Raw genomic sequence first — 72,089 nt, 5'->3', positions numbered from 1 at the left:
AAGATGTGAGTGAGGATGCAATGCTCAGGTTATTCACCGGTAATCTTCGTTAATGTTATGCTCCCGTCTTCTACTCAGCCCATCCACAGAAGACCTGGAACCCAGGCGAGCTAGTTTTGTTCCTGAGGCGAACTGAAGGTCAAAGCTCCCTTACTAGCCGCCCTTCTCCCCCCTTGCGAAAGGGAGAATCCTATTTTGAGGCTGTGAATTTGAAAAATTGAGTGTTTCCACAGTGATTTATGTGGTGAGAAAATTAAACGAACCGGAGGAGATGGGGGGCGCAGGTCACCCGAGCATACCTTTCTGCACTGTAAAAACGAGGGCTTCTGGTTGTTTATCGGTTGTTGTGCACGTGCTCTTAATGTAGCTCAATTACAAGGGGCCTCAGCCGTCAAGTACTGACAGGAGCTTGTTGTATTTGAAGAACATTTTTCCTAATGCATCTGGACTATTAGAAGACACTTTCCCGCCCCAGCTATGCTGCTATATTGGTACTTTAATAGCCCATAAAAGCATTTAACCTGTAGAGTGTTTATTGTTCTGTCTGCCTTAGCTGTTATTTTCCTGCCTTTTTACCCAGTGCTCAGGCTCTTAACACACCATGGGGGTGTGCAGCGGCTGCTCAACGAGTACCTGCATAGCCACGAGAGGCGGCAAAAACACTAGAATGTAGTGGAATTTATATTTGATAAAGGGGGAATGTAGATGTTGTATACACGGAAGGGTGACATACAGTAAACTAAAGAGTGTCAGAAGAGTTATTTTTGTACCTGTAATTATATTAACATTGATTATAGATGTTGTGCAGAGCACAGACTAAATTGTTGCATGGCATCTAAATAATAGGTGCTATACATCATAGCATTTACATTCAGCAGGCAGGTCTTTAACCTAATGCTCCCATATCAGAACTTGGCTCTGTATCGTTTTAGGATTAATTCTAAGTGGGTTGCAGCCTTGGAAGAAATATTTATTAATCCACAGCTGCAAACCAGAATTTGTCTCTAATTTATCAAGAACAATTTTATTTGTATTATATTGCAGATTCCTGCCCTTGCAACTAATTTGGGTTCTCTACAATACTATTGGAACTACAATGCATATGAAAGATTTCCCCAGGGATTGTAGTGAAACATTTCCATTGAACAGAAATGATTTGTGGAGTAATGGACTCCAGTTAAAACTTTAGTACGCTTAAATATGTACCCAAGTTCCATCTATGGTACAATTGCATTTCCAGATATTAAAGTTCTGAAACATTTTTCACTGGCTTTATTTCATTTCCTTGGTGGTAAATTAAGGCAGTGCTTGCATCAAACAGATTTTACCACCTTTTACCATACCAGGATTCTGGAGGTGCTAATGTGTGACAAGAACATTTGTGCATATTTGTTTAGTGGACTTTTCCTGTGATGATTAGGTGTTCTGCTGCTTTTTGCAGAGCTGTTTATATGTCTTGCATTATTGTAATGTGATTTTGTTGTGCTGCATGGCAGTTGCTTGTTCGATTATGCATTGTCTGCTTTGCTATGACATGTTTAACTCAGTTGGTATGTTGATTTCTGCGTGCTATGATGGTATTGACTGTTGTTTACAGTAAATATGTCAAAAATCATGCTACATTTTCACCCAAATGTAGCATATGCCTTGAAGGTTCCAGTGACAAGCAACCATGCACCGCTTTCTAAGGTAGTAAAATAGAGCTGCTCTGTCACTTCTGCTACCTCTGCTATTTAAGACACCAGTCAGTACACAACTTTGGTTTTTTAGCTTAGAGATCCTCGAGCGCTCTTTATGTGAGTTGGGCACATTTTGCTTATTAGGTGCCTTCCCATAGTGTATCTTTCTTTTATGCCATTAGTACCTCCATATTCCCACTGACTGTTCCTACACAATCCAATGGTAATCGGTTTATCCTTCTCAGAAAAGGGTCATCCACATTGGGATTAGAACATCTTACCTGCAAGTTATCCACAAGCATCTTTAAGAATGGTCTTAACATGCCATGCTACCTGGTCTGAAGGCCTGCATTAATACTAATATTGTAACCGAAACGTGATGTGTGGCAAGGCTCATGAAGTCATGATTGTTGCCATTTTTGAAGTATAAAAAGTTTAGCAAGTTTGCAGGTTTCCTTTTGCCTTCACCTAGGCAAAGTCATTTTTCTACACTTGCCATTTTAGCAAATGCATTCACCTACTGTTAGCAATCAGCCGAGACAAACATTTGCCATATTGTTTTACAGAGCTTTTCTCTGCACAATGGAATTTTGGAAGGGGAAAAATGGAAGAACACTAGCTCTCTTTTCTCTGAAGTATGACTTCTACACAAACAATTTTAAAGGTGGAATAATGGTGCATTGAGAATCAATGGTGTGAAATGTCATGATTCTAACGTGTCGTGAAGTGAAATGTTTTCCAAACTATACATGTAATAAATTTGCTAAATTTCTCATAGAATGGACCCTGCATCAGAAAATATGCACTAGAAATATAGGAACTAATCCGATAACTAATAGATCAAAAAGAAGTATTACTTCCTTGGGACCAAAAATTCACTAAAGACAACAAAACACCCCAAACAATTTAGACCTCTTTTTGATAAACAAAAGATGTAATACCCAGTATTTCTACGAGTCAGTCATTTGGAAAAAGAGCAAGCAGATTTCTTAACCCTGAGGTCAGTTGTGGTTGCAAACCGTGGCCCACAAAAAGCCTCAGAGAATCCAGGATTGCTGAAAAATCCTTGCACAATAGCATCATTAACTCTTGCAGAGCAATGCCAGTGGAAAACGATTTCCTAAAAACTTTAAATCAATGCAATCTAATGGTTGAAAGGGATGGCACTGAATAGCTTTTAGTCAAAAAGAAACAAAACAAAGCAATGCTCTCCTGCTGCGATCCCTCCTGACATCCCTTTTCCAGCATATTATGAATTATTAATGATCGCGCACTACATACGCACAGTCGACATTGATACCCAGATACAGACTGTAAGAAACTCCATCTTTTCAGGTTTAAAAAAGACTTCCTCCTTGTTTAATCCCTAGATCTGGACGTTCAATGTGCTTTTTATCTCGTCCACTGAATGCTGTGATTAAAAAGACATGCCTTTCACTTTCAAAACAACCCCAGCTGTGGTACGACTGTGATGATAACAGTGTAGAAAATGACTACTAAATTTGCTGTCAGAATGCATGAAGTCAATCCAGTTAGAAACATTCTCTGCTATTGGACGAGGAAGCAGAATAGGTGATGATGATGAGAGTGATTAACTACTCTGAAGGGCGTCCCCGCACATAAAACTGTGAACTACCACCACCATACAGTATATACATTATTTTTCGACAGATAATTGTACGAAAGTGTTTTAAACTATCTCAAACAAGGCTGGCTTTTGAGGCTAAGGATTACTAAAAGGCTTTACCAGGATTGAGGACAGTGAAAGATATGTGATGTAGAAAACCACAGGATCTGAAAAAACGCGCCTGTATTCATTTACAGCATGATGACAAATTCACAGACACTGGAAATCTAACTCTTGGTGATTGAAAGCAGGTAAAATTCAGCTAGGTGTATCGTAATGTGATTGCCACATGGGGAAAACTAATAATAACTCTTCAGCAGCATTCAGGGGCGTATCTTCTATTGGTGCAGCAGGTGCAGTGGCAGCCGGGTCCGTGCAGGTAACATCGTTGGAGCCGGGTAAGGGGGGATTTCGAGGGACTAAGCAGAGGGAAATGTAATTATTTATTTATTTTTCCCTCTGCATCTTTCCACGAAATCCCCCCTTACCATGCCCCATCGCCCTACCGCTGTTATCTGCACGGACCCAGCTGTGAAGTGGCACCAGGCCTGGAGATCTGTGGAAATCACCAACCCCTTATTTATGCTGTATTTTGCAATTTCAAACAGTGGCTGGGGACATTTCCTTCCTTGCACTAAGGATCATGACACACTGACTACAGCAATGGCAGCATTCTGAATATGCTGCCATTTAACTGGAAAAAAAACTAAATTGTTGGATAGTCGCGGTGATATTATCCACTGGACAATGGTTTTCCAACATTAAAGCGTTAAAATGTGCCAAGTTTTAAATGGAAAAAACATACAAACATCAATGTGTTTTTATGTCAAGCAACTGAAAGGACCAGATCAACCATGATGCCGAAGTTAAGAAACTGATGGCACAGTGTTATATCTGGCCATGCATGCTTCCCTGCCTTGCTGCTCAGCCAGTGTGTATGTGCTGTAGAATGTTAGTATGAGTGATGAGTGTTGGATGCCTGGTTGAGTGTCAGTTGAGAATATGGGCTGAGCAGCAAGGAGGCTGCTCCTGTTGGGGTTCCTTTCTTCGTTCTTACATCCTACTTGAATAAACTACTTGAAGATACCACTCGGACCGGACATTCTTTCAATTACAACACTGGCCACGATCTGGAAAAGAACTCACATGTGTTTCCTCAAGGACTATTGAAGTTTAAAGCAACTCCAAGCTACGAGTTTTTAACTACAAATTACGGAGTAATGTGCCAGTCCCTGATATAAGTTGCTCTTCTACGAGTTCCCGTTCTGGTGTTCCCTGCTTTGATGCATACTTCTTTTGCTATTTGCCCTCCTGATGCCTACCTTTCCGGCCTCTCTTCTGGATTCCTGCACGGAGCTGACTCCACTGAGGTTTTTGCCAGGACACCTGGTGTACAGGGCAAGATCGAAGGTTTCTGCCAAGATATATGGTGTTTGGGGGCAAAGATTGAAACCCAGCTGTTTCTGCTAACAACATCTGCTGTTCGCTGTGCGTTGTGTCAACCAAGGGATTTGGTTCAGCATTTTTGATGTATTTTGCCTGCCTGCCGCAACTAGTTTGGGAGTGTTCCACCAGTTTGTGTCGAGAAGAGTATCATATGTAATACAATGTTTGAGCTGCTAGTTTTGCGAACTGAAGCCTTAAATCCACTGCTACTTTTCCTAATGTGCTTCGCTCCAGCGGCCCTATTTTGACTAAATAATATACTTATACAACAAAGCCATTGGCACATGTTCAAGTTCAGAAATTTGTATAGCGCACTACTCACCCAGAGGGTCTCAAGGCGCTTGAGGGAGGGGGGGTGCTTTACTTATCGAATATCCAAGTTTTTAGTTGCTTTCTGAAGGAGAGGTGGTTTTGTGTAAGGCGGAGGTGGGTGGGGAGAGAATTCCAGGTTTTGGCCGCTAAGTAGGAGAAGGATCTACCCCCCATGGTGCATTTATGGATGCGCGGAATATCGGCGAGGGCTTGGTTGGACGATCGTAGGTGGCGGGTGGGGGTATAGAAGGACAGTCGAGTGTTGAGGCATTCGGGTCCTAAGTCGTAGAGGGCTTTGTGTGCGTGGGTGAGGAGACGGAACGTTATTCTTTTGTTGACGGGGAGCCAGTGGAGGTCTTTCAGGTGATCGGAAATGTGAGCTGGACGGGGGATGTCCAGTATGAGTCTGGCTGAGGCGTTTTGGATGCATTGGAGTTTTTTCTGTAGTTTGGCTGTGGTTCCGGCGTAAAGGGTATTTCCGTAATCCAGGCGGCTTGTGACCAGTGCGTGGGTGACCGTCTTTCTTGTTTCGGTGGGGATCCAGCGGAAGATATTTTGAGCATGCGTAGGATGTTGAAACATGATGATGAGACGGCGTTGACTTGTCTGGTCATCGAGAGGGAGGAGTCCAGGATGAAGCCCAGGTTACGTGCGTGATCCATAGGTATGGGTGCGGTTCCCAGGGCCGGTGGCCACCATGAGTCGTCCCAGGCAGAGGGGGATGAGCCTAGAATGAGGATTTCCGTTTTGTCCGAGTTTAGTTTTAAACGGCTGTTCTTCATCCACTCGGCTACTTCTTTCATTCCTTCGTGTAAGTTGGTTTTGGCGGTGTTTGGGTCTTTGGTGAGTGAGAGGATCAGCTGGGTGTCGTCTGCGTAGGAGATGATGTTGAGGTTGTGTTGGCGTGTGATGGATGCGAGGGGACTCATGTATACGTTGAAAAGGGTGGGACTGAGTGATGATCCTTGTGGTACGCCGCAGATTACTTCGGTGGCCTCTGATTTGAAAGGGGGAGGCGGATTTTTTGTGTTCTTCCGGCGAGGAACGAGATGATCCAGTCTAATGCTTTTCCTTGTATTCCGACGTTGTTGAGGCGTTGTATGAGGGTGCTATGACAGACTGTGTCGAAGGCTGCGGAGAGGTCAAGTAGGATGAGGGCAGCTGTTTCTCCGTTGTCCAGTAGAGTTCGAATGTCGTCTGTTGCTGCGATGAGGGCGGATTCAGTGCTGTGTTTGGCTCGGAAGCCGGACTGTGAGGGGTCGAGGGATTTGTTGGATTCAAGGAAGGCGGCGAGCTGATTATTGACGGCTTTCTCGATGACTTTGGCAGGAAATGGGAGGAGCGAGATGGGACGGTAGTTCTTAAGTTCAGTGGGGTCTGCTGTGGGTTTCTTCAGAAGGGCGCTGAGTTCGGCATGTTTCCAGCTTTCCGGGAAGGTGGCGGAGTTGAAGGAGCAGTTGATGACGTCGCGGAGATGGGGTGCGATAATGGAGTCTGCTTTGTTGAAAATGTGGTGGGTGCATGGGTCCGTTGGCGATCCTGAATGGATGAAGTTCATCAGGCGGATGGTGTCTTCAGTGGTGATTGGGTTCCAGGCGCTAAGGTTGTTAGAGTGCGGTTTTGGTTCGGAGGTGGGTGGAGTGGGCTGGTCTTCGAACTGGTTTTCAAAGCTGTTATGTATGTCGACGATTTTGTTGTGGAAGAATGAGGATAGAGAGTCGCAGAGGTGTTTGGAGGGAGTGATGTCGTTGGTGCCGGCGGTGGGGTTGGTGAATTCTTTGACGATGTTGAATAGTTCCTTGCTGTTTTGGGTGTTGCTATCAAGTCGATCTTTGAATGCTGATTTCTTGGTGGATCGGATCAGTTGGTGGTGTTTGCGGGTGGCGTTCTTGAAGGTGGCAAGGTTGTCCGTGGTTGGGTTTTTTCTCCAGGCTTTCTCGAGGGTACGACAGAACTTCTTGGATTTCTTAAGGTCATCATTGAACCAGGGGGCTTTTTTGCTACCTTGCTTGATTTGATGGTTTTTCAAGGGTGCTAGTTCGTCGGCGCTGTGGGTGATCCATTGTGTGAGGTTGGTGGCAGCTTGGTTTGGGTCCAATGATATGGCAGGAGGGTTTTGGTGAAGCGAAGTGAAGAGCTGGTCGGTGGAAATTTTGTTCGAGTTTCTTCGGGGAATAGGTTGTGGGGGGTTGTGGGTCGTGGTTTTTTTGTAGTTGAAGTGAACGCAGCTGTGGTCCGTCCAACGGAAAGCTGTGGTGTGATCGAAGGAGATGTGCTTGCTGGAGGTTAAGATTGGGTCGAGCGTGTGTCCGGCATAGTGGGTGGGGGTATTGACGAGTTGTTCGAGTCCGAGGTTGTCCAGGTTGTCCAGAAGGGTGGTGGTGTTGCTGTCGTTGTTCTTTTTCAGGTGGAAGTTAAGGTCTCCCAGTACAATGTAGTTCTCGGAGGGGAGGGCATGTGGGCTGATGAAGTCAGCGATGTCTTCGCTGAATTGTGTGTGGGCTCCTGGTGGTCTGTACATGAGGGTGCCTCTGAGTGTGGCCTTGGGGTTGGTGTAGGTCTGGAAGTGAATGTGTTCGGCGGTAGCGAGGTTATCGTCGGAACTGGTCGTGATGCGGATGGTGTTCTTATGGACAATGGCGATTCCTCCTCCTGTTTGGTTGGTGCGGTCCTTTCGGATGATTTTGTAGCCGTCCGGAATGGCTATGGCGATGTCGGGAGCTGACGAGGCGTTCATCCAGGTTCTGTAAGGAAGGCGACGTCCGGTGATGTGGTGTCGAGTAGGTTCCAAAGTTCAATGGCGTGTCTGTGTACCGAGCAGGTGTTGAGCAGGATGCACTTTAGGTGGTTAGTGTCGGAGCTCTGTTTGGAGATTGTGGTTTTGGCGTGGGTCCTGGTGCAGTTGAACTTGCAGGAGTGGCATTGGAAGGGTCCATGGGTGTGTCCTGGGGCTGCTTGGAAGCATTTTGGTGGGCGGCCGGGGTTAAGGGCTGAGAGGGTTGCGGAGTCATATGTTATGCGGGCGGAATGGTTTTTGCGGGTGCCAGGGGGTCTGGCGCTGGGCGCGGTCCAGGCGCGGACGGGCGTAGACGGGCTTACCTTTGGCGCACCTTCGGCGCGCATAGGGCGCGACCGCTGCGCGTGAACGCTGCGCGCAAAAGCATCTGTCATAAGTGGGTAGTGGAGGGGGAGGGGCGAGGGAGGAGCAGCTGGGAGGCGGGAGCGGGGTGGAGAGCCGGGCAGGGAGGGGCAACAACAAACAACAAAATGGCAGCAAGCCAAAAGCGAAAGAGGATTGGGGCACAACTTTAATGAACGCGATCAAATTGGCAATGGCACCGGCACAATCAGGAACAAGTGATTTAATGAGGCAAAGGCAGCACAGTACAATACAATGATCGTGAAAGCGCTCTTTCGCAGTGTAGCGCTATGATACAAATATTATGAGCAATCAAGCACTACTTATTATGGGAGCAATGCGAGCTAGCAAATATCAATCTGGCAGTCTGGCGCTACGATACCAAGCAGCTGGCAAATATCAATCTGGCAGTCTGGCGTTACGATACCAAGCAGCAAGTAGAGCAGCAGGGAGCAGCGTGAGGAGCGATTGCTTCTGATGAGATCAGGACGGTCACAGCGCTACAACGGGAGAGCGGAGCTTAAAGTATCAGTGGGAGGGAGGAGCAGCTGGGAGGCGGGAGCGGGGTGGAGAGCCGGGCAGGGAGGCGCAACAACAAACAACAAAATGGCAGCAAGCCAAAACCGAAAGAGGATTGGGGCACAACCTTAATGAACGCGATCAAATTGGCAATGGCACCGGCACGATCAGGAACAAGTGATTTAATGAGGCAAAAGCAGCACAGTACAATCCAATGATCGTGAAAGCGCTCTTTCGCAGTGTAGCGCTATGATACAAATATTATGAGCAATCAGGCACTACTAATTATGGGAGCAATGCGAGCTAGCAAATATCAATCTGGCAGTCTGGCGCTACGATACCAAGCAGCTAGCAAATATCAATCTGGCAGTTTGGCGTCACGATACCAAGCAGCAAGTAGAGCAGCAGGGAGCAGCGTGAGGAGCGACCGCTTCTGATCAGATCAGGACGGTCACAGCGCTACAACGGGAGAGCGGAGCTTAAAGTATCAGTGGGAGGGAGGAGCAGCTGGGAGGCGGGAGCGGGGTGGAGAGCCGGGCAGGGAGGCGCAACAACAAACAACAAAATGGCAGCAAGCCAAAACCGAAAGAGGATTGGGGCACAACCTTAATGAACGCGATCAAATTGGCAATGGCACCGGCACAATCAGGAACAAGTGATTTAATGAGGCAAAGGCAGCACAGTACAATACAATGATCGTGAAAGCGCTCTTTCGCAGTGTAGCGCTATGATACAAATATTATGAGCAATCAGGCACTAATAATTATGGGAGCAATGCGAGCTAGCAAATATCAATCTGGCAGTCTGGCGCTACGATACCAAGCAGCTAGCAAATATCAATCTGGCAGTCTGGCGTTACGATACCAAGCAGCAAGTAGAGCAGCAGGGAGCAGCGTGAGCAACATGCATACTTTTATTTGCTTGAGAGAAAAGATTTATGGTGTTTGGAACATTGGCTATGAGTACTTCATTATTTTTTTTCCAAATTTTGCCTTGCCTCCCTGTATGCGCCTTTCCTTTGCAGTTGAACCGCCTCTGCCATATTTTCAAATATGACACGAGCGCATACAGAGATACAGAGCCGCGCGCTCTTACCTTCATACTTCCATGCTGCAATGTCTCATTTGTTTGTGTTGAAATTTTTTATTAAAAAGTTTTTTAGATGAAAATACAAAAATACGTACACATGTAAATAGATGATAAAAGAAGATATTGATAGATGAATCATAATACAAGTGTGAAAATTAGAGAATTATACATAGGATATAATGGATGTGAAGAAGCAAAAATAGCAAATATTCTATAAGCTATAAAGGAAAAAACAAAAATAACAGAAAAGAAAAAAGCGAAAGAATGAAAGGAAAAGAAAAGAAAAGAAAAGAAGAAAGAACAAAGAATCCCAGAGTAACAAGAGAAAAGAGAAAAGGAGATGAGACCGAGACATATGAAAAGGATAAAGGAGCAGAGAAAATCAAAAAGAGAGTACACAAACGCAAAATGAAAATAATTAAGGAGGGATAGCAGACGTTGGAGAGGAAGGAATAGAGACAGAGTCACTATCCACCGTGGCTTCTAGGAATGGGGACCATGTTTGAAGAAAAACAGAAGCCTGATCTTGTAAGTCATAAATGACACGTTCATAAGAGGCTGTTTGTACCATAGCCACCAACTACTCTTCCTGAGAAGGAGATAAGGAGGACTTCCAATGACGAAATATACAGATTTTGGCTGTAGCCAAAGCAGTATGAAGAAGACGAGTCTGTGGTTTAGACAATGTCGGAAGACCGCGAAAATCATGAAAAATAATATTTGCAGAAGTAAAGGGTAAAGGTAATGACATAGTAGATGCCAAAGTTTTCCTTATAAAAAGCCAAAATGATCTAGTACGAGGGCATTCACAAATAATGTGTGTAATATCACAGCCAGAAGCAGAACATCTCCAGCACAAAGAGTGTGTTATCAATTTAGCATGATGTAGTTTAGATGGAGACCAGTGCCATTCATGGATGATTTTGAAAATGCAAAATTTGAGACGAGCCTCTCGAACACCTTTATGTAAACCTTCCAGAATTTGATCCCATTGAGGAATGGAATAAGTAACTGATAAGCGAGATTGCCATTTTAATTGAAGAGCTTTCGAGAGGGGTTGTGAAAAAAGAGGATGCAGGAAAGTTTTATAAAGGCCAGAAGTCACACCTTTAAAGTTTCCCCACAAATGTAAATAAGACAAAATAGGAGACGCGGCTAACAAGTCAGGTGGAGAACCTAAATGTTTTGTGATGGCATGTTGATGTTGGGTATATTGACGGGATTGTGTGGATGGTAAATGGAATTCTTCACTGATTTGAGAGAAAGATTTAAAGTTGTTGTCATGGAACAGTTGTTCCAAAGAGTGAACACCAGCCTCCTGCCACAGAGGCGATGATAGCATGCAACCATGAACACGGATAGCCGAGTTGGACCATAAAGGAGCTTTCACATGGAGCCGCGGATTAGATTTAAGTAAACGATGACTTCTTTGCCAAGATTTATACATAGCAGATAAGATAGGATTTTTAGGGTCGGAAGAACTGGAACCCTTACCATATAAAAGGGACAAGCCAAGATTAGTAGCTAATAAGTTACGTTCAAGTGGGACCCATTGAGGTATGTCTTTAGAGAGTTGTGAAAGATGCAGGGCGAGTGAGTAATGTTCAATAGAGGGAAGACCCGTGCCGCCGTGTAATTAGTGAGATTTTAATTTGGCCAAGGTAAGACGCGGTTTAGCCGTACCCCAGATAAAAAAAAAATTTTTGGAGTCAATGGACCGAAGAATAGCCAGGGGAATGTTGAGAGGGAGCATACCTAGAACATAAAGAAATCGCGGTAGGGTGACCATCTTAACCGCCTGAACCCGCCCCCAAAGAGATAATCCGAGGACTTTCCATTTATCGAAATCTCTTTGCATTTGTGTAATCAACGGTGTTAGATTGTCTATAACCATATTATCCAATCCTCTGTTAATCAATACTCCTAAATATTTACGGTGGGAAGATTGCCAGTGAAATGGAAAACCAGAAATTGCAGCTTTTGTAGTACCAATGGACATGGGCAAGGCTTCACTCTTATCCCAGTTAATCTTATAACCGGAAAAAGAAGAGAAATTATTTATGATGTGAAGGAGAGCAGGGAGAGAGCGGGGAAGATCTGTAAGTGTGAGAAGAATATCATCCGCATATAAATACATTTTTTAATGACCAATTGGAAGGGGAACTCCAACCACTGCGGGTGATTGACATATTGCAGCAGCCAAAGGTTCCATTGCCAGAAGGAAAAGAAGAGGGGAAAGAGGACAACCTTGACGAGTACCCCGTCTGTTTGGAAATGGAGTAGAAAGGAAACCGCCGCAGTTAACTTGAGCTGAAGGACTATCATATAACAGACGCACTTTAGCTATAAATTGGTCGCCTAAACCAAATCGTTGCATTATGGTAAAAAGATACTCCCACTCAATACGGTCGAATGCTTTTTCGGCATCCAAAGAAAGGAGTAGGGCATCGTTAGCTAGATGTTTAGCTGACCATAAAGCATGAGAGAGAGTACGTAAATGATTTCGAGATGAACGACCAGGAACAAAGCCTACCTGTGAATTGTGGATTAAAGAAGGTAAAACCTTACAAAGACGTGATGCGAGGATACTTGCAAGAATCTTAACATCCGAGTTTAAGAGAGATATGGGGCGGTAACTACCACACAGCAGAGGATCTTTACCAGGTTTTGGTAAAACAGCTATGATGGCCGTGTTGGAAATAGAACCAAGAGAAGATTCCTCCGTGGCTTGTGCAAATGCGGCATGGAGAGTATCAACCATACTCTGAACAGTCCACTTGAAAAATTCAGGGGGGAAACCATCATCACCTGGTGCTTTATGGTACGGCAAGGCAGCAATAGCTGAGGAAATTTCCTCCTTCGTAATAGCTCCGTCAAGTAGAGCTCTACCATCATCAGAGAGTCGTGGAAGATGTACCGTATCCAAAAAATTGGACATCTCTGACGTGTCTATGTGAGTACTTGGTGAATAGAGAGATCTGTAAAATGTAGCAAATTCATCAACGATTTCTTGCGGACGAGTAAGCATATCGCCAGAACTTGATTTAATAGCGGGAATTGCCATAGCAGCCTCCCTCTGACGCAGTTGCGCAGCCAGTAGCCTGCCAGCTTTTTCACCCTGCTCATAGTGACGCCCTTTCATCTTTTGTAAGGCATATTTGGCCTTAGAAGTAAAAAGACTATTAAGAGACATGCGTGCCTGCTCTAACAATTTATGATTTTGAAGGGTTGGTTTTGCAACATATAATTGGGAAAGTCGGCAAATGTCCTTTTCCAAATCAGCCTGTTTGGCAACGTTTTGCTTGTTATATAAAGCAGCGTCCCGCATAAGTTGGCCTCTGATAGTTGCCTTAGCAGCTGCCCATACCGTTCTTTTAGAGGGAATTGAGGGCCCGATGTAGGTCGGTCGGTAACGGACGTAAATCGGTATTTTCGGCCGTTACCGATCGGAATTGAGCCATCGGGATGTAGCAGCCCGAAATCCGACAAAATCGGTGATATTACCGAATCGGTAAAGTCACCGAATCGGTAGAATTCCGAATCGGAAAAAATAAGGAATCCGAAAATTCTCCGAATCGGTAGAATACCGAATCGGAAAAAATACAGAATCGGTGATTTCACAGAATCGTTAACGTACCGATTCGGTATAATTACCGATTCAGTGATAATCCGAATCGTTGTGAAAAACTGAAGATTGAGATGTAGGTAAGCACTGAAATACCGATTTTGCTTCAAAATCGGTATTTCAGATTCGGTAATTACCATGGATTGGAATCAGGTGGTAACCAGGTGCAACCTATAAAAATGGACCCAAAATGCAGTTCTACTTGCAACATGGCAGCTTTCTATGTCATAGCAAGACGGCTACGGCTACAGCAGGAAGGAGAGAGGGAATGGCTGAGACAGGAGCAGGTGTATAGACAGCGGATCACCCTGTTCATGCTCACAGATGCAGAGATCCTACAGAGGTACAGGCTGGACTCAGAGACCATCACAGACCTCATTAGGGACCTCCAACCCCTGTTGCAGCACCCCACCCCAAGGGCACACGCAATCCCTGTGCATGTGCAGGTGCTATGCTGCCTACACCTGCTGGCGTCTGGCAGCTATCAAAGTGTAGTTGCTGTGGCAGGAGGGGTGACCCAGAGCAGCCTGTCAAGGTTCTTCCACAAGTTCCTTGACGCCATGATCCAGAGGATGGACCAGTACATTTCCTTCCCTGCAACCCATGCAGAACTGGTACAGACTAAAGCAGACTTCTACCAGATGGCAAGATTCCCCCACATCATTGGCTGCATAGACGGCACACACATTCCGATTTGCCCCCCTGCTGACACGGAATACGTATACCGCAATCGGAAGTCACGGCACACCATAAATGTGCAGGTGATTTGCAATGCCAAGTGTGTCATCACTGACCTGGTTGCGAAGTTTCCGGGGAGTACCCACGACTCGATTTTTCGATTCACAAAACTTTATTCGATACATAAAATGAATCATAAAAGTATTGAACATACTATTCATCATACCTCATAGGGTTGAAAGTTCTAATTTAAAATGCAAAATTTTTCCAAAAATTTCAAAGACATAATAATGACCATAAAAGAATATACAAGACATGATTTTCACCAGAAAAGTTCTATACATGTAGTACTACCCATAGGTCTTCCTAATCTTTTGTGAAATTCTGATAAAATTTAACATGGAACAGCAGATTTCTGCAGAGGATAATGATGACAGATATTCGTACCCTTCCTCATAAGTGCAAGGTTGCCTCCCCTTCAAGATTGGTTTAATAAACCGGAGTCTTGGCTCTTTATATAAGGAGCAAAAAAGGACCAGATGTAGGGTGCTTTGTCTATCCCTGTTATTACAAGGACAAGGGGGCAGCCTCTCACACCAACCCCCTTGTTTCGGGAATGCAAGCAAAAAATGCAGAATCTCCAGCCTAAACCTTGTTAGTAGGAATCGCCATTGCACATTAAGGGTAAATGTTAGATAAAACTGAGGTTGGGGTTTACAGGCATAGGCAATAGCATTGTCAGTAACATTAACTATGGACGGTGGGTTCAGTGATTTCCAATACTTAGCTTTTATGTCCACCTTATAATTTCCCTCGATTTTTTCCGGATTGTCAAAATAGGAGCCAAGTCCAATCTTATTCAACATATTACAAACATAAGACAACCAGGGAATCTGTTTTGAGTTTTCTAAAGCCATGCAATCAGTAATAATGTCTTTAGTAAGTTGCAGGTCTTCAGATTGCCAAATTTTACCCCATAACAGTAGGGGGGACAAGCGAATTGTATCAGAAACACTGACCATACCAATTTCTTTGTGGCAGAAGGTATTTGAGGAGCTTTTAGGAACTGATAGGACCCTTTTTATAAAGTTATTTTCCACCACCTGTATCACGGATGGCATTTCGGTCCCCCACACCCCTGCCCCATAAGTGGCTACTGATAAACATTTAGAAGTGTAAAGGGTTCTGAGGTGCATAATATGCTTTTGCCCCAGTTTGCTACAGAAGCGAAAAATACCCTCTATCGCCCTTGTCATGTTCTGGGCTCGAACCTTCATGACCGGCGTCCACTTTGCTATCAAACAAGTTTCCTACTTTTCCAATTATGCGATTGTTTACCACGAACTTCCTAATAGTTGACCCTTTTGGGCCACAAGACATTACAAAACATTTCTCAAAGTTCACCTTTAAGTCAAGATCAGGCATGAATGTATTAAAAGCATCTAGACACACTTGCATGCTATTTCCTGTCAATGTCATTAGGACAGTATCGTCTGCATAAGAAAGCATGGGAATGCTTTTACCATTGATTTTTGGGAAGTCACAACCCTGGTTTAGTAGGTACTGTTCTAATCCATTTCTGTAAACCAAGAAGAGAAAAGGCGCCAGGATGCATCCTTGACGCACGCCTTCAGTTGAAGGTATTGGTTTCGTTAATTCCCCTCCGGAACCAAATCTAATGGACACAGTTGTTACTGCATGTAACCTGCGTAGCAATGTGACTAAAGGTTCCTCAAAGCCCATATCATCCATAATCCGCCACAACTTATGCCTGCAAACAGTGTCAAAAGCACTCGTCAAGTCCATGAACGCAAGATGTATGGGGGAATTTTTTGCCTTCATGTACTTGCCTAAGATTAGTGCCAAATTAAGGCACTGCTCGTTTGTCCCCTTTCCACGTCTAAAACCATACTGAGAGTCAACTATGAGACCTATAGAATCTGCCCAGCTTTCTAATCTCGCCAAAATTACCCTACCCAGAATTTTACATGAGGCATCTATTAAGGAGATCGGGCGGTAGCAACGTGGATCAGACCTATTACCCTTTTTAAAAATCGGCACTAAAGTTGCCTCCTTCCATGTGCCAGGGATACGCCCAACCATAACAGCCTTGAAAACATTCAATAAAATGGGTGCCCACAGACTGACATTGGACTTAAAAAGATCCAGGGGGACAGTATCTGGGCCTGGGGCTTTTAGCGATGCTCCTTTCCCTAGGGCTTCCTCAATCTCAATCAGTGTAAATGAAGAGCTGAGGGTCAAAGCCGAGGGAAGTGCCACCAGATCCCCTGACCCTTCAGTACTTGCCATTATTGAGATGGAATTGGGGTTAAAAATCTTAGTAAAATGTTGAACCCATTGATCAGCGGTAACCTGCATAACTATAGATTCTTTATTGTTGCTCTTAAAGAGGGGACGATTTATGACCTCCCACGACTCCTATATCTTCCAGAGTAGCGGAATTTATGCACGGCTGATGGCAGGGGAATTTGGTGAAGGATACCTCCTAGGTAAGACACAGTGTCAGACCCCCATAACCTAAATAGCAGTGTGAAGTACATGTATACATGTGAGTAATGTCACCCCTTTTCCTTCTAGGCGACAGTGCATATGCCCTCCGCTCTTTCATTCTCACCCCCTACCTGAACCCCTCAACACCCAGCCAAAGGAGGTATAACCGTGCCCACAAAAGCACGAGGAATGTAGTGGAAAGGACCTTTGGCATCTGGAAGAGCAGGTTCAGATGCCTGCACAAGAGCGGAGGTGCAAGGCAATATACCCCCATCACCTGCTGCAAGATAATTGCTGTCTGTGCAATGTTGCACAACCTTGCAGTCAGGAAAGGCACTGAGGTTGAGTTGTCCGACTACGAGGACCCTGATGATGACAATGCTGTGCCACTACCACAACCTGCTGGAGTGTCTGCACCAAGTGACGGCAGATACAGGCGTGAGGAGATTACAGACAACTATTTCTGAGTGAGTAAAGATGCACAGACAGGTCAATGTATGTTTTCAAAAAATGTTTTTAATAATGTTGCAACAACGTTACTGCACTGATGTGCAACAAAAGAAAAGGTAAACAAGATGTGGTTAAATGTAAATTGTCCGGGTTGCCTCACCCGCCCTGGCAGTCTTATTTCTCGCTGCGCTTAGCAGCCCCTCTAGGATGTGGCTCACCCCCTTCTGTATGACCAGCAGCCTCAGCTGAGCGCCTGCTGCTCCGGCGCGGCTCAGACACTGCGCTGGCTGGGCTGCTGCGGCTGCTGCTGTCCCCAGCCTCGCCCAGGCCCAGGGCGGGATTAAGAACTGTGTTCGATATAAATAGTGTCTCCATGGCGGTGGTAATGCGGGCCATGCCCCTAGTCACCTCTGACATGTTCTGGGTGAGGCTGGCCTCCATGTTTGCCCCACGTTGGCATAGCTGGGCGGTTGCAGCAGCAAGGCGGTTGATAGACCTATTCTGCACGCGGGCATCCCTGCGGCGACAGTGCTCGTGTTCATCCATTTTATTGCAGAGCTGGGTGATGGCAGTGGTCATTCGCCCAAGACCTGTTGCAATGTCCTTGTTGCTATCAACAAATGTTTTGAATCCCTGTGCCATCTCCCCCATCTGCAGGTTGTGCAGCCGCAACTGGCGATGGCAGGCCAAGATTGATTTTGCCTGCATTCTCTGGATTCTGACCATACTGCCCTCCAGCCCTAGGAACACGCTGCCCTCCTGTGCTGGAAGTGGACTGCTGGATGCACGTGGCCTCCGGGGATTTCTGCTGCCCTGCTGTGTGTGCTGGGGTGACCCAGGTGTTACAGGGTTTTGTGCTGGAGCCTGACCCGCTGCTCCCTCCATGAGGTTTAATGGAGCAACAATTATCCTCCTGGCAGGAGATGTGGCAGGTGCAGGGTGGCTCTGTGGTGGTGAGTTCTCCGGGGAGAACTGCAATGTGGGCGTCTGAGACAGAGACAGTCGGGGGGAGTGTGGAAATGTGAGGGAATGTCCAGTGTCTTCCTCATTGCCCAGGGCACTGCTGTTGTCCTCCTCCTGTGTATGTACACTGGTGCTTGGCACTGCCACCGCACTGGCTGATGGTGCTGGAGCTGGTGCTTGAGTAGCTGCTGCTCCCCCGCCTGATGGTGCCCCTAGGTATAAAGAAGCATTTGTCAACTGAGTGCTAATGTATTACAGTCACTACTATTAAAGCATTGCACATCTCATTACAAATACTTTGATGCAGTATTACAGTTCTTTTCATTATGCTTCTGCAGTGGCATTTTTGGGTACTTTTGCTGACTACATTTAGCATGATGCATTGCTCATGTCTGTTGCTAGCAGTACTGGGCTGGGGTTTGGCTGTGCATTGGGTCTACAGGGGAGGTGTCTGGTATGGTGTGTCAAGTTGCGCATGCTTCTTACCTGTAGCTCGGGATGAGCTATCCAGGTCCCCAATTCCCACAACACTCGCGCTCTCAATGGTAGTCGCCACAAGTTCCTCCAGGTCAGTGAGGGGTGGCGCCCGGTTCTTGCCTCCACCAGTTAGTCTAGCCTGCTTGTGCAGCTTGCCCAGTTTCCTCTTTGTGAGGCTGCGGATGTCGTAGAACCTCTTTTTGAGGTCGTCCTGGCTCCTGTGGGTGACACCAACAGCGTTTACTCTTTCCCCAATTTCAATCCACAGCTTCCTCTTAGTGCTCTCTGGAACAGTGAGGGACAGCCTTCCATACAGCTGCCTGTGTACCCTCACCACCTCCTCCACCAACACTTGCAGCTCCATGGTGCTGAATTTGCTCTTCCGCTTGCGCTCTGCCTTCTGGCTCTCAGAGCTGCTTGCCATGTTTCACAGGGATCTGGATACTGCTACCACTGCTGCTCACTGTGGATGCTCAGCTCAGGCTGCCTCTCCAGAAAGTTCTGATGAGTTGCACCTGCCTGGGTTGCCACACCCTGTGGGGGAGGGTGCTTCCACCTCATTGGCTGATGTCTTTAGTTTCAGTTTCCTTGCTCGACGAATCGGCATTTACCGATTCGGTAAATGCTGATTCGGATAATAGCGAATCGGCTACTACCGAATCGGATAATACCGATTCGGTATTTATAATGCGTTCCTATTGGGCTTTTGGCCCATGGGGTGTATTGCTATTACCGATTCGATATGTATTGATTCGGTAGTGGCCGATTCGGTCTATACCGAATCGGTACTTGCCGAATCGGTACGTATCGACTCACGATACCGATTGCTACCGATTCGGTAATTTTCCGTTTTTTTTTTCCTACATATCATTTTCCGATTTTGAAATACCGATTCGGTACGATTCGGTATTTTAAAATCGGTAAATGCGTTTTACCTACATCGGGCCCTGAGTCCTCATTATTCAAAAGGTAGTCCTGTAGGTGTGACTGTAGGAGAAGTTTGCCTGTTGGTGTTTTATATTTATTGATGTTTAAACATCAGGACTTGCGCCCCGGACTGTAAAGATCCAAATCAAGAGACAGGAAAACAGGGGAGTGATCAGAAATGGCTGCTTCTAGAATTTTCGATTCTGTAACGAGCCGGACTGTATGTTGCGAAAGAAGAAAGTAGTTGAGACGGGAGAATGTACCGTGAGTATAAGAAAAGAATGTGTATTCTTTATCTTGAGGGTGACTGAGTCTCGAGTGATCAACAAGACCAGTATCAGTAGGACTGTCACGCAAAATGGCCCTATCGGATGCATTGACGGTATCAAGGCAACCTGTTCTGTCAAGGGCAGGATCTGGAGCCAAGTTCCAATCACCTCCAATGAGAAAATGGGCAGCATTTATTTCTGTGAGAAGGCGATTGAGTCGGAGGAAAAATTGCTTTTTGGAACCTAATGGAGCATAGACAGAACCAAGAAAAATGAAAGAATTTCCAAGTTTCAGCTTAACAAATACATACCGACCATCCGGATCAGTCCATGTCTTGATAATCGTAAAAGGAAGTGACTTTCGAAAAAGGATGGCTACCCCACATTTACGAACAGGGTTGGGATTAGTGGGATCTGGTTTAGAAACACTGCTATGAATAACTTTACCAACCCAATCCCTGTTAAGTTTACTAGATTCAATATCGTCCAAATGAGTTTCCTGTAGTAAGGCAACGTCTACATGTTTAGAATGCAAATAAGAAAGAACTTTCTTTCGTTTAATATAATGGTTGAGTCCAAAAAAGAGAGAGTTTTCCCAAACAAACCCAGAAAGGACCGGGAAATGGCACAATCAAAAAAAGAAATTCCTTTCTGTGTGTTTAGACTCTTATGTTCAAATTAATTACAGAAAACCATTTGTTTAGACAAATTTCAAACTAAACATAACCCTATATAATTATTCTGATCACAACATGAATGTGTATGTATCTTTGTAATTTTTATTAAAAGAAATCTAGGTCTAAAATAGAATGCATATTTGTTCACAATTCATTAAAATCAATTACATATATTATTCACAGTGACAAAGTTATATTCAATTCTCATACAGTTTACATCAGTACATATTTCACAATACACATCATTCTAAAAAAGAATTTTTTTTGTACATATAAAAAAGTCCGTATGTCGACGCGTTTCGGTGCTTCGTTTTTATAGAACACCTTCCTCAGGACTGTATGATTTAAAAACATCAAATCTTCTTTCTAAAAAATATACATACAATTAATATTATCATCATTGCAGAATTTTTTCCAATCTAACGGGCTATTTAGGTGAATGGTCATAAACAGATCTTACTTCTTGTTAATTATAATCTTTCGGGTACCAGATGAGTATCCCTGGGGTCACAATAGACGAAGAACCTCAAATTCAATTCTCTATTCCATCAGAGAATCTGTATAGAAAATAATATGCAGTTTTAATCATAAATTTTATTCTCTTATTTAGAATGTAAAACTATTGATCCAATTATACACTTACTAGATGCATAGTGTGCCGTGCTTTACTTTAGACTACACTGGTCTTGAAACTCTCAGGATTTATCAGTTCTCGCCTTTGATGGCAGGGGGGTATTTTTCCTCCTCTGTCGTATCCCAAGTTAATTCCTCTTTTGGCTTTAAGTGGATCCTGTATGCCTAGATCATGAAATACATAATGTCAGCAAGGCTATACCTCCTACTTCTGGTTACAATTAAGGTTTATTCATTCCTTATTCTTCTTCTGCTATTGCCCCTCTTTACATATCTTGTGCTTGGGACAGGCTCGTATATCCTCCTTTTTATAATTAATTTACAAAGGTCTCACGAAAATTATAGGTGAACAGGATTAACACCCACTTGTCTTTATCAATAGACTAGGTAATTTGTCCATATTTTAGCTCGCTCAGCCGCTCATATTTTGTTAGGCAGTCAGAGTTACACGATAACTTGTGTTGCGTATATCTTAACTCCGCTTTACCAAAGATACCCGAAAATCGAGTATTCCCGCCATGTTCCCATGGACAATTACCGGGGGCTAGTATTCAATCACATTATTTTAAAGGGTAGACGCTTTCTTGTATTACACGTCTACGCTGATTTTTATGTATAAATAAATTACACAAAAATATCCAGTCCCACTCATTCTTTAAATAAAATTATTTTTACACTAAAAATTTAGAGCAGAACTAAGGTAGGTGGTCCTTGATTTCGAGTGTATACTCGTACTAGTAAGCAGACCTCCCGCCTCTCTAACAGCGCATGTTGTCTAGCGCATTTCCCTTACCTTTAGTGAATGAGGCAGCGGTTCTCCTTCCCGGTCTCCCTGGTTTCCCGAGCAAGATGAAATGCTGCTCAACCACATACTTTTTATACCCCTCAAACCTTCAATTAATTAAGTTAGTGGGCAACAGGTGTAATGAATCGTAGACTCGTTAACTCTTTAAATCCGCCATCATTGAAGTTGTTAGTTGTAGTTAATCCACATCTACTAAATCGAAGACGGGCTACGGCATCTATATTAAACAAATATTCATGTTATTTTCAGGACCACAGAACAATATTCTTCCTTTCTATGGTCGGTGTGATCAATGTCTCAGTAATTTGACATGTAATTACACTAGTCATACACAAATCAGGCGTTTTCCTCCAGATTGGGTATGTAGCTTATCGTTTCTTCCTAAAGAAACCACCGCCATATTTGTAGTTTTTGCTAGCAGTAGTTCTAGTTTTATGCTTATAAGCCGCGTTTCATTCACGAAACAGTTAAATCGTAATGAAAGACGGACTTTCTCTGTGAAATAAAGCCTATTTAGGTCATTATATCCATTATCTTCAAACATTAACATATAATTACACTAGCATGGAAAGATTATTACATGTTCCGATAAACGAGAGCTACGGCACGCCGTTTTATGGCCGTCCGCCATATTTGTAGTTCTTGTCATAACAGTAGTTCATCTGTATTTAGTGAGACACGCATACATTACAATGCCCCTTTATCATAGTACAAGTATTCCAAAGGTTTAAAAAAGCATTTAAATAAACAAACAAACAGTAGTCTAACCAGATATTATTCATGGATATACCGTAACAAGATCCACTGTGATTCAAAACATTTAGCTCTATTTTTACCCCCCTTTCTACATCATGGATATTTACACATGATTTTTAACTAACCAAATGTTTATCATTGCATATAATACATTTTTATATCTAATGTAGAGAAACAACAGTATCATTTTCACTTTAGTGGGTACATTATTATCACTACAGTTATATGATTACACTGATCCTTTCCACTTTTCAATACTATCTGCACAGTTTTGTTTATCTCTATTCATGACTGTTTTTCCGAATCATACATCATCATTTTATACATTTATGCAGAGTAGCCCATCATTTACAAGTATTATGTGTTGTTATCATCTCTTTCATATTTATTTGTCTAATTCTTTCACTAAAAGTATTCATACAGCTGTTTTCATCTAATAATCCGTTTCCACTCTTCTCTGCTGTTGAGGCCATGTGTGTATGTTCTGAATTTAGACATAAATAATTGCTCTCTCTGTTTACGTCTTTTCTCAGAGTCACCCCCTCTTGAGGATGTCTTTATTTTTTCTAAAATGAACCATCTGAGTTCCTCCACTTTATGATTTTCAGCCATCCAATGTTCTACTAACGGAGCGTTCTTTTTATGGTTCTTTAAAGATGATCTATGCTCTGTTAGGCATAGCAGCATCTCTCGGCCTGTTTCACCAACGTAGCCCTTTTGACAAGGGCATACTAGCAAATATATAACATTAGATGTTCTGCAGTTCACATGCTCATTCATCCAATGTGAAATGCCGTTCAGGTCAACTTTATCCGTCTTAATGATAGATTTACAATGAGTACATGTACCACATGGTAAATTGCCACGGATGGGTCTACCTTGATCAATACTCAGTTGGGACCCTATTTTAGGTTCTCTGTAAGACTGAACTAAACAGTTCCGGATAGTTTTATTCCGCCTGTATGAAAAGATTGGTTTTGGTAATGGTATTTGGCCTATTTTATTCAGAATCGACCAATTTTTATTGATGAGATTTTTAAGTTTAAAGCTCATACCATTGTAGACAGATACCATCACAATTCCTGGTTCTTGTTGTTGTGCCTTAGTTTTCGATTCAAATAAAATTTCCCTGTTCTGATATTTTGCTCTTTTATAACTTTCTCTGATTAATCTTTTTGGGTAACCCCTCTGGAGCAATTTATCTTTCAAATTTTGGCATGTTTCTCAAATTCTTTTTATCAGTACAATTACGTCGGATGCTAACACATTGACTATAAGGAATACCATCCTTCTGACATTTAGGGTGATAGCTTGTGTGATGGAGAAGCGTGTTTCTGTCAGATGGTTTCACAAATAACTCCACACACAATTTTTGTTTCACTACCTTGATCTTAATATCCAAGAAGTCAACTGCCACTTGACTCTTGTTTGCTGTAAATTTTAAGTTCAAGTCCCCGCAATTAAGCCATTCAAGAAATGCATTTAGATAATTTTCGCTTCCTTCCCAGATAAAAAACACGTCGTCTATAAATCTAGACAAGTGTTTGATGTTCTCATAGAAAGGGCTAACTTCATTATAGATATGTTGCTCTTCAAATTTTCCTACATATAGGCAAGCTAAGCTGGGAGCACATGTGGCTCCCATGCTCGTGCCCTTGATTTGGCAAAAAAAATCTTTATTAAATAAGAAAATGTTATTCATCAGAACAATTTCAATGCATTTAAGAATGAAAGCATTCTGGTCTGAGAGGTCTCCCTCCTCATTGCGTAAAATGTTACTCATCATGGTAATAGTGTCCTGCTGTGATATATTTGTGTACAAGGACTCAATGTCCAAGCACACTAACCATTGGGTTTCCTCATTAAACTCAATACCTTCCACTTTCGAAATCATGTCCGTGGTGTCTTTAATATAAGATGGTAATTTTTCTACCAACGGACAAATAAAATGATCAGCATATTTGCTTAGCGGCTCTGTAATCGAGTCTATTCCAGAGACAATTGGCCGCATCGGAGGATCCATCATATTTTTGTGGACTTTGGGCAGCCCATACAGGGCAGGTATTTTTGGATGATCATTAACAAGAAACCTAAATTCATCCTCACATATAATAGAGTCTTCCTTGGCTAAAGTAACCACCTCTCTCACTTTCTTTTTAAGTCTGTTCCATTCTCCTATGTTGGAATTCCAGTAATGTAATTTGTGATCAAGCAGGGACTGAATCTTAGTATTGTAATCTTTAGTATTAAGAATCACTACACTTCCTCCCTTGTCCCCCGGTTTTATAGTTATTTCCTCACAGTTAGAGAGATTTTTTAGGGCATCCCTTTCTTTTTTTGAAAAATTATTTTGAGTCCACACTTTCTCCTCTAGTAATTTTTCCAATCCTATAGATACCACTTTTTCAAAGGTATCAACTTCTTGACTGACCAATGAAATATTGGGAGTCCAGGTAGATGGGGGTTTAAGACCTGATTTATTGTTTAAAGGCCTATTTTCGAAGAATTTTTTTATTCTAATTTTGCGGAAAAGATCACGTACATCCTTCTCTATGGAGTACCTACAACCCGAGGTACTTGGAGCAAAGCCTAACCCTCTTTCTCAGACTGCTACCTCTTCCCTAGTAAGTATTTTGTCTGATAAGTTTATTATGGGTGCTTTCTGGGTATTTCTCTCTATTCCCAGTCCTTCTGACTGCGAGTTCTCATGTAGGGTCTTCTCATTATCCCTTCCTTTTGGCGGTAGCCCTGACGGCCCCTCCCCCGTGTCCGGAAGCCACGAGTCTGTTTCCTTTGTTGACCTAAAAAAACTTGATAATCATGGAAGTCTTCCGAAGTCCCTTCTCTAGACTCATTTTGTTTCGTATTATCTAGTGCCCTCTCAGGTTCTGAGTCGCTAGTATTGTATGAGGTGTCTGAAAATGTTACATTCTTTTTAAAAAATCTACTCCTATTGTATTTATATGGACGGTTGTTATATTCGCTGGGCGCTGGTTGATCATAGTAATCTTTCTGTAGATATGGGTATTCCAGGTCAGCTTTAAAGTTGGCTATATCCTTTCTCAACTTATTTGTTTTTTTGTTCCTCATATATTCTTGGTAGCCATTAATGTCTTCCTTTATCTCCGCTAGTTTCTTTATGGCGTCATCAAGAGCTGTCGATTCATTCAGCTCTTTCTCTAGCGTTTCTATCTCATCTCGTTCGATTACTATGATTTCTTGTGCAGTCTCAATTATAAGCAACATCCAGTCGCGACTCCATCGGTTCGCGATTATTGTCCAATTTTCTTTGAATCTCTCATTCTTAACGAATAGCCCTGGTTCATTACTGATTTGTAGGCCTTTGGGGATAATCCCCTTTTTACAATACTGGATAATAAATTCAGAATGTAATTCTGTGCGAATCATTTTCTTCTTTAGATTCCACAGATTATTCCACCTATCGTCATCCCCTTTTGATAGGGTCACTGTGTTTATGGTTTTAGAAGAGCCACCTATGATCTTTTTGAATTGGTCTTCTGAGAACCCAAAGATACGTAATGTATCCATATTGTTAATTACAACTCTCCAGCTACAAGAGCTGTGAAGTAACTCCAAAAAAGAGAGAGTTTTCCCAAACAAACCCAGCAAGGACCGGGAAATGGCACAATCAAAAACAGAAATTCCTTTCTGTGTGTTTAGACTCTTATGTTCAAATTAATTACAGAAAACCATTTGTTTAGACCAATTTCAAACTAAACATAACCCTATATAAACATTATGATCACAACATGAATGTGTATGTATCTTTGTAATTTTTATTAAAAGAAATTTAGGTTTAAAATAGATGCATATTTGTTCACAATACAGTAAAATCAATTACATGTATTATTCACAGTGACAAAGTTATATTCAATTCTCATACAGTTTACATCAGTACATATTTCACAATACACATCATTCTAAAAAAGAAATTTTTTTGTACATGTAAAAAAGTCCGTATGTCAACGCGTTTCGGTGCTTCGTTTTTATAGAACACCCTCCTTAGGACTGTATGATTTAAAAACATCAAATCTTCTTTCTAAAAAAGATACATACAATTAATATTATCATCATTGCAGAATTTTTTCCAATCTAACGGGCTATTTAGGTGAATGGTCATAAACAGATCTTACTTCTTGTTAATTATAATCTTTCGGGTACCAGATGAGTATCCCTGGGGTCACAATAGATGAAGAACCTCAAATTCAATTCTCTATTCCATCAGAGAATCTGTATAGAAAATAATATGCAGTTTTAATCATAAATTTTATTCTCTTATTTAGAATGTAAAACTATTGATCCAATTATACACTTACTAGATGCATAGTGTGCTGTGCTTTACTTTAGACTACACTGGTCTTGAAACTCTCAGGATTCATCAGTTCTCGCCTTTGATGGCAGGGGGGGTATTTTTCTTCCTCTGTCGTATCCCAAGTTAATCCCTCTTTTGGCTTTAAGTAGATCCTGTATGCGTAGATCATGAAATACATAATGTCAGCAAGGCTATACCTCCTACTTCTGGTTACAATTAAGGTTTATTTATTCCTTATTCTTCTTCTGCTATTGCCCCTCTTTACATATCTTGTGCTTGGGACAGGCTCGTATATCCTCCTTTTTATAATTAATTCACAAAGGTCTCACGAAAATTATAGGTGAACAGGATTAACACCCACTTGTCTTTATCAATAGACTAGTTAATTTGTCCATATTTTAGCTCGCTCAGCCGCTCATATTTTGTTAGGCAGTCAGAGTTACACGATAACTTGCGGTGCGTATATCTTAACTCCGCTTTACCAAAGATACCCGAAGGTCAAGTATTCCCGCCATGTTCCCATGGACAATTACCGGGGGCTAGTATTCAATCACATTATTTTAAAGGGTAGACGCTTTCTTGTATTACACGTCTACGCTGATTTTTATGTATAAATAAATTACACAAAAATATTCAGTCCTACTCATTCTTTAAATAAAATTATTTTTACACTAAAAATTTAGAGCAGAACTAAGGTAGGTGGTCCTTGATTTCGAGTGTATACTCGTACTAGTAAGTAGTCCTCCCACCTCCCTAACGGCGCATGTTGTCTAGCGCATTTCCCTTACCTTTAGTGAATGAGGCAGCGGTTCTCCTTCCCGGTCTCCCTGGTTTCCCGAGCAAGATGAAATTCTGCTCAACCACATACTTTTTATACCCCTCATACCTTCAATTAATTAAGTTAGTGGGCAACGGGTGTAATGAATCGTTGACTGGTTAACTCTTTAAATCCGCCATCATTGTAGTTTTTAGTTGTAGTTAAACCACATCTACTAAATCGAAGACGGGCTACGGCATCTATATTAAACAAATATTCATGTTATTTTCAGGACCACAGAACAATATTCTTCCTTTCTATGGTCGGTGTGATCAATGTCTCAGTAATTTGACATGTAATTACACTAGTCATACACAAATCAGGGGTTTTCCTCCAGATTGGGTATGTAACTTATCGTTTCTTCCTACAGAAACCACCGCCATATTTGTAGTTTTTGCTAGCAGTAGTTCTAGTTTTATGCTTATAAGCCGCGTTTCATTCACAAAACAGTTAAATCGTAATGAAAGACGGACTCGAACGTCCCTTTTGGAGAGACCTTAGTAATCATTTCTACACCACACGAAAATATCACTCTTTCTCTGTGAAATAAAGCCTATTTAGGTCATTATATCCATTATCTTCAAAGATTAACATATAATTACACTAGCATGGAAAGATTATTACATGTTCCGATAAACGAGAGCTACGGCACGCCGTTTTATGGGCGTCCGCCATATTTGTAGTTCTTGTCATAACAGTAGTTCATCTGTATTTAGTGAGACAGGAATACATTACCATGCCCCTTTATCATAGTACAAGTATTCCAAAGGTTTAAAAAGCATTTAAATAAACAAACAAACAGTAGTCTAACCAGATATTAATCATGGATATACCGTAACAAGATCCACTGTGATTCAAAACATTTAGCTCCATTTTTACCCTCCTTTCTACATCATGGATATTTACACATGATTTTTAACTAACAAAATGTTTATCATTGCATATAATACATTTTTATATCTAATGTAGAGAAACAACTGTATCATTTTCACTTTAGTGGGTACATTATTATCACTACAGTTATATGATTACACTGATCCTTTCTTTATTTATTCCACTTTTCAATACTATCTGCACAGTGTTGTTTATCTCTATTCATGACTGTTTTTCCGAATAAATACATCATCATTTTATACATTTATGCAGAGTAGCCCATCATTTACAAGTATTATGTGTTGTTATCACCTCTTTCATATTTATTTGTCTAATGTATTCCTATAGGTTCTGTATCGATCCCCCTATTCCTGACCCTATTCTGGTTAACAAGTTAACTAGCAGCCATCACATGATGCAGAAACCGTTATCTGATTACGCCAGACCACGGCACAGGAGCGCGTTATCTGATTAGGTCATAACGCTTGCCATCTAATAAGGCAAAGCAATATTCCTCCAGCTCCTGATAAGGCATACGGAGTTCTCAAAACAAATCAAACCTATGACAACCTGGGAAAAACCCTGCGGCCATTGTTTTGATTTCACCGAGAACTTCAGCAAAAGAATGTGCTAACGACCAGTTCGTATGACATCCTTATTGACGTATCTATGTCCATCCTTACGTCAATCTCGGCACCTTACAGGTATAAATATTACCGGTATTGCCTTAAGCAAACACACGCGGTGGTGACGAGATCGGAGCAGCCAGACTTGCCGAAGCCCAGAGCAGAGCAGACCCCGCTGGCGCAGCCTCGCCTTCCTGACGCGCTGTGAACGATACGCTGCCTTTCTCCTGCCGAGAAATCCAGCTCCGGCGCTTCCAAGCAGCCCTTGCAGGCAGCCTGGAATATCGAGACCTCAGACGAGAGATACCATCCCTCAACCATCCTAGATTCCAGGTACGGAACTGAATAACCCCTTGCAGAGAATTCTTGAGTCAGTCACTTGGCAAAAACAAACTTAACTTAAACTGCTACTTTCTATCCCCGCCCACGTATTAGGCTTAGGTCAGGTACACTGGGGTAGGCGTTGTTAGAAGCACCAGTTGAGTACGATTAGTCAAATGTTTATATGTATGTATCTATTTTATCCATTTTAAACCACCATATGGCTTAGAAACCATATAAATGTTTTTACAGTATTATTTTATACTTCTGCTTTTATTGTATGCACTTTACTTAACCATAAGTATTGCGATAATATCGATTCATTTCTCTTGTATGAGAAAAGAGACTGATCAATAAATAACATCTTTTATTGAACACGCCCGTCTCTTCCTTTTCTCTACAAACTGGTGAAACTAAAAATGCACGTACTGACTGAGTAAAATAAGTTGTCTTTTGTTTTCACACGACTCTGGAGATACACTCTTGATTAGGGGAGAGCAAAGTTGTCATGTTCTATGGTTGTCAGAAACTAAATCCCTTCTTGTCTATCCAGGGAGGTTCAACTCCTCCTTGCCTATTCGAGAAAGTTTCTAGTGAACTCTGAGGTAGCTGGCAAACCCAAAACTTTAAGTCCAATATCGACAATAGAAGACCTAGTTAACGTCTGGTCTAGGCCTATACTATTGGAGGTATTATTCCAATGCGCAGAGCCTATTGGGATAATAGGAACTACACTACATGGCGCCCAACGTGTTTGGATAGGCGATAAAACTAACGCAAGACTTTAGAGTAACTCAGTCGTGCTTTTTCACTCAGATCCCTTTTTCCCCATAATACTCCAAAGACGTCTGGAGTGGGTGAGAGGTAAAATCCGCCAAACCTCGCAGGAGGGAACTCCTATGTATGGTTCTTGGTTCAATCAACGTTGAAGGATACACTGTTCCAAAATATTGTGCATCTAATCTTTGTTTCCATAAGGAACCTGATCTGCAAACAAGCAGAATAACCTTCCTGACAGTAAAATGCCAGAAAGTGATGATGAAAGAGAGAGAGTTAGATTAGCAGCTGAACTAATAGAAGCTGATAATACTATGCAAGAAGCAGACCCGGATATAAAACTCATCCCGGTCAACATAAGAAGATCTATAACGTTAAAACTTATAGACAATGGACTGACACCAAGAGGTGGTACAGTCATATTCGTAATTGAGGCACACGAATATCGGCAGACAGAGGTATTCTATTCATGGATAAACTTTCCAGCAGCAAATGCTGTAACAAAGGAGTTCCACTATTATAAAATAGAGGAACCACCGGATACCTACACTCCTTTCAAGGAAGTGGAAGTACTCAAATTCCAAGAGCACCTGCTCTTGTTTAATGGCGCCCTAAAACATAATAATCACATCACCAGGCTCGGTCCACTAGGTAGACCAGGAGCAACATGGCCGGTCCTAGCCGGATACACACCACATCCAGACATCGAAAGGATGTCTGCAGCAGATGTTTTAGTACAACATCTAATTAAAATATATAGACAACTAGACCAATATGTAATGCGGACTTCAACCATCCAACCTGTAGTTAAAATTCCACAGCTGACCCCACATCAGGGGAACACAAATAAAATTACAACACAGAACATACAGTCCTGCCTAGGTAAAGTACCAGCTAAACGGGAACAAATACCATTCTGGTTAGCACAAAAAATCACCTAAATAGAGGCGGTGTTTCCAGACACCACCCCTGTGGATAAACACAGGATTCTGACTATCTGTCTTCCAATGGGAATCGCACCACACGTGGAGGACTGTGACACTTGGGGTACAGTCTTTGCTTCCATTTACACAAAAACACATGGTGTACCATCCATGTCGGTAATACCAGATGTGCTAAAACAAATTCAAGACGAATACGGTCCAGAACCCGCTTTAACTCTCGGTATGAAATTACTAAAAGACTTCAAGCAGGTCTCGGCAATATTACTAGCCAACATAAAAGGAGAAGCAGCGAATGTGGCGATCCGCCAGAGGTTAAAAGAGACAGATATAGCTGACCAACCAGCTGAAATTGCCAAAATTATAGGAAAATCCTATGAAGAACTAGGTAGAGATAGTTTGGGTGGAATACCAGTAAAGCCCCAACTAATTGAAAGTCCTGAAAAAATATTTATTAAAAATAATCTAAACAGTCAAAAGAAGAACTGGGATGGAAACAAACAATCCAATCCAAAAGAAAAGAGATTCCAGTCCAGAGGAAGGTCTCCTCGGCGGAGAGAAAGATCTCCGGACCAAGGACCCAAGTCTCCCCAAAGGGAGCCCTCTGTGAAAAAATACAACCTTAGAAATAGGGATAACATAAAGAAACCGGATAGATATCAAGATTTTGATACACGTCCCTCTCAATCTTTTCAGACTTCCTCGCAGAAATCGGAAAGAAGAGGACGATCGGAACCCAGGGAAGGGCACGTCAAGTCCAAAGACAAGGAACCTGCTCATCCAAATAAAAAATTACAGTGTCCCAAGAAGAAGGTAGCCAGCATTAAAGTATTCAACAATGCCGAGAATACTGAGGACACAGCTGAAAAACGGAGAGTGGGCTCAGACAATGCTAGACAGCGCAGCAGAAGTGAGCATAGCACGCAAAGTCCTTATGAATCATCTGGAGACAGTGGACACGAATGAATACATTCAAGTGGAAACTGCAGACACCAGAGTTAGCAAACCTCACAAAATATATGAAATAACTTTACGTATAGAAGGGGATAAGACTAGAAAAATAAGGGGCCTTTTTTGGGATAATCTCTCCAAGGGCTATGACATCCTTCTAGCTGAAAAAGATTGGCCACCAGAGTTCGTCAGGGAGTGCCCACATGGCGAAGAAATAATTATGCCTGCCTTCTCAAATCATATTCCAATTCATAAAAAATATACACTTGCAAGAAAGTGGGCAGTAGCTCAAGCTCCTGCTTTATATAAAAATCATGTAGGATGGGATGAGGACTCGCCTCCTCACAAAATCCAGTTAAAATCACAACCTACTGCACAAAGGCAGTATCCAATCAAGCAAGAAGCAAAAAAACAGGTAAAAGAAATTCTAGATCAACTAGAATACCAGGGGGTGATTGAAACTTGCACCTCACAAATGAACAACCCTTTGTTTCCTGTCTCCAAACCAGACAATTCATATTGTCTAGTTTTGGATTACAGACACCTTAACTCATGTTGCAAAACTTTTGCAGTGCAAAACTCGCATAGTGCTGCACTAATGAATAACATAGTGCGCAAAAAATACAAAACAACATTAGACATCTCTAATGGATTCTTTTGTCAAAATATAGCACCAGAGAGCAGATATTTGTCCGCGTTCTCAATAAATGGCGCTCAAAAACAATTCTGTCGGTTACCCCAGGGGTACAAGAACAGCCCAGGATTATTCTCAGCGAGAGTAAAAGAGGTACTACAAACATATGATGACGAAGCATTATCGTATGTCGACGACATATACCTAACAGACGATGACTTGGATACTCACTTGAAGAGAGTGAACACCATAATACTTGGGTTCGCGGCAGAGGGTTACAAATTCAACTTTAAAAAATCTAGAATTGCCCATCTAGCAGTCCTGTTCTTAGGATATGAATTATCAAGTGAAGGCAAAAGCCTGGCTGACAATTTCCTAGAGAAATGTGCCGTACTCCAAGCACCTAGAACACTAAAAAACTTACAGTCAATTCTAGGCTTCCTAAATTTCGGAAGAACATACATTGCAAATTACGCAGAAAGGGTCAAACCCCTTTATGATCTAATAAAACCAGATTTTAAAAGAACCAATTGGACTCAAATACACACAGAAATTCTGAGATCCTTACAAACAGACATGTTAATTAAAACAAAATTAGAAACACGTGATAACACACGCAATCTTGTGATTCGAGTCATCCCAGGAAGATGCGGATTCACATACCTGACCTCTAATGAGGGAGAAAAGGTACCAATTGCATTCAAATCACACTTGTACACAGAAGCTGAAAAGAAGTTCAGCATTAAAGAAAACATTGTTCATGCAGTTCAAACCGCAATAGCTAGAGAAAAAGATAAAGCTGACGGTAGACGTATCACAGTCAGAACAGCAGAATCAGCCTTTGAGGCATTAACAACACCGTGTAATTTACCAACAACAGCATTGAATCCGGAATGGATACAATGGGTGAATTCAATTACAACGGACAGAGTAAAATACTACTTTGATCCAGAATTAAAAGAATTAAAAAATCTAGAATATGAAAGAACATTCCCTCTGCCAATCGACATTCTGCCATTACGACAGTACGCGTGTGTAATCTATACAGACGGACATGCTCAACCCTCCGTTTGGGGAGAACAAGCATACAACCCCACATGTGAGATTACAAAAGAGGTGTGGCGCGGAGGTAAACTAAGACCTCTATTAACAAAAACACACTCAGTAGAAACTAATTCAGAACAACAGACTGAAATAATAGCATTGAAAATGGCGCTAGATAATGCAGATCGCGAATTCCCGACACTCATAGTATCCGATTCGTATTACTGCGTCAAATCATATAACAGCGATTTACAGAAATGGATTCAAAACGGTTACAAAGATGACACAGGTGCAACAATAAAGCAAAAACTGCTTTGGGAACAAATAGTTCTGTTACAAAAAGAACTACCAAAGACTCACGTGACACACTCACTGAGTCATCAGCATGATGGCGTTCACGTTGCAGGGAATTCATTGGCTGAGACAGCCACAACGGTAGCAACTAAATCGGCTTCCGTAGCTAGAAAAAAGCGTACAGTGAAATACATTGACGGTGAAACAGTGCTGGCGGTGAAAACGTCATCAAAAGGCGACTGCTCAGCGCTACCGATCAACTATCCACTCAATTATACATACATAATCGATGCAAACTCCGTCCCTTTTGCTCGAATCCCTGGAGTGGGGGATGGAGTAATTCCAAACATGGACAGGAGAACTTTGTTAATTGTAGACGCACATATAGGTGAGGGTCTTAGTCATCTCAAACTAAAAGATTCTCTGGAAGAACTACAATCAGTGTACTGGTGGCCAGGCATGAGCCTGCAGCATCACACTTTTGTAAAAAAATGCCCGGACTGCAACAGAGATCGCAGCGGCGAGAGAAACAGTGTAATACCATGGCGTTTCACTCAAGAAGGGCTAAGCAATAATCAATAAGACCAGTGTAAATAATGCGTTCTAATAACAAACAAAGACTAGTTTCCACTTATAATGTAGACCCCAGCACTCGGCTGACGTCGGGACTGTTATACAAAGATTTGCGAGTCTAAATGGCATATACGCTAGAAGCATGCTACGTTTGACCAATGTTTTCACTTTAGCCCTCAAGCCTGTGGGGAAACATGGCCAAATGAGCATAGCACAGCGGGATTCTTCTCACTTCCTTCCTGAGGGATACCGGATGGTGTAAAGAAAAAACCAAGGCATAAAGCTATCTATAACGGAAAGGATATTAGGTTCGGGAGCTGGGTGGGTCAAACATCTAATAAGTGTCCAACGTAGTCTAAACAACCTGCCAAGAAATTCTCTGAAGGGATTCAGTCCCTACGAATTATTGTTTGGAACTAGGATGTTGGTCTTAGATCTTGACAGTCAGACTTCAGTGGTGAAGGAAAAAAGCTTTGATATCAAAGATCGTTTGGCTATTTTGCAGGACTTAAACGTAACAAGAAAAGACCTGAGCAACATAAAGTTGAAACAGCAGCCAACAACCACTGAAGAACCACCACCTGTCCCAGCAAGACCTGTCTGGATTCCAAAAGTCGGGGATCTAGTCAGAGAAAAGATCGCGGTAAAGAAGGAATTTGGGCCTTCTTACAGAAAAGCAGTTCCTGTCTTGTCTATCAACGGGACAAGATCAGTTGTACTACCGCCGCTTGCTGGTAAAAAGGAGAACCGAGTTGTATCCATCGACCTGGTAAAACCACAATCATGTGGCCGATAACAAACAGTAGGCCAAGTGGACTCCCGATAAGTAGCAGAACGCCAAGGTTTGCTACCAATACAGAGGTCCTAACTAAGAGGCTAATCACATTCGAAACGCCTACAGAACAACAACAAGGACTATGCAACAATGCATTGGAACTCACACCTCTAAAAACCCAAATAAAAACATTTATTAGAGACACACCAACCTACAATGAAGTAACAAATGAATATGCAAGAAACAGTAATCCTGAAGCAATTGGAACAATTGACAGAACGGCATCCGGCTACTTCATAAACTTCGATGATTCCTCTGAAGACCTCAGTGAATCAAAGACACAGCCATCAACAAAAACCTTTAAAGATAAAGCTAAAGAACTTTTGAAACAACTGAAAGAAACCTATCTGATTTCTCCATGGATTGAATTTTGGGTGGCCTTTGGTGCATTTATCCTCATACTTTGGCTCATCATGGTACTAACTTTGGGACGCTTCGTTGAGGGAAAATATGCTAAAATGGACACAGCAAGCCAGAAAATCAACTTGATCCTCAAGCCACACACGTCTTCACACGTCAAGAAAAGAGAACTTTCTTCAGTCAATTTCACAGCCAATCCTATACCGGGTGGGGTAGCATGGGACAATACTGACTATGAAATTTATGGTCCGGTCGAAATCCTCAAATATCCACACCAAATCAAGATCTCGTTGAGTGACTTTGTAAAACCAAGCTCATTTGCTGATGATTTGGATTTTGAAAGTATAAATGATATGATGTCTGACCCAGTGATGTCTGCTAAATTTACCAAACATGATTATTTGCAGGGTTCGTCTAATTATGATAGTATGTACTGTTACAACCACTATGGTAACCATTTTCTACATAAATCTGCACAACCTAGAAATGTTTTAAATTATAATCAATGGGAACATTGTGCAACCCCTCCAAAAGGAAGCTCAAGAACCTTTTATGACAAATATTCATACTTTTCAGGGTTCAACACAAGTATTGCTGAAACATTTTATTTCAAATTGTCAAATAAGATAGGAACAAAAACCATGCTTACAAACACGAAATTGATATATTCGGACTCATTTTTTGCACAAATGAATACATTTGGTTTTGATTATTGGGACAAAAATGTTGAAGTAAAAAGTGTTTGGGGTACAAAAGAATGGCAAGTACAAGGTATAGAATCATTGTTTAGAGCCTGCATGATCCCAGAACAAATTATATTTTTGAATGACACTGTTCAACAAACTACCTGTCTTGGCCTAGCCAAAATCAAAGACTTAAATAAACCGTCTATTCCAAAGCCAACTATGAACAGCAATAGCTCTACAGATGAAGAGATAGACGTAAACTATGTATTAAACCAAAACAGAACACATCCTGATTGGAAACAATGGTTAATCTGGCCCACAGATACTAATAACTGTCAAGACAGATTCTTGAACAAAACACAGGGGTTCACATTGACCAGGCCAGATCCTAGATATTCCCAAAGACAACACCCAGGGATAATAACCACCTACAGTGGGGGCAAACTCTGCCTTCAATGGCTACAAACTTCCACACTGACAGAAATTAAGCAACACCTAACTTTACTTACTGATGGTGCTGACTTGCGTGATTTCATTATGGGACCACGCAAACAGCATCAAAAACGCTTCATAGCAGCCTCTATATATGCAGCTTACAACGAGGCCTGGAAGATAACTCAAATTGAGACAGCAGAAAATATACAGGAAATTGACCGTATTAATTTGGAAAAATCACTTTCTGTAGTGGACAATGGGTTAATGACTCTGTCCTCCAGAATTTTTTCTTTGGACAGCATTGTGTCTTCAGCAATCAACATAATATCGCAAGACTTACTGTTGTTACAACACGGTCAGTCTCAATTACGTTCTATTGTACAGCTTGGCTGGACGTTACAAAACCTGCGTTCAGGCTATGTGCCTTGGCGTTTCATCAACACAACGTCACTATTCAATATCTTTAACCTTACTGATAAACAAATCAGTATGGCACAAAAGGGTGCTGATTATACAATCCTGAGCATTGAGAAACTCGAGAGATTACCATTGACAATGTCAGAACGACCTGTCATTGAATGGATAATACATGGGATAATTAATATTCCGATATCTACTTTCAGGTTTCAATACTGCCAAAAATATATACAGGCTGGCATGTACGAAAAATTGGGAAAAGGGTACATTAAGACAACATGGAACTTGCCCTATTCACATGCATGTGTCAGTAATAAAGGACAGAAAGTGTTTCTTAGTGGCAATAATTGTGCGATGTCACTAAGCGGTACACTTTTGTGTAATGGAATTAGTTTGCATGGAGCCTGTGAAGGGAACTCAAATAACCTTTCATGTCACCAGCTAGGCGCACCTGCAACAGAGATAGAACCATTCTTTAAAAGACTCTATAACGGGAGTTACATTCTAATTGTGGATCGCAGATGTTGTAGTTTACGGCCCGGGATTCCTTATCTCATAACTACGACTGCGAAGGTCATGTGCTGTGGATGCTTATTGTTCCCCAGCTCCTTTCCAGACAGGGAGGCAAGGGCATGGCCTAACTTGAAAATTACTTCTATTCGAATAGATACTTTAAGCAGAATGAAAACAGTGCTTCTTCAGACGCCGACCAGACTCACGTCATCAAAGGAAATGTATGATCTCCTGGTCGCAAGGACAACTGCAGAGATTCACTCATTGTTATCAACTAATTCCCCCATACATTTCGCAGAAATCCTGAATGAAATCTTAAATATTTCTGATACCAGTGGAGTCTCAAAAGTATTTAAGACAGTATTTTCAATGGCATTAACACCATTCAAAGCCATACTGGGTATTTTTCCAGACTTCGTCCATTCGATTTTTGGCGGACTTCCCCTCATTTTGGGACTAATTGCAGGAATCCTATTCTTGGTCCTTATATTTCGTTATGGCAAACCATGTCACAGACAAAACACCTGTGACAAGGGAAGAAACAATCCGAGCCATTGTATACCGGGACCGGATATCAAAAATCCTGGGACTATCCCGGCTTAGAGACCTGAACATGACTTGGTTTCTTTCATTTCGACCAATTTGGCATCGATGTGTTTTACCTGTATTAAGGTGCTTGCTGTGCAGAGAAGAATGCGTGTTGGACACCTGTCTGACGCTACAATCGGATGCGCCTATGGATGCAGAAACATTGTTGGGTCCGATAACGGCTCATGCATTGTGCTGCCCTCAACGGCTGCCAATCCTGATGACGGCATTCGTGGAAACTTCACCACTACGATTAAGGGGTAGTGAAGTTCAAGATGAAAGCAGCATCGATCAGGTACGACCTTCTGTCAGCAATACTAATCAAAAGGTCAATGGAGACAATCATGCACACGAATGCATGGTTACACCTTTTTCCGAGTTAGTGGAACTTTCACAGGAAGCTGTTGACAGCTTTTTCGACAGTCTCAATGATATTATGTTCTCACCAGAGCAGAAATAACGACTTTTGAGCAAGCTAGCACACGGCGTTCCCAACACCCTGAATTTGGCCTTCAACTTTAATAATAAAGTAGCATGAACAATTTTCCCTCCAGTTCACGGACAGCAATTTTTTCAGCAGCCCCAAAATATTTTTACGATTTTTCGGGACACTTATCTTCTACTTAAAGTAAGAACTATTCTTAGAGAACTAAATTTCTACTTTTAGAAAATTTATAGACATTAGCTGCCCGCTGGTATGTTCATAATTATTTTATTCTGTGATGGAATGGTCTCGAAACTTTTTCTTCTGTATTAAGAGCCATTTCATGTGTAATTCTCATATTCAAATAGTAATAATGTATACATATGCGTGATTACTTTAGCATTATTCTACAGCTTGAGTGCATATAGTATATATGACTGTTTTTCCGTATATTACATAATTTCGAAATGCATTATATGTATTTTGGGGTGGTAAGGTATACACGATACTCTACAGTATGTTTTACTATGCCTAGATTCGTAAATATGGCCATAGTTAGCGTGGAGTGGGTGTGATGTATTCCTATAGGTTCTGTATCGATCCCCCTATTCCTGACCCTATTCTGGTTAACAAGTTAACTAGCAGCCATCACATGATGCAGAAACCGTTATCTGATTACGCCTGACCACGGCACAGGAGCGCGTTATCTGATTAGGTCATAACGCTTGCCATCTAATTAGGCAAAGCAATATTCCTCCAGCCCCTGATAAGGCATACGGAGTTCTCAAAACAAATCAAACCTATGACAACCTGGGAAAAACCCTGCGGCCATTGTTTTGATTTCACCGAGAACTTCAGCAAAAGAATATGCTTACGACCAGTTCGTATGACATCCTTATTGACGTATCTATGCCATCCTTACGTCAATCTCGGCACCTTACAGGTATAAATATTACCGGTATTGCCTTAAGCAAACACACGCGGTGGTGACGAGATCGGAGCAGCCAGACTTGCCGAAGCCCAGAGCAGAGCAGACCCCGCTGGCGCAGCCCCGCCTTCCTGACGCGCTGAGAACGAGACGCTGCCTTTCTCCTGCCGAGAAATCCAGCTCCGGCGCTTCCGAGCAGCCCTTGCAGGCAGCCTGGAATATCGAGACCTCAGACGAGAGATACCATCCCTCAACCATCCTAGATTCCAGGTACGGAACTGAATAACCCCTTGCAGAGAATTCTTGAGTCAGTCACTTGGCAAAAACAAACTTAACTTAAACTGCTACTTTCTATCCCCGCCCACGTATTAGGCTTAGGTCAGGTACACTGGGGTAGGCGTAGTTAGAAGCACCAGTTGAGTACGATTAGTCAAATGTTTATATGTATGTATCTATTTTATCCATTTTAAACCACCATATGGCTTAGAAACCATATAAATGTTTTTACAGTATTATTTTATACTTCTGCTTTTATTGTATGCACTTTACTTAACCATAAGTATTGCGATAATATCGATTCATTTCTCTTGTATGAGAAAAGAGACTGATCAATAAATAACATCTTTTATTGAACACGCCCGTCTCTTCCTTTTCTCTACAAACTGGTGAAACTAAGAATGCACGTACTGACTGAGTAAAATAAGTTGTCTTTTGTTTTCACACGACTCTAGAGATACACTCTTGATTAGGGGAGAGCAAAGTTGTCATGTTCTATGGTTGTCAGAAACTAAATCCCTTCTTGTCTATCCAGGGACGTTCAACTCCTCCTTGCCTATTCAAGAAAGTTTCTAGTGAACTCTGAGCTAGCTGGCAAACCCAAAACTTTAAGTCTAATATCGACAATAGAAGACCTAGTTAACGTCTGGTCTAGGCCTATACTATTGGAGGTATTATTCCAATGCGCAGAGCCTATTGGGATAATAGGAACTACACTACACTACGGCACGCCGTTTTATGGGCGTCCGCCATATTTGTAGTTCTTGTCATAACAGTAGTTCATCTGTATTTAGTGAGACAGGAATACATTACCATGCCCCTTTATCATAGTACAAGTATTCCAAAGGTTTAAAAAGCATTTAAATAAACAAACAAACAGTAGTCTAACCAGATATTAATCATGGATATACCGTAACAAGATCCACTGTGATTCAAAACATTTAGCTCCATTTTTACCCTCCTTTCTACATCATGGATATTTACACATGATTTTTAACTAACAAAATGTTTATCATTGCATATAATACATTTTTATATCTAATGTAGAGAAACAACTGTATCATTTTCACTTTAGTGGGTACATTATTATCACTACAGTTATATGATTACACTGATCCTTTCTTTATTTATTCCACTTTTCAATACTATCTGCACAGTGTTGTTTATCTCTATTCATGACTGTTTTTCCGAGTCAATACATCATCATTTTATACATTTATGCAGAGTAGCCCATCATTTACAAGTATTATGTGTTGTTATCACCTCTTTCATATTTATTTGTCTAATTCTTTCACTAAAAGTATTCATACAGCTGTTTTCATCTAATAATCCTTTCCCACTCTTCTCTGCTGTTGAGGCCATGTGTGTATGTTCTGAATTTAGACATAAAAAATTGCTCTCTCTGTTTACGTCTTTTCTCAGAGTCACCCCCTCTTGAGGATGTCTTTATTTTTTCTAAAATGAACCATCTGAGTTCCTCCACTTTATGATTTACAGCCATCCAATGTTCTACTAACGGAGCGTTCTTTTTATGGTTCTTTAAAGCCGATCTATGCTCTGTTAGGCGTAGCCGCATCTCTCAGCCTGTTTCACCAACGTAGCCCTTTTGACAAGGGCATACTAGCAAATATATAACATTAGATGTTCTGCAGTTCACATGCTCATTCATCCAATGTGAAATGCCGTTCAGGTCAACTTTATCCGTCTTAATGATAGATTTACAATGAGTACATGTACCACATGGTAAATTGCCACGGATGGGTACCTTGATCAATACTCAGTTGGGACCCTATTTTAGGTTCTCTGTAAGACTGAACTAAACAGTTCTGGATAGTTTTATTCCGCCTGTATGAAAAGATTGGTTTTGGTAATGGTATTTTGCCTATTTTATTCAGAATCGACCAATTTTTATTTATGAGATTTTTAAGTTTAAAGCTCATACCATTGTAGTTAGATACCATCACAATTTCTGGTTCTTGTTGTGCCTTAGTTTTCGGTTCAAATAAAATTTCCGTGTTCTGATATTTTGCTCTTTTATAACTTTCTCTGATTAATCTTTTTGGATAACCCCTCTGGAGCAATTTATCTTTCAAATTTTGGGCATGTTTCTCAAATGTTTTTTTATCAGTACAATTACGTCGGATCCTAATAAATTGACTATAAGGAATCCCATCCTTCTGACATTTAGGGTGATAGCTTGTGTGATGGAGAAGCGTGTTTCTGTCAGATGGTTTCACAAATAACTCCACACACAATTTTCGTTCCCTTACCTTGATCTTAATATCCAAGAAGTCAACTGCCACTTGACTCTTGTTTGCTGTAAATTTTAAATTCAAGTCCCCACAATTAAGCCATTCAAGAAATGCATTTAGATGCATTGTGGCCTAGTAAATACGGCCTGTTTTCATGCATGGGTGTTGCTTGGGGTGTTTCCATGCAACACCAATGGATTCTGCCACATTCCTAGATTTGCAACATTTGGTAAACCCGGGAATGCGTCAGAATCCCATGCCTCCACAGGGGAGGCATAAGGAGGTGCAACGAGGAGAAATACTTTTATTTCTCCTAGTTTTTTCCTTTCTTTTCATGCTGCATTCTGCAGCACACATAGAAAGACAAAACCCCCTCTTGAGGTGTCCTTTCCTGCACAAAAAAACATCCAGCAAGTCATGCTGTAATATGCTTCCTACCACGCTTCAGGGAGCACAAGTAAAATTAAGATCTGCATATCATCAAGTAAAATGTAGGCCAACGTCCAGTCCTTTAAATGCATTCATAACTCCATATGTCCTTTTTTCAGTAAAAGAGGATGTTGTTTGACTTAGCCTCAGCTGCATCCTTATTCCAGAGAGCTATGATTCAAACATTCAAAGCATGGAATGATTTGTGTATTAAAATAATAATAATAAGTAAACTTATAAAGCACATGGTTACACTCACTGATGTGTCCCCGCGCTGCAGCCAGTTGCCTTGTCTGAAGCAGTAAACCTAAGAAAACTAAGCGGAAAACCGATATGTGGAAGAGCCAGGTCTTTAGTTTTTTTCCGTAAGAGCCTCTCTGATGGTTCTGTCCGGGGAACGAGAGGGAGGGCATTCCAGTGTTTAGCGCTAGGTAGCAGAAGGATCGGCCACCCATTCTCACTCTTTTGATTACAGGGACCTAAACCTGTCGTGTCCCCAAGGACCACAGGATGACATATTTGTCTAATTCAAGGATAAAATACAACATAAATTACATATGCACAGAGTTTGTGAGTAATTACAATAATATTTGTTACCTCTTAAATTATTAGTCTTAATCTAGTGAAATTGAAATTTGTCTTTAAAAAACTTGACTACATAGGGCAGTGGTAATCTTTTGACTTCTGGGAGCCCCCATTAATCATTACTGGAACCTGGGAACCCCCACCCCCAAATCATTATTGGAATCTGGAGACCCCCCCACTGAGTCATGACTGCTGGCCGAGGGCCCTAGTCTAAGCAATGTTGATGATTTGAACAGCAAAAAAACTACACAAAAGCACAGAAAGAAACATTCAAACAAATACACAAACTATGACACACTTTATTTAATTAGCAAATGCACACAAATACTAACATAATAATAATTTCAAGGTTGGAGATTTTCCAAATTGCTCTGCTTCCACAAATCAATCTGAGGATACTTATTAAATTTTTAGTCTCCAATTTCAGATTCTTTCACATTTACAATACATTAAAATAATTTACATTGTAAATTAAGCTTCGTTGTTTATATACACTTTATTAATCTGTTGGGTACCACTGGGTTAGGGCATTCTATTGCTGACTGTGGCATTGAACTAAAAAGTTCCGAAGAGCTATTATTATTCACTGGATTGAGCGATTGTTAGACTTTTAGTTTTTTGGCTTCCTTTTTTTCACCTGTTTTTGTTGGTTTTAGGACTCTGGGCACTTGACCAGTGCTGATCAGTGCTAAAGTGCATATGCTGTCTGTGTAAATTGTTATTATTGATAGGTATGTCCATGATTGGCTAATTTGATTTACTACTAAGTCCCTAGTACAGTGCACTGTGTGTGCCCAGGGCCTGTATGTCAAATGCTGCTGTTGGGCCTGCACCGCTGATTGCACCACCCACACAAATAGCCTTTCAAAGGGGTCTCAGACCTGCCACTGCAGTGTCGGCGCGCATTCTCTTCTGCAATGTTGACCTGGTAAGTACACCCATTTGCCAGACCCTAACCATCCCTTTTATTAAATGTGAATCACCCCTAAGGTAGACCCAAGGTGCCACTGTGGGCAGAGTGCAGTGTATGTGAAAGGTAGGACATGTACTGGTGCATGTGACATGTTCTGATAGTGAACCAGATAGGACGGAACTGGTTTTGACTGAGCACAGTGCCTCTCTGCCCAGAGAACTAGGGAAAATGCTGTATAAATATTGGGGTCAAGACCCCAGATCTTTAGATTACTTCTTGACTCAAGAAGAACCTCTGTCAAGGAGAAGAGCTGGGAAAACTGAAGGAGAAGTACTGCCACTTTGCTCTATGTTGGTTGGGGTTGGTATGCACTGGCTTTTTCTGCCAAAGAGAGGACCAAGACTTTGATGTGTGATGTGTTACCTGCTTGAAGAAGATCTCCAAGGGCTTGGTGTAGAGCTTGCCTCCTGTTCTGAAGTCTCAGGGACACAAAGGTTTCATTTCCTCTTTCTCCCGCATCCTGAACTGCTGTTTCAGCTGCCACAGTCGAAAATTGCAACACCGATGCCGGCGAGCAATTCTGTGACCTGCAACGAAGCCGTGGGCACGGCTCGTGAAGAGCACGATGCACCGCCCCAACTTGCACTGCAGCCCGACACCTGACGATGCTGCATCGTATCGACTCAGAAGCTGTCACCGAGACCTCTGCCTGTACCAGAGCCTACGGCACCACTCGTAACACTCCAGACACACCGCCTCAACTCACACTGCATCACCAGCTTCATCAACGCTGGTGCTTCATCATCGCGGAGCCGATACTGGATGTGGGTGACTTCCTGAATCCATCGACACCTCACCATATTAAGGAACCGACACCTCACCGCCACCGCTACATCACCTGCCCGGCATCAGTGAGGAACCGACGCATCACCCCCCAGCTACTGTAAGGAATTGACGCCTCTTCTCCCCTGCATTGCAGTAAGGAACCAAGGCTTCACCTCCCCTGGGATTGTAAGGAACTGACACATCAGCTCCCCTGTGCTCCCAAGGAAACACCACCTCCCCTATGCTGTGCACCCTCTTTGCTTTTATCGTTTACAAAAGTAAGGTTATTTGGGAGTCTGTATGACACCACACCCAACGCCGCACACCTCACGGTTGGCGCCATACTTTGGTTTTTCATCAGTCATGATGTCGTCTTAGCTCCAGGGGGAGTTATTTGTTGCTACAAGCTTTATTTGTGTGAATAACCCATTTTTGAGGATATCTTGGTATATGTATTGTGGTTTTTTGTCGTTTTGGTCTTGTTTGGTTTAGATATCGATTTCTTATTTTTCTAAACTGGTGCGGTGTCCATTTGCTTTTTTTAAGCAGAAAATTACTTGTATACAACATAGAGGGAAGCAGTCCAATTCTATTATATTCAAACTGAATTTCAACTCTCCGTAGTATTTTAAATCACCTTCAAAATCTTCATTTCACTCATCCATACAAATCAAATAGCTATTTATGTTTTTGAAATATTGTATTTTAGTCTGCATTTTTCTTATTTTAGTCATATAATCTTCACACGATGTTTGAATCAGAACAACCAACGTATTTCATCTGCCATTTGGACTTCATTACCGGAAAACCATAGGATTTTTTGGGGGAAGATTATCATAAGCATATATCTTCGTTGTAAATCTTTTAGTATCCAAAATCCTGCATCATTTTTTATATCTGGCTGTATTAAACATGCTGTTCAAACCATCTGCATGTTTGAACAGCAGGCTCCGTGCTGCCCTGCTCCTTATGATATTTGTAAGAAATTGGGTTTGTTAATTATCCCAATGAACTCCAATTTAGTCCTAGGTAGCTACATGACCTTTCAGCTACATTTGTCCTATCTTTCTCTGCATAACGGTTCTAGCACTGACCTTTTACCCAGTTACGTGCTGAATAAATGTTGATCAGTTTACTTGAAACTATCCTCATTACTATGTATGTGCACATGACGTACATAACAGGATTAACACTCTCTTTATAAAAGTTATGGTCATCTTCACCCTAGGGCAAAAGAACTACTATGCAAAATTGCAGGTAATGATTTAGGTTAATTTACATATTCAAATTCAAAACATACATATAGATTGTGTAAGGAACCCTAATGCTATCTTTGTGGAATAAAAGAACCATAGCACCACTAGCTAGGTAGAGAAGAAGCTTCCACGCTGACACTAGATGTTGAGGTTCCTGCACGATAGAGCTCCAGCATGCAGTGGTCTGACATTCCTTGCAGGATGTCAACCTCGAGACCAAGACAGTGTCCTTCATTTTCTCCCATCAGGCAATGAGGTTGGCTATTTCCTTGAGGATTCATGGCTTTACACCCACATACATGCTTGGTACACTTAGGTACACTTAGGTAAGGTGTGCATGGTAGGAGTACTCTTGATTACCGTCATGTATATATATGAGAATGACATTGGTTCAATAAATGCTTATTGAAAATGTCCCCAACGTTTATTTCTGTGTATCTCTCGGAGGTTAAGTGAACACGCTTGACTGAGCGAGACGTACTGTACTGTTTCCATGATCCCTGAAGGATCAAGGGTTGTCATGTTCGATAGTTGCCAGAATCTAATCACTCCTTAATAATGCGAGGGGGATTATGGTGGCACTGTGAGGTAGCTGATCTAAAGGCTAACATATCCGTTTGGGGTGCTCACAATCAGTCTAAACACCAATCCCTTATTTTATGTTATCTAAACGCCAGATCCTATGGATGTTTAGGAACTACACAACAGGGTTATTGGTTGGGGGGGTAAAAGCCCTACTCAGGCAATGACTGCAATCCTTGTCATGTTGAACCACATGTCAGTAAATTAATCCGTACTCAGCCCTCTGGTAAATTGGCAAAAAGTAGTCAGGCTTAACTTAAAAGCAAAGTCTGAAGTGTATATGCAACACACAAACAGTGATAAAATGAAAACACAACACAAGACAAATCCCAAACCAATTTATATAAAGTACATTTTTATACATAAAATGATACCAGAATGACAAAATGCCAATCAATATGATCAGAGAAATTCAAGTTTAAAGCTTTAAGTAGATATAGCACCATAAAGCATGAAGTAGCCCTCGTTGTCACCTGGTGACACCTGGGGACGGTCACAAGATAAAGCCAACCGCGATAGAGCATGAGCCAGATACAGGGACCAGGTTGGTCCAGTCATCACTGGTCCAGGCCAGCGCTCTCCGGGACAACCTCGCCAACTTCGGACTCAACCAACGCATCACCACACCCACACACAGAGTGGGACACACAGTCGACCCCATCTTCGCTGCAGGCAACAGCGTCCACTTTAGCTACACAATGCAGCTGCCATGGACCGAGCACCACTGCGCCCATTTCACCGTCAACAAACCCAAGGCACCAAAATCACCCCCCCTCACCACGAAGGAACCAGAGCAAGGTTACCATCGAGCGACTGAACTCCTCCCTCACCTTAGTCAACCCCACCTGGACACCTGATGCAAACACCGCAGCCAACTGCGCAGACCAGCTCGCCCGCTACGCAAGCCCGGCAAACAGCGCCCAAGAAAAGCCGCCTAGTTCACCACCGATCTCCAAGAAACCAGGCGCTCCTGCACACCTGCAAAACTGGAGAAACACCAAGGCTACTGATAACTACTCCACCTACAAGTACGCCATGACACACTACCACAACCAAATCAGAACAACCAAAACAACAAACAACAAAATTCTCGCCAACTCCAAGAACTCTTCAGTGTCATTTGGGACTTCACCAACCCATGCAGCCACAGACATCACCCCTTCCCAAGACCTCTGCAACAAGTTTGGAACCTAATTCCACCTCAAGATCAGGACACTTTACGACAACTTTTATCAACCACACTAATGACTCCACAGCTGCCCCCCCGCCCCCCAGAGACACCAGCCAGCCCACCATCTCCAGCTGGACACCAAACATGACCACGGACACCGCCACCGCCATGAAATGCAGCATCCACTCGGGGGCCCCCACCGACCCCTGCCCCTGGAACTTCTACCACAGGGCCGCAACACCATCGTACCTGATCTGCAATGTACCATCAACACCACCTTCACAGCAGGAACCTTCCCAGACAACTGGAAGCCAACAGAAGTGAGACCCCTGCTCAAGAAGCCCACGGCCAACCTCTACCGGCCCATCTCGCTTCTCCCCTTTTCAGCCAAGTTGGCAGAGAAAGCAGTCAACAGGGAACTGACACGATGCATCAAAGAGAACACCGTCCTCGACCCATCCCAATCCGAATTCCGAAGCAACCACAGCACCGAGAATGCCCTACTCGCCAGTGCAGATGACATCCGTGCCCTTCTGGACCAGGGCCACTCCACAGTAACCCTGGGCAAAGTACTATGCAATCTTCGTGAAAATCGCCATGCCGCCCCTATCCCGGACGCGTGAAGAAACGACGAATGTCCTTTAATAAATACGCTGGGCCGATGGACCTAGCCGTACATTGACAAAGTTTGGCCTCCCTGACACCGTCTTTACAAGTGCGGAACTCCTCGAAAATTGACCCCCAGAAGGGCTACGGGACTGGAATCCTTTCTGCTGAGAAGATATTCTCCCTCTGTGAGGTTCCAAAAGATTAAAATGACTGCCTCCCTTGGAAATTAGAATGGGGCCATACCTGTAGAAAAAAGATATTCTTTATTGTTGTGTCTCCCCCACCCATCCAGACTCCCGCCCTGAAGAAGGTGCAGCCCTGAGTTGGGTGACACACCGAAACGTGCGTTGGCGTTTGTCACCATCTGGGGACCATCTGAGCGATTCGGGATATTGCTCCAACTGTCCCCTATTGACCCCAGATCATAACATCTCAGTGGAGTGATATATGAAATTGTTGAATGTGAATGATTTGGTTTGTATGCATGTTAGTATGATAGTGTTGTGTGGTGTGAGGGCTATAATGAGAATATAAACGATGCAGCATTATTATTTATTGATTGTAATTTTTGTGTATCTAATATTTATGATTTTCATGAAATCAACTTTGACTGTGTTTTTGAAATTGATTAATATGACCATATAAAATAAAAACCAATTTTTTTTTATATCTTTATAAACTTGTGTCCGGGAATTTCTTATGTGGTATAAGGTCAGTATAAACATAATTGGACCCTTGTTTCGGCCATTCTTGAATTGTATGGGCAGGTAACCCCTTTCTACTGTGACAAAGTACTATGCTACACTCACATAGTTTGTGAAGTTTGCGCTACTTCGCACAATGCAAATTGCACATAGCACAGTGCAAACACGCGTAGCGGTCATTTTTCGCTTGTTCCCGGTCCTCAACATCAAGTTGGTGACCACGAGCGAGCAAAATGACATCCCAGTGAGACTTTTTCCTCGTTCGCGATCAGCAACATTAAGTTGCCAATCGTGAGCATGAAAAAAAAGACCTCCCGGCGAGATTCTCACCGCAGGGAGGTCAGGTTTCTCATTGCGAGTGGTCGCGTATGCTCGCTTCCGCTCGCGCTGAGAAACTACAAGTCTGCATTGAGAAAGCTGCAGCTCGAGTAGAAATCTACTCAAGCGGCAGAAAACGACCGCTTGCACTGTGCAAAACGTGGTTTGCACTGATTGCACAGTGCGAACAAGCATCCAGCACTGTGCAATCAGTGCGTACAGCATTTTGCACAGTGCACTGCGCAGTTTGCGTAGCTATGCGTAACTCACGTAGTACGAAGTGCACTTCACGTAGCTACGCATAGCGGTACTATGCGAACTACGCCCAGGGTTACTCCACTGCCCTCATCCGCCTCGATCTATCTGCAGCCTTCGACACCGTCTCTCACCGCACACTAACCGACAGACTACGCAATGCCGTTATACAAGGAACTGCCCTTGAATGGATTCGATCATTCCTCACCGAAAGAAGCCAAGGAATCAGACTACATACTTCCTCTCCGCCCCCACAGAAATCACCTGCGGAGTCCCACAGAGTTCTTCACTGAGTTCGACCTTCTTCAACATCTACATGGCCACCCTCGCAACCATCGTCTGGCAACAAGGCCTCAACATCATATCCTACGCTGACGACACCCAGATCATCTTCTCCCTCACCAAGGACCCCACCACCGCGAAACTCAACTTCCAGCGAGGAATGCAAGACGTCGCAGTCTGGATGACTCCAAAAACGTCGGCATCATACTCGATTCATCACTCACCACGAACCGACAGGTCAACGCCGTCACCTCCAGCTGCTTCAACACCCTCCGCATCCTTCGAAAGACCTTCAAATGGATCCCCCCTGAGTCAAGGAAGACAGTCACCCAAGCAATCATCACCAGCAAACTGGACTAAGGAAATGCTCTGTATGCCAGCAAAAACTCCGCAAACTCCAGGCAATACAGAACACCGCAGCCAGACACAACTAACTATAATGGCCACATTTCTTTGGTTTTATATGAGTGAAATTTCTAGCTAACTATAACGTCTCTGAAACCTGTGATTTATTCTGTGAATTTCAAAGGTTTTTTAAATGCTCATTACTAACTATACCGTCCCTGAAACCTATGGTTTTTCAGTGAATTTCTAAGGTTTTTTAAATGCTAATTTCTAATTATAACGTAGTAGTTGTGTTTGCTGAGTGGTGCAGAAATGGGGCGTGTCCTTCAAAGACCTCTTAGCAATACCACTGTGTGGGACTTAGTAGAGGTAACAGGAGGGGTAGTTGGCCCAATCAATCAAACATTTGTAAAGCGCACTAATCACCCATGAGGGTCTCAAGGTGCTGGGGGGGCGCTGCTACTGTTCGAAAAGCCAGGTCTTGACAAGTCTCCTGAAGGTCACCGTGTCCTGGGTCTGCCGCAGGTAGATGGGTAGGGTGTTCCATGTCTTGGCAGCGAGGTAAGAGAATGATCTGCCGCCGCCGGCCGTTCTGCGGATGCATGGAGCGGTGGTGAGGGCGAGGTCAGCTGAGTGAACCTGGCGGTCCGGGGTATGGAAGGTGAGTCGTTCGTTGAGGTATGCTGGTCCAGTGTTGTAGAGTGCCTTGTGAGCATGGGTAAGGAGCTTGTAGGTGATCCTTTTGATGACGGGGAGTCACTGCAGGTCTCTCAGGTGGGCTGTGATGTTGCTGCGGCGGATGATGTCGAGGTCGATGATGTCGAGGATGAGGCATGCAGAGGCGTTTTGTATGTGTTGTAGTCGTTTCTGGAGTTTGGCCATGGTTCCCACTTAGAGGGTGTTGCCGTAGTCCAGTCTGCTGCTGATGAGGGCCTGGGTGACTGTCCTTCTGGTTCCGGTGCAGATCTTGCGGAGCATGCAGAGGATTTTGAAGCAGGAGGAGGAGACGGCATTGACTTGCTGGGTCATTGATAGGGATGAGTCTAGGATGAACCCCAGGTTGCGTGCGTGGTCGCTGGGTGTTGGTGCAGCTTCCAATGTGGCCGGCCACCAGGAGTTGTCCCAGACGGAGGGGGTGGAGCCAAGGATGAGGACCTCCGTCTTGTCCGAGTTCAGTTACAGGCAGCAGTTCTTCATCAATTTGGTGATGGCTTTCATTCCTTCTTTGAGGTTGGTTTTGGCAGTGGTGGGGGCCTTGGTGAGAGAGAGGATCAGCTGGGTGTCATCGGCATATGAGATGATGTTGAGGTTGTGCGAACGGGCTATGTTTTTGAGCGGTGCCATGTAGACGTTGAAAAGTGTTGGGCTGAGGGATGATCCTTGGGGTACGCTGCAGATGATCTTGGTGGCTTAAGATCGGAATGGAGGGAGGCAGACGCTCTGGGTTCTGCCGGTGAGGAAGGCGGTGGTCCAGTACAGGGCTTTGTTGTGGATCCCTGCATTGTGGAGGCGTGTGCATTGGGTGTGGTGGCAAACGGTGGCAAAGGCAGCCGAAAGTTTCTGGAGGATGAGGGCCGCGGTTTCTCCGTTGTCCAGCAGGGTCCTGATGTCATCAGTGGCGGCGATGAGGGCAATTTCGGTGTTGTGGTTGCTGCGGAATCTGGACGGGATGGGTCCAGGGTGTTATTCTCCTCGAGAAAACTGGTCAGTTGTCTGTTGACAATCTTCTCTATGACTTTCGCCGGGAACGGGAGTAGGGAGATGGGCCTGAAGTTCTTGAGGTCCTTAGGGTTCGTCTTTGGGTTTCTTGAGTAAGGCAATGATCTCGGCTTGCTTCCAGCTCTCCGGGAAAGGTGGCGGTCTCAAAGGAGTTGTTAAGGATCTTCCGGAAATGGGGTGCGATGGTGGAATTTGCTTTGTTGAAGATGTGGTGCGGGCAGGGGTCGGATAGGGAGCGGGAGTGGATGGTATTCATGATTTTGATGGTGTCGTCATCATTTGTCGTGTATTTCTATAGGTTCTGAATCAGTCCCCCTATTCCTGACCCTATTCTGGTTAAACTAACTATCAAGTTAACTAACAATCAGCCCATGAGGCAAGAACAGCCCCCATGATGCAGATACCGTTATCTGACGCAGTCACACTACGGCACAGGAACGTGTTATCTGATTAGGTCATAACGCTTGAGATCTAATTAGACAAGCGACATTCCTCCAGCCCCTGATAAGGCATACGACGTTCTCATAACAAATCAAACCTATGACAACCTGGAAAATCCGTGCGGCCATTGTTTTGATTTCACAGAGAACTTTAGTAAAGAATGTGCTAACGAGCAAGTCGTATGACATCTTTATTGACGTATCTATGTCCATCCTTACGTCAATCTCGGCACCTTTAAGGTATAAATATTGCCGATCTTGCCCTATGCAAACACACGCGTGGTGACAAGACGGAGCAGCCATACTTGCCGAAGCCGAGAGCAGAAGCAGACCCCGCTGGCGCAGCCCCGCCTTCCTGACGCGCTGAGAGACGCGCTGCTATCTCAAGCCGAGAGACCCAGCACCGGCGCTTTCGGGCAGCCCTCGCAGGCAGCCTGGAATATCGAGAGCAGAGAAAGAGATACCATTCCTCATTCATCCTAAATTCCAGGTACAGAACTGAATAACCCCTCACAGAGAATTCTTTAGTTATTCACTTGGCAAAAACAAACTTAACTTAAACTGTAACTTTCTATTCCCGCCCACGCATTAGACTTAGGTCAGGTACACGGGGTAGGCGTATTTAGAAACACCAGTTGAGTACGTTTAGTCAAATGTATATGTGTATGTAAATATATTTTAATCATTTTAAACATCATATGGCTCAGAAACCATATCAATGTTTTTACAGTATTATTTTATACTATTGCTTTTAATGTATGCACTTTACTTAACTATAAGTATTGCAATAATATCGATCCATTTCTCATGTATGAGAAAAGAGACTGATCAATAAATAACACCTTTTTATTGAACACGCCCGTCTCTTCCTTTTCTCTACATTCTGATGAGACTAAGAATGCACGTACTGACTGAGTAAAATAATTGCCTTGTGCTCACACGACTCTCGAGATTGACTCTTGATTAGGGGAGAGCAAAGTTGTCATGTTCTATGGTTGTCAGAAACTAAATCCCTTCTTGTCTAATCAGGGGAGTTAATTCCTTCCTTGAACATTCGAGAAAGTTTCTAGCGAACTCTGAGCTTAGCTGGCAAACCCAAAAATTAAGTCTAGTATCGACAGTAGTAGACCTAGTTAACGTCTGGCCTAGGCCTTTACTGCTGTAGGTACTATTCCAATGCGCAGAGCCTATTGGGAAAATAGGAGCTACACTACATGGCGCCCAACGCGTTTGGAAAGGGCGATAAAACTAACGTAAGACATTTAGAGTAACTCAGTCGTGCTTTCTCACTCAGACCCCTTTTCCCAAATACTCCAAAGACGTCTGGAGTGGGTGAAAGGTTATATCCTCCAAAACCTCGCAGGAGGGAACTCCTATGTATGGTTCTTGGTCAAGTCAACGTTGAAGGATAAACAGTTCCAAAATATTGTGCATCTAATCTTTGTTCCATAAAGAAACCTGATCTGCAAATAGACATAATACCATCCTGTCTGTAAAATGGGAGACAGTGATGAAGAAAGAGAGGCAGTTAGATTAGCAACTGAACTCGCAGATGCTGATGCTACCATGCAAGCAGCAGACCCGAATATAACACTCATTCCGGTCATTAAAAGGAGATCTATAACCTTAAAACTTATAGAAAATGGACTGACACCTAGAGGTGGCACAGTCATATTCGTAATTGAGGCACACGAATATCGGCAGACAGAGGTATACTATTCATGGATACATTTTCCGGCAGCAAATGCTGTAACAAAGTACTTCCACTATTACAAAGTAGAGGAACCTCCTGAAACATACACTCCTTTCGAGGAGGTGGAAGTACCACTCAAATTCCAAGAGCATTTGCTCTTATTTGATGGCGCCCTAAAACATAACAATCACATTACCAGGCTCGGTCCTTTAGGTAGACCAGGAGCAACGTGGCCGGTCTTAGCCGGATACACACCACACCCAGACATCGAAGGAATGTCTACAGGAGAGCTGTTAATACAGCTAAAACAACTACTAAAAATTCATAGACAATTAGTTCAGTATGTAATGCGGACTTCAACAATTCAGCCAGCGATTAAACTTCCACAGCTGACCCCTCACCAGGGGAACACAAATAAAATTACACCACAGAACATCCAATCCTGCCTAGGTAAAGTTCCAGCTAAACGGGAACAGATACCATTCTGGTTGGCACAGAAAATTACCCAAATAGAGGCGGTGTTTCCTGACACCACCCCATTAGAAAAACACAGGATTCTGACTATATGTCTCCCAATGGGAATCGCACCACACATTGAGGACTGTGACACTTGGGGTACAGTCTTTGCTTCCATCTACACAAAAACGCACGGTGTTCCATCCATTTCGGTAATACCAGATGTGCTAAAACAAATTCAAGATGAATACGGTCCAGAACCTGCTTTAACTCTTGGTATGAAATTACTGAAAGACTTCAAGCAGGTCTCGGCTATATTACTAGCCAACATAAAAGGTGAAGCAGCAAACGTGGCGATCCGCCAGAGGTTAAAAGAGACAGATATAGCAGACCAACCAGCTGAAATTGCCAGAATCATAGAAAAATCCTATGAGGAACTAGGTAGAGATAGTCTAGGTGGAATACCAGTAAAACCGCAACTGACTACAAGTCCAGAAAAAATATTTTTTTATAATAATAATTCACCAAAAAAGAACTGGGATGGAAACAAACAATCCAATCCTAAAGAAAAGAAATTCCAGTCCCGAGGAAGGTCTCCTAGGCGAAGAGAGAAATCTCCAAACCAAAGACAAAGGTCACCGCAGAGTGACCCCTCTGGGAATAGATATAACCTTAGAAATAGGGATAATATTAAAAAACCTGATAGATATCAAGACATTGATACACGTCCCTCTCAATCTTTTCAGAATTCCTCGCAGAAATCGGAAAGAAGAGGACGATCAGAAGAGCACGCCAAGTCCAAAGACAAGGAACCTGCTCAACAAAAAAAGAAATTACAATTTCCAAAAAAGAAGGTAGCCAGTATCAAGGTAGTTAACAATGCCGAGAATACTGAGGACACAACTGAAAAACGGAGAGTGGGCTCAGACAATGCTAGACAGCGCAGCAGAGGTGAGCATAGCTCGCAAAGTCCTTATGAATCATCTGGAGACAGTGGACACGAATGAATACCTTCAAGTGGAAACTGCAGACACCAGAGTTAGCAAGCCCCACAAGATATACGAGATAACATTACGTATAGAGGGAGATAAGACTAGGAAAATAAGGGGACTATTTTGGGATAACCTCTCAAAGGGTTATGACATCCTTCTAGCTGAAAAAGACTGGCCACCAGAGTTCGTCAGGGAGTGCCCTCATGGCGAAGAAGTAATTATGCCTGCCTTCTCGAATCAAATACAGATTCATAAAAAATACACACTTGCTAGAAAGTGGGCAGTGGCCTTAGCACCTGCTTTATATAAAAATCATGTAGGATGGGATGAGGATTCTCCTCCTCACAAAATCCAGTTAAAATCACAACCTACTGCACAAAGGCAGTACCCAATTAAGCAAGAAGCTAAAAAACAGGTAAATGAAATACTAGATCAGCTAGGATACCAGGGGGTGATTGAAACTTGCACCTCACAAATGAACAATCCTTTGTTTCCGGTCTCCAAACCAGACAATTCATATCGTCTAGTTTTGGATTACCGACACCTTAACACATGTTGCAAAACCTTTGCAGTGCAAAACTCACACAGTGCTGCACTAATGAATAACATAGTGCGCAAAAAATGCAAAACAACCTTGGACATCTCCAATGGATTCTTTTGTCAAAACATAGCATCAGAGAGCAGATATTTAACTGCATTCTCAGTAAATGGCACTCAAAAACAATTCTGTCGGTTAGCCCAGGGGTACAAGAACAGCCCGGGGGTATTCTCAGCGAGAGTAACAGAATTACTACAACTATATGATGATGAAGCATTATCTTATGTCGATGACATTTACTTAACAGATGATGACTTGGATACTCACTTGAAAAGAGTGAACACCATAATACTTGGGTTCGCAGCAGAGGGTTACAAATTCAACTTTAAAAAATCCAGAATTGCCCATCTGACAGTCCTGTTCTTAGGATATGAGTTATCAAGTGAAGGTAAAAGCCTGGCAGACAATTTCCTAGAGAAATGTGCCGTAATCCAAGCTCCTAAAACACTAAAAAACCTACAGTCAATTCTAGGCTTCCTAAATTTCGGAAGAACATACATTGCAAATTACGCAGAAAGGGTCAAACCCCTTTATGATCTAATTAAACCAGACTTTAAAAGATCCAATTGGACTCAAACACACACAGAAATTTTGAGATCCTTACAAACAGACATGCTAATTAAAACAAAATTAGAAACACGTGATAACACACGCAACCTTGTGATCCGAGTCATCCCAGGGAGATGCAGATTCACATACCTGACCTCTAATGAGGGAGAAAAGGTACCAATTGCATTCAAATCACACTTGTATACAGAAGCTGAACAGAAATTCAGTAATACAGAAAAAATAATTCGTGCAGTTCAAACCGCAATAGCTAGAGAAAAAGACATAGCTGACGGTAGACATATCACAGTCAGAACAGCAGAATCAGCCTTTGAGGCACTAACAACACCTTGTAATTTACCAACAACAACATTGAATCCGGAATGGATACAATGGGTAAATTCAATCACAACGGACAAAGTATACTACTACTTTGATCCAGAACTAGAAGAATTAAAAAATCTAAAATATGAAAAGACGTATCCTCTGCCAATCGACATTCTTCCTCTACGACATTACGCCTGTGTAATCTATACAGACGGACATGCTCAACCCTCCGTTTGGGGAGAACAAGCATACAACCCCACATGTGAGATTACAAAAGAAGTGTGGCGGGGAGGTAAACTAAGACCTCTATTAACAAAATCACACTCAGTAGAAACTAATTCAGAACTACAAACTGAAATAATAGCATTAAAAATGGCGCTGGATAATGCGGATCGCGAATTCCCGACACTTATAGTGTCAGATTCATATTACTGCGTCAAAGCATATAACAAGGATTTGCAGACATGGATTCAGAACGGTTACAAAGATGACACAGATGCACCAATAAAGCAGAAACTGCTCTGGGAACAAGTAGCTCTTTTGAAAAAAGAACTACCAAAGACTCACGTGACTCCCTCACTGAGTCATCAGCGTGATGGCGTTCACGTTGTAGGGAATTCATTGGCTGAAACAGCCGCAGCGGCAGCCACTAAACCGGCTCCCGTAGATCGAAAAAAGCGTACATTAAAATACATTGACGGTGAAACATTGCTGGCGGTGAAAACGTCATCAAAAGGCGACTGCTCAGCACTACCGATCAACTATCCACTCAATTATACATACATAATCGATGCAAACTCCGTCCCTTTTGCTCGAATCCCTGGAGTGGGGGATAGAGTGATTCCAAACATGGACAGGAGAAACTTGTTAATCGCAGACGCACACATGGGCGAGGGTCTCAGACACCTTAAATTAAAAGATTCTCTGGAAGAATTACAATCACGGTACTGGTGGCCAGGCATGAGCCTGCACTACACCATGTTTGTAAAAAACTGCCCAAACTGCAATAGAGATCGCAGTGGGGAGAGAAGCAGTTTAATACCTCGTCGTATCAAGGCAGATAATATTACCAGCAAAAAGAATGGCTTGCGATTAACATATACAGGCTAGTTTCCACTTATAATGTAGATCACCAGCACTCGGCTGACGTCCGGACTATTATACAAGATTTGCGAGTCTAATTGGCATATACGCTAAGAGCATGTTACGTTTGACCATTGTTTTCACTCAGGCAATCCAGCCTGGGGGGGAAACATGGCCAAATGAGCACAGCCCAGCGGGAATCTTCTCACTTCCTTCCTGAGGGTACGGCATGGTGTAAAGAAAAAACCAAGGCAGAAAGCAATCTATAATAGAAAGGATATTAGGTTCGGGAGCTGGGTGGGTCAAACATCTAATAAGTGTCCAACGTAGTCTAAATAACTTGCCAAGAAATTCTCTGAAGGGATTCAGTCCGTACGAATTATTATTCGGAACTAGGATGTTGATCTCTGACCTTGATAGTCAGACTTCAGTGGTAATAGAAAAAACCTTTGATGTCAAAGACCGTTTGGCTATTTTGCAGGACTTAAACAAAACAAGAAAAGACCTGAGCAACATACAGTTGAAACAACAGCCAACGACCACTGAAGAATCACCACCTGTCCCAGCAAGACCTGTCTGGATTCCAAAAGTCGGGGATCTAGTCAGGGAGAAGATCGCGGTAAAGAAGGAATTTGGGCCTTCTTACAGAAAAGCAGTTCCTGTCTTGTCTGTCAACGGGACAAGATCAGTTGTACTACCGCCACTTGCTGGTAAAAAGGAGAACCGAGTTGTATCCATCGACCTGGTAAAACCACAACATGTGGCCGATAACAAACAGTAGGCCAAGTGGACTCCCAATAAGTAGCAGAACACCAAGGTTTGCTACCAGCACAGAGGTCCTAACAAAAAGGCTCATCACATTCGAAACGCCTAAAGAAGAACAAGAAGGACTATGCAACAATGCAATAGAACTCAGACCTCTGAAAACCCAAATAAAGACATTTAGCAGAGACACACCAATCTATACTGAAGTACCAAGTGAAAATGCAAAAAACAGAAATCCTGAACCAATTGGAACAATTGACAGAACTGCATCCGGTTACTTCATCAACTTCGATGATTCCTCTGACGGCTTCAGTGAATCAAAGACACAGTCATCATCAAAATCCTTTAAAGACAAAGCTAAGGAACTTTTGAAACAACTGAAAGAAACATATCAGGTTTCTCCATGGATTGGATTTTGGGTGGGTTTTGGTGCATTTATCCTCATACTTTGGCTCATCATGGTATTTACTTTGGGACGCTTCATTGAGGGAAAATATGCTAAAATGGACACAGCAAGTCAGAACATCAACTTGGTCCTCAAACCACACACATCTTCACACGTCGAGAAAAGAGAACTTTCTTCAGCCAACTTCACAGCCAATCCTATACCTGGTGGGGTAGCCTGGGACAACACTGACTATGAAATTTATGGTCCGGTCGAGATCCTGAAATATCCACACCAAATCAAGATCTCCTTGAGTGACTTTGCAAAACCAAACTCATTTGCTGATGATTGGGACTTCGAAAGTATTAACAACATGATGTCTGACTTAGTAATGTCTGCTAAATTTACAAAACATGATTATTTGCAAGGTTCTACAAATTATGATAGTATGTATTGCTATAACCATTATGGTAACCATTTTTTACATAAATCTGCACAACCTAGAAATGTTTTAAGTTATAATCAATGGGAACATTGTGCTACACCTCCAAAAGGAAGCTCTAGAACCGTATATGACAAATATTCATATTTTTCAGGTTTTAACATAAGTAATGCTGAAACATTTTATTTTAAGTTGTCAAACAAGACAGGGATGAAAACCATGATAACCAACACAAAATTGATATATTCAGATTCATTCTTTGAAAAAATGAATACATTTGGATTTGATTATTGGGACAAAAATGTTGATCTGAAAAGTGTTTGGGGTACAAAAGAATGGCAAGTACAGGGTATAGAAGCTTTGTTTAGAGCCTGCATGATCCCAGAACAAATGATATTTTTAAATGACACTGTTCAACAAACCACCTGTCTTGGCTTAGCCAAAATCAAAGATTTAATTAAACCGTCTATTCCAAAGCCAACAATGTTTAGCAATAGCTCTGATACAGATGAAGAAATAGACGTAAACCATATACTAAACCAAAACAGAACACATCCTGATTGGAAACAATGGTTGATCTGGCCCACAGATACAAATTACTGTCAAGATAGATTCCTGAATAAAACACAGGGTTTCAAAATGACCAGGCCAGACCCTAGATATCCCCAAAGACATCACCCAGGGATAATAACAACCTACAGTGTGGGCAAATTATGCCTTCAATGGCTACAAACTTCCACACTGCCTGAAATTAAGCAACACCTAACTTTACTTACTGATGGTGCTGACTTGTGTGATTTCATACTGGGACCACGCAAACAGCGTCAAAAGTGTTTCATAGCAGCCTCTGTATATGCAGCATACAATGAGGCCTGGAAGGTTACTCAAATTGAGACAGCAGAAAGAATACGGGAAATTGACCGTATCAATTTGGAAAAATCACTTTCTGTAGTGGACAATGGGTTAATGACTCTGTCCTCCAGAATTTTTTCATTGGACAGCATTGTGTCTTCAGCAATCGATATATTATCGCAAGACTTACTGTTATTACAACATGGTCAGTCACAATTGCGTTCTATTGTACAGCTTGGCTGGACGTTACAAAATCTGCGTTCAGGCTATGTGCCTTGGCGTTTAATCAACACAACGTCACTATTCCAAATCTTTAACCTTACTGATAGACAAATCGGTATGGCGCAAAAGGGTGCTGATTATACAATCTTGAGCATTGAAAAACTAGAAAGATTACCAATGACAATGTCAGAACGACCTGTCAGTGAATGGATAATCCACGGAATCATAAATATTCCAATCTCAACCTTCAGGTTTCAATACTGCCAAAAATATATACAGGCTGGCATGTACGAGAAATTGGGAAAGGGGTACCTTAAAACAACTTGGAACCTGCCCTATTCACATGCATGTGTCAGTAATAAAGGACAGAAAGTGTTTCTTAGTGGCTACAATTGTGCTATGTCACTAAGCGGCACGCTTCTGTGTAACGGAATTAGTTTGCATGGAGCCTGTGAAGGGAATTCATACAACCTTTCATGTCACCAGCAAGGCGCACCTGCAACTGAAATAGAACCATTCTTTCAAAGACTCTATAATGGGAGTTACATTCTTATTGTAGACCGCAGATGTTGTAGTCTTATGCCCGGGACTCCTTATCTAGTAACTACAACGGCGAAGGTCAAGTGCTGTGGACGTTCTTTATTCCCCAGCTCCTTTCCAGACAGGGAGGCAAGGGCATGGCCCAGTTTGAAAATTACTTCTATTCGAATAGATACTTTAAGCAGAATGAAAACAGTGCTTCTTCAGACGCCTACAAGGCTCACGTCATCAAAAGAAACGTATGATCTACAAGTCGCAAGGACGACTGCAGAGATACATACATTATTATCAACTAATTCCCCCGTACATTTCGCAGAAATCCTAAGCGAAATCTTAAATATTTCTGATACCAATGGGATCTCAGGGGTATTTAAGACAGTATTTTCGATGGCATTAACACCATTCAAAGCCATACTGGGTATTTTTCCAGATTTCGTCCATTCGATTTTTGGCGGACTTCCCCTGATCCTGGGACTAATTGCAGGAATCCTATTCTTAGTCCTTATTTTTCGTTATGGCAACCCATGTCACAGATCAAACTCTCGCGACAATGGAAGATCCGATCCTAGCCATTGGATACCGGGACCGGATATCAAAAATCCTGGGACTCTCCCGGCTTAGAGACCTAAACATGACTTGGTTTCTATCATTTCGACCAATGTGGCAAAGGTGTGTTTTACCTGTACTAAGGTGTCTGCTATGCGGAGAAGAATGCGTGTTAGACACCTGTCTGACGCTACAATCGGATGCGCCAGTGGATGCAGATACACTGTTGGTTCCTACCAAGGTTCACGCTTTGTGCTGCCCTCAAAGGCTGCCAATCCTGATGACGGCATTCCTGGAATCTTCACCACTGCGATTGAAGAGTAGTGAAGTTCAAGATGAAAGCAGCATCGAACAGGTACGACCTTCTGTCAGCAATGCGATACAGAATGTCAATGCAGACAATCATGCGCACGAATGCATGGTTACACCTATTTCCGACTTAGTGGAACTTTCCCATGAAGCTGTTGACAGTTTTTTCGAAAGCCTGAATGATATGATGTTCTCTCCAGAACAGAAATAGAGACTTTTGAGCGAGCTCGCACACGGCGTTCCCTGAATTCGGCCTTCAACTTTAAAAATAAAGTCACATGAACAATTCTTCCCACCAGTTCACGGACAACAATTTTTTAGCAGCCCCAAATTATTTTTCACAAATTTTTCGGGACACTTATCTTCTGCTTAAAGTAAGAAACTATTCCTAGATAACTAAGATTTCTATTTTTAGATACTCTATAAACTTTAGTTGCCCACTGGGATGTTCACAAATATTTTATTATGTGATGAGATGGTCTCGAACTTCCTTTCTGTATAGCCATATTAAGAGCCATTTCATGTGTATTTCTCATATACCAATAAGCAATAATGCATAAACATGCGTTTTTTCTTTTGCATTTAATTCATAGCTTAAGTGCATACAATATATATGACTGCAATTTTTCAGTATATTTGAAAATTTCGAAATGCATTTATGTATTTTGGGGTGGTAAGGTATACACTATACTCTATAGTATGTTGTACTATGTTATACTATGCATAGATTAGTAGATATGACCATAGTTAGCGTGGAGTGGGTGTCGTGTATTTCTATAGGTTCTGAATCAGTCCCCCTATTCCTGACCCTATTCTGGTTAAACTAACTATCAAGTTAACTAACAATCAGCCCATGAGGCAAGAACAGCCCCCATGATGCAGATACCGTTATCTGACGCAGTCACACTACGGCACAGGAACGTGTTATCTGATTAGGTCATAACGCTTGAGATCTAATTAGACAAGCGACATTCCTCCAGCCCCTGATAAGGCATACGACGTTCTCATAACAAATCAAACCTATGACAACCTGGAAAATCCGTGCGGCCATTGTTTTGATTTCACAGAGAACTTTAGTAAAGAATGTGCTAACGAGCAAGTCGTATGACATCTTTATTGACGTATCTATGTCCATCCTTACGTCAATCTCGGCACCTTTAAGGTATAAATATTGCCGATCTTGCCCTATGCAAACACACGCGTGGTGACAAGACGGAGCAGCCATACTTGCCGAAGCCGAGAGCAGAAGCAGACCCCGCTGGCGCAGCCCCGCCTTCCTGACGCGCTGAGAGACGCGCTGCTATCTCAAGCCGAGAGACCCAGCACCGGCGCTTTCGGGCAGCCCTCGCAGGCAGCCTGGAATATCGAGAGCAGAGAAAGAGATACCATTCCTCATTCATCCTAACTTCCAGGTACAGAACTGAATAACCCCTCACAGAGAATTCTTTAGTTATTCACTTGGCAAAAACAAACTTAACTTAAACTGTAACTTTCTATTCCCGCCCACGCATTAGACTTAGGTCAGGTACACGGGGTAGGCGTATTTAGAAACACCAGTTGAGTACGTTTAGTCAAATGTATATGTGTATGTAAATATATTTTAATCATTTTAAACATCATATGGCTCAGAAACCATATCAATGTTTTTACAGTATTATTTTATACTATTGCTTTTAATGTATGCACTTTACTTAACTATAAGTATTGCAATAATATCGATACATTTCTCATGTATGAGAAAAGAGACTGATCAATAAATAACACCTTTTTATTGAACACGCCCGTCTCTTCCTTTTCTCTACATTCTGATGAGACTAAGAATGCACGTACTGACTGAGTAAAATAATTGCCTTGTGCTCACACGACTCTCGAGATTGACTCTTGATTAGGGGAGAGCAAAGTTGTCATGTTCTATGGTTGTCAGAAACTAAATCCCTTCTTGTCTAATCAGGGGAGTTAATTCCTTCCTTGAACATTCGAGAAAGTTTCTAGCGAACTCTGAGCTTAGCTGGCAAACCCAAAAATTAAGTCTAGTATCGACAGTAGTAGACCTAGTTAACGTCTGGCCTAGGCCTTTACTGCTGTAGGTACTATTCCAATGCGCAGAGCCTATTGGGAAAATAGGAGCTACACTACACATTGATGTGGGTCCAGGAGCGCAGGAGGTCGGTGTGGCTGGGGGGCGGTGAGTCTGAGGTGTCGGTGGCTGTTGGTAAGGCCTGTTTGTTAAAGCTGTCGTGGATATCTTCAATCTTGCAGTGAAAGAAGGTGGCTAGGGAGTCACAGAGGTCTTGCGACGGTAGGATGTCGTTGGAGTTCGAGCTGGGGTTGGAGAGTTCCTTAACAATGTTGAAGAGCTCTTTGCTGTTGTGTGCGTTGTTGTCAATTTGTTCCTTGAAGGAGGTCCTTTTGGCGGTTCGGATGAGTTGGTGGTGTCTGCAGATGGCGTTCTTGTGGGCTGCATTGCTGTCTGGTGTCTGTTCGTGATGCCACTTCTTCTTTAAGTCTTCGGCAGGTCTGCTTGGATGCTTGAAGTTCAGCGGTGAACCAGATGGCTTTTCTGTCGGTGTGTCTGTTTGAGGGCTTTTTGATCAGGGCGAGAGCGTTGGCGCAGTCGTCGATCCATTGCCTGAGGTTGCGAGCAGCAGTATCAGTGTCGGCGGTGTCAGTTGGTGGGTTTCGTGCGAGGGTGGCGATTAGCTGGTCTTTGTTCCAACTGTGGCGGGGGGTCCGTTGTGGGTGGTGGTACGTGGTGGGTTTCTCGAAAGTGAAGTTTGGTGGTGTGGCTGAAGGTGATGTGGTTGCTGGTGGAGAAGATGGGGTCGGGTATGTCTGGCGGAGTGGGTGGGAGACGTGACGAGCTGTTTAAGTCCGAGGTTGGCAAGGTTGTCGAGCAGGGTGGTGGAGTTGCTGTCGTTGGTGTTCTTGAGGTGGAAGTTCAGGTCTCCGAGGAGGATGTTGTCCATAGATGCAAGGGCATGCGTGCTGACGAAGTCGGCAATGGAGTCGCTGAACTGTGGCCGGCATCCAGGGGGGTCTGTAGATGAGGGTTCCTCTGAGGGTGGTGTTGGATTGATGTGGATCTGGAAGTGCAGGTTTTCGTCAGAGCTGAGGGTGTCATTGGTGCTGGTTGAAATTTTGAGGGTGTTCCTGTGGACGATGGGAATATCTCCTCCTGCTCCTTTGTTGCGGTCCCATCCGGGATGGCTATGGCGATGTCGGGTGCCGAGGAGGGGTTCATCCAGGTCTCCGTAAGGAAGGCGATGTCCGGGGAGAATGAGTCGAGTAGGTTCCAGAGTTCGATGGCGTACTTGTGGGCGGAGGGGGTATTGAGTAGTATGTATCTGAGGTGGTTGTGTCCTACCCCGGAGGGCGAGGTGGTGACTTGGAGGCTGGTGAAGCTGCAGCTCCGGCGAGAGAAGGGTCCGTGGGTGTGCTTTGGTTTGGCCCAGGACGCGGGCGGATGGTCGGTTGCGTGGAGTTCCTGGAGGAGGCTGGCGTCATAGCGGCGGCGGGCATTGTGGCGTTCGTGGGGGCCAGGGGGTCTGGAGCTGGGCGCAGTCCAGGCACGGACGGGCACGGACAGGCTTGCCTTTGGTACGCTTTGAGCCAGCCAGCGGCACGGCCCCCATAAGTAGGGGAGGTGGGAGGGAGGAGCTGCTGGGAGGCAGGAGCGGGATGAATGGGTAAGCGAGGGGGGCGGAGCCGCAGGGGATGCAGCAGCAGGAATGGGAAAGGAAGACTAGAATGCTGGAGGGCTACAGAGAGAAAAACGGGCAGGAAAGAGAACAGACTACAAAAAAGGAATACAGCAGTAGAAACAGAATACAAAGAAGGAGTACAGCAGTTGAAAACAGAATACAAAAAAGGAATTACAATAGCAGAAAACGGAATACCATAAAATGGAATACAACAGCAGACAAATAAAACAGGCCAAAAAAGGAATAGAGCGAGCAGACAGATACTTACAGCTCACCACTGGGCCACCAGGGATGAGGTGCAGGCGGGAGCCTGTGGGTGTAGGAGGGCCTCGAACTCGCAGCAGCAGCGAGAACAGGGAGCAGGGACACGGACACAGACAGGTGGAGCTGTGCGGCGTGGGGAGCGACCTGCCTGGATCAGGGTCAAGGGACGCTCTCTTCACCGCGCAGCGGCCGCCATAAGAAGGGGAGGTGGGAGGGAGGAGCAACTGGGAGGTGGGTGGGATGAATGGGTGAGCGAGGGGGCAGGGCCACAGGAGACGCAGCAGCGGGAAGGGGAAAGGAAGGCTGAAATGCTGGAGGGCTACAGAGAGAAAAACAGGCAGTAAAAAGAACAGAATACAAAAAAGGAATACAGCAGTAGAAACAGAATACAAAGAAGGAGTACAGCAGTGGAAAACAGCATTGGTAAGTTCTCAAAGCAGGCCACACCCCCTTTGCCCACCAGTCTGCAAACGTGCTCCCCAATGTGATCTTGGATGGGGATTAAATTCCACTTTGCTTGTGGGGATCCTAAGGGGCCAACTAGCCTACCTGTTACCTCCAGTAAGCCCCAGATAGTGGGATTGCTGAGAGTGGACCCAGGTCATGCCCCCTCTGTCCGCCACTCTACAAACGCTCCTCCTGGCATACTCTTGGTAGGGGGATGAAGTTCCCTTGCTTCCTAAGAGTCCCTAGGGGCCAACAAGCCCTCTTGTTACTTCTAGTAAGCCCCACACAGCTGGATTTCTGAGAGTGGTCTAAAACCACGCCCCCTTTCTACACTACTCTGCAAATGCACCTCCTAGGGCACTGCTCCTCTGGGAATGAAGTCCACTTCAGTACTGAGGTCCTCAGGACACAAGAGGACCTCATCGCCCCACCAGCAGTTCGCCAAGAGACGCGTTTGCAGACTGGTGTAAAAAGGGGCATGGCCTCCTACCACCACTCAGCAATCGCATTGTGTGGGGCTTACTGGAGGTACCTGGTGACTTAGTTGGCCCCCAAGGACCCTCATCAGTGAAGGGGACTTCATACCCCATCCCAGAGCGTGTCAGGAGGCGGGCTTGCAGAGTTGCTGGTTTCATTTTTTTTACCTTCTTTTAGGAAGGTGGTCTGTGTGGCCCCCTTCCCTTAATATATAGTAATTTACACCCCTGAAGAAGTTCATTGAAATGAAGTTCTTTGGCTGCATGGGTTTAAAATTGGAACTAAATAAAGAAGATTGATGTACCATATCAAGACGGTTTCCTTTCTTACATTGAACACAATGCATTTGATTGATGTTGTACTTTAAATTGAGTGCTACCTGATTGGTTTTTCCCTTTTTATCTGCCTGAGCAGTACCTTAAGCAGCTGGTACTGTTCAGTGTTTCTTACATATACAATTGGGGACAGATATGGATGTGCTGTATCTTTTTGACTAGCTGCTTTGTAAATATTTAGCATATTCAAGGGGCAATATGTGCATTCCTATCAATTCATCCTCCATACTTTGACATGTTGAAAATATCTAAATGTAATGACACAAAGGAAGAGCTGGCACAGGGTGTTGTCTCTTTCCACTCACCATCCACTACAACTAGTGACAATAGAAATTCCAGTTGGTTCCTTGAAGATTAATTTGTGATATTAGAACATTTGAAGAAATGGAAATTGGCATGCTGATGGGCTAGTATCATGTTACAACATTATCCAGACAACATAAATCATCTCCAGGGGCCCAAGGATACTGATTTTTCTTACTTCTGAAGACTTAGAAGACGAGATAATGAAGGATCGAGAGACAATTTGGGAGAATGCGTCATTTACTTTGATGCACATTGTGAATAAACATGTCCACTTAAAGGTCAACAAATTGGAAACTAGTAATTCAAAAATTAGGGAAAGAGATTGAGCAAATGGACCTTAAGGGTGAAACAGAAAAGAATTATGCAATATTATAAAAGGTGATACATGAGCATCAATTGTATTTTTGAGACAAAAACTAGAAAACATTAAAAGAGAAGATTGGGATCATGTGTATGGACATGTTTATACTTTTGCACAAATATATGATGTGACACAAAATTACATTTATAATGAAATTATTAACTTTTGTTCAGCAAGTAGCATTCCAATGTTCTTACTTGAAAGTAACACACCAGGCGACACATACCCGACTACCACAGTAGCTTAAGGTTTGTCGTCTGCTTTTTTGAATGAAATGAAATAGTTATGCATGGACAACAGACAACCAAATGTAATAGCAAAACCAGACTGAGGAAGATAGTGGAACAGGGAAAAAGGTGAAAGTACCAGCAATACAAATCCAATGAAAAAGAATTAAACATCACTTTAGGACCATCCCTTTGCTATGGACATGGAACTACATTTGAAGAGTTTCTAACCTTGAATATGCCAACCAATACCATACTGTACAATGTTGAATGAAAGAAGCTTGAAATTAATACATTATTTGACAGAATAGTGGATGATGTGGAAATGATTGAACATAGCAGAGCTTAGATGTTGTCCCTCTAAAGCTGGTGATCTGTAGATATTCATGTTTGATTTATATACATTTTTTGATCATTATAATTAAAGGAATGCTTTAACCAAAGGGCACAAAAACCTGTGTTACTTTTCTCTAAACCACTGTCTCCAGTGTACACTGTTTCTGATGTTCAGGATTTGCAACTGTGATTCTACCTAGAGAACGATGCATGTATTAGTACTGAAACATTGTTAGACATGTATATCTCTTATGGGGAGATGATTCAGGTCAGACTCAATTGTAGTGAGCAGTAAAAATGTAATACGAGTCTACAGGACACTAAAAGAAATTATTTTAAAAGAGACTACAAGCCAACAATCTTAGAAAAAACAGAGAAAAGGATTCTAAAATATATGAGATAGGATACTCTGATTAAGAAGCAGCAAGATAGGAATAAGAAGATTAATCAATTGACATTTGTTACCAAAAATACTATGTTTAATGACAAGTTCTGTAGCATTTCTAAAAGGCATTACAATTACCTTTGGAAGTACCTGGTATTAAGGATGATATCTCGAATACAATTAAAAATCCCTTTTAGGGAGGGGTCGTGATCAAGTCACAGCTCAATATCGCTGCCTAACTCGGCATCTCCAAGCCAGCTGGAGATAGTTGACTGTCTCTGATGACCTGAAAACCCTTCAAGACACCCAGATGGGGTAAACCTGTGACTGAACAGGCAAGGAAACATAGCCAAAGCTGCTTTATATTCTGGAACCTCAAAGCAGTTCCTGTTGTTACAGCAATGATTCTTAATTTCACCTGATACCATGATCGGAAAAACAATAAACGCAACATGAACCGTTCTCCAGACCAAAAGAGATGAGTGTGTCTTAAACCCTGCATACTGGTGAGAGTGCCATTTTATTATGTTTTATGCACATTTTGAGTAAAAAAAGGTAGAATTAAATGAGCTTTGTTGTGCTCTATGTTCGGGCTTCCTTAGGGCTGATTTTGGCTATGCTTTCCTACAAAAATGGAACCTTTCATTTTAACCATTTCTGTTGGTTCAGCAAATCTCTCTCTTTTTTTAAAATGCAGATTTATATAGCGCAAACTCGACCCGGAAGTATTCTAGTACTTTACATGAGCACCGGTTACGGTACACAAGGACACATTCAGGCATGGGAAGATTAAGTGATTTGCCCAGAATCACAGGATGTGGACATGACCCCGAGGCTCGAAACTTGGTTTCCAGCATCAAAGTCAGCAATCTAGCTGTCAGACGCCACCCTCTCCTGTTACCACTCTTCCGGGCAAACTGGTCATTTCCTTAACTCCTAAAAACAGATGAAGGACAGCATTTGTTAGAATAGCCTAACCTACTCAATATCAACTTGTTTGGGCTACTGCAATTTCATTTGGGCTACAAAATCCTATAAAATGTACTGCCATTTGTATAACTGCATTAACACTTTAATGGTGGTTCAGTCACATTGACCCTAACACGTTTCATGAATAAATTTTATAGCCCGTTGCGATTTGAAATGTTAATTGTCTACAAAATATTCTTCTTTTGACTAACCAGGCTATCTTTGTTAACACTAATCTGAGATCACATAAAAAATAAAGGGTGGGATATTTGCTTGAAGTATTCATCCTAAATCGCAACATGGCTGAAAAGAACAAAAAGCAGGTATGAAAAAGACTAAGGCGGATCCACCAATCCCTGGCTCTCCTGTCAAGACCAAAATAGAATTGTCAAGCACCATGGGTATTATTCTTAAAAACTGGAGATCTTACATGATCTTGCCAGATCCACTAACACCAACATGGACACCATACAAACAGACATTACTATGATAAAAAATTGAGGTATGCAAATCATTAACAGGATTGCAGCAGCTAAGGATAGATTCAGCAACCACGAAGATAGTGAATCAATGCATGTGAAAAAAATCTCTAATCTTATAAACAGCTCTCTTCCATTTTGGAAAGAGATTTCAGATTTAGGGGATCATAACAAAAGAGGCAATCTACATATTGTCTCTCCCCAAATTCAGTCCGCTGGAAGCGAAAGTCTTTATGTGGGATTTGAAGGAAAAGAACAATTCCCGGATCTACCAATCCCTGGTTACTCATTGCTCCCCCATGCTCCAGAGGCGTCGGGGGGACTGGGAGGTGGATGTGGGCACACTGGAGGAGGAGGACTGGATGGAGGCCTTGGCGGCTCCGCGGGGAGCAGCCATAGCAATGCGACTCCGCCTCGTCCAATTCAAATGTCTACACAGGGTCTACTTTACTCGGCGTGCTTGTGGCGGGCGGAGCTGATTGCTTCCCGAGAGTGTCTTCAATGCAGCCGGGAGGAGGGCACGTTAATGCATACGGTTTGGCGGTGCCCTTACCTGGATTGCTTTTGAAGGGGGGTATTTGCCTGCCTTTCGGATGTCCTGGGGAGGGAGCTTCCCCATACCCCGTGGCTGGCCCTGCTACATGTTATGGAGGGGATAGGGGGTAATGTTTACAAATGACACCTCATGCAATTGGGTTTCACACTGGCAAAGTGGGACATCGCCAAGGCATGGAAGGCGCCGCAGACCCCCTCGATGGCTGCATGGAAGAATGGATTAGATTTCTGTATGGGGCTAGAACAACCTAATTTTGTAGCCAGGGGATGCCCATGCAAACAATACAGGATCTGGAAATGGTGAGCGGATTATCGAGGCCTGCGAATGGACCCGCTAGCTGTAGCAGAGGCTCATCCATTGGAGTGATTTCTTTCTTTATAATTGGCCAGCGAAGATGCTGTGCAGGGGGGAGCCGTGGGGGTATTTTAGTATTCTAAGATTCTTTTGGTTTATGTATAGGCTGTGGCTAGGACTGTGCGGACTTGTGTTACCAAAGGGGGTGGGGCTGGGGCGGGAGGGAGTTTGGGGGGTTTCTACATTATTTTGTATTGTTCAAAGTTTTCTGAATGTATTTTGA

Source organism: Lissotriton helveticus, chromosome 11, assembly GCF_964261635.1.
Source record: "Lissotriton helveticus chromosome 11, aLisHel1.1, whole genome shotgun sequence".
Taxonomy (NCBI): Eukaryota; Metazoa; Chordata; class Amphibia; order Caudata; family Salamandridae; genus Lissotriton; species Lissotriton helveticus.
The sequence above is the reverse complement of the archived record's forward strand: the minus strand, read 5'-3'. Positions refer to the sequence as shown.